At 35.2% G+C, this 72,089-nt stretch overlaps 3 protein-coding genes and 1 pseudogene across 3 annotated transcripts; 3 read left to right on the forward strand and 1 right to left on the reverse strand.

Annotated features, from left to right (window-relative positions):
* LOC131408180 (olfactory receptor 8B3-like) overlaps nt 1-669 on the forward strand; it is a 990-nt pseudogene extending 321 nt beyond the window's left edge.
* A 24,021-nt stretch (nt 670-24,690) lies between these two features.
* LOC131408327 (olfactory receptor 8B3-like) lies at nt 24,691-25,620 on the forward strand. Its single transcript, XM_058544942.1, has one exon. It carries the CDS (start codon nt 24,691-24,693, stop codon nt 25,618-25,620), a length of 930 nt encoding a protein of 309 aa, XP_058400925.1.
* A 10,885-nt stretch (nt 25,621-36,505) lies between these two features.
* On the forward strand, nt 36,506-37,441 carry LOC131407860 (olfactory receptor 8B8-like). The gene has a single exon (XM_058544460.1). The coding sequence runs from the start codon at nt 36,506-36,508 to the stop codon at nt 37,439-37,441; it is 936 nt and encodes a 311-aa protein (XP_058400443.1).
* Nucleotides 37,442-68,154: 30,713 nt separating this feature from the next.
* LOC131407861 (olfactory receptor 8G5-like) lies at nt 68,155-69,148 on the reverse strand. The gene has a single exon (XM_058544461.1). It carries the CDS (start codon nt 69,088-69,090, stop codon nt 68,155-68,157), a length of 936 nt encoding a protein of 311 aa, XP_058400444.1. The 5' UTR covers nt 69,091-69,148.
* Nucleotides 69,149-72,089: the final 2,941 nt, after the last annotated feature.

The raw sequence follows: 72,089 nt of genomic DNA on the forward strand, positions 1-72,089 counted from the left end.
TCATTTGTGAATGCTATGTGCTGACATCAACAACCTATGATCGCTATGTGGCCATCTGTAAAGCACTTTTGTACAGTGTTGCCATGTCCCTTAAAATGTATTTCAGCCTCATGCTTGGTTCATACTTGATGGCATTTTCTGCTGCCATGGCTCACACTGGATGCATGCTCAGACTGACTTTCTGTAATGCCAATACCATCAATCATTATTTGTGTGACGTCTTCCTTCTGCTCCAGCTCTCCTGCATGAGCACATTCATCAATTTCATTGCGGTGGGCATCAACATCATTGCATCATTGTACCCAGTATCTCCATCTTTGTCTCTTATGGTTTCATTGACTTCTGCATCCTCCACATCAGCTCCATGGGGGGCAGGTCCAAAGCCATCAGCACCTGCAGTTCCCACATAATTGCTGTTTCTCTTTTCTTTGGATCATTGGCATTTATGTATCTCAAACCATCTTCTGCTGAGTCTATGGATGAGGGAAAAATCTCTTCTGTTTTTTTTTATACCAATACAGCTCCCTTGATGAACCCTTAATTTATAGTCTGAGGAACAAAGATGTTAAAACTTGCTCTGACAAAAGCCCTCAGCATGAGAAAGTTTTGATTGGATATAGTATCTGTCTGTACATGTACTTACAGGACAGGGTGATTCTGTGTGTTTAATTAAAATATTTTTAGTGACAGCCTTCTTATTCTATTTTTTTTTAACATGGTGAAGAAAATTGAGTTCTCTCTCAATAATTTATCCCCACTCTTTTATGTAAGTCTTCATTTTTTCTTCAGCAATTGCACATTGTCTCCTCCAACGTTTTCCTGTTTGGTAATAACATTAAGTAAGAAATATATTATCTCTTTTATTCTCATTTTGAATTTTTTTTCCATTGGGAAATAATGAATGGTCTCCAATTTACCAAATTAGTTAACAATAGAGTGATATTGTATTATTGGGCATGTTCTTATCTGCCACTTGCTATTAGAAGCATGAATCAGATAGTCTGTTTCTAATCTTATCTTTCCATCCTCTGATAGGCAAGAAAATGGCCTTTAAATGTCAGAGGTTGAAGGTTCCACAAAGACTACCAGTTATAATCCATTTTACATCTATATACAAGGTGGTAGTGTCATAGCCATGATATACCAGTAATTATGTATATTTTATATATATATATATAAATATATTCATATTTCATGGCATAAAATTTGAAAACTTTATTTGAAAAAGATACTTTAAGCAAATTAGTGGACTGTAGTGGATTAGGAACAAATATAGCTTAATTGCAGGTAACAAAAATAGGATTAATATCTATTATATTCTATAATTGGGCAACAAATGGGAAACAACCTCACAGAAAGTGGGGAAAGAAAATAAACAGGAGGCCACAGAAAAGCGAATTCAAATGGTTGAAATATTTGTGAAAAGCTGCTCAAGCTCACTAACAGTCAGAGGAAAGCAATTTAGAAACATTTAGAGAAGGAAAGCAAGTTTTATCCATTCCCTGTGGGAATGTGAATTATTATAGCCTTTGAGAAAATAATTTGACCGTATATATTAAACTGAAAGACAACTACATGGATTTTTATTTCATTGAAATAAAAATACTGCATATAATGATGTATGTATAATGATGTTTGTTTTAGCATTGCTTTTCATGGTAAACAGTGTAGATACAGAGAATTTCTATCAATGTGAGATGCCTGGGTAAGTTATGTCTACAACATAGAACATTGAGGAGGTTTCAGTAAAATATTTTTAAATGACAAAAACAAGAAGTCAAAAATATTTCTTTTAAATGACAGGCATAGTATCTAGAAGGGTAATTGAGTATATGATCAAATAGGAAAATATAAGAGAGTATTTGCTAGTTTTAAACATTAATAACAGGTGTGATGAGTTGGAGGGTAACTGCAAAGGGAAACATGGCTAAGTAAAAGGGAAAGGAGGAAGATGGCAGGACAGGAAACAAACACCAGGCATATTTCCCCACCTAAAAATAATTGCATGATAGAATCTGTCTGATGTGACTATTTTGGAACTCTGGAGTCTATTGAAGTCTTGAAACTTCTGGGGAAGGCCCGGACAGTTATTTGTGGCTGATTTCAGTCATTTTCAGCTCTTAGTGCAGCTACCCCTTCCCCACCCAGCTCCAAGTCAGGCATGCATGAGTACCAGGAGAAGCTTACACAAATCTTGTGGGAACCAGGGTGGGCAAGTAGAACCCTGTATTCCAAATATCCAAGGTCTGTGCTCTGATGACTAATTGCTGCTTCTGATGTCAGAGTTGCAGACAGATAGATGAGTGGCCGTTGTTGTTGTACCTCCCTACCCATTGCTGCAAGCCCCTCCCTCTCTGGCTGAAGTGACTTCCAGGGGATTTAAGGGCCAGCACCCTTTATTTCTTCCCTTTCATTTTTTACTTTATCCTCTTTTGGGAGCCAGACATTGAAGGCTAAGAATTGAAAAAGCAAAAAGCATAGGCAGAGGAAATTAGAAAGTCACCGTGCTGCCTGGGGAAAGGTACAGGCTCAAAAAAACCAGAGAATATGTTAAATTTTCACCTCAGCCTGATCCTTGGCACAGAGATAGCCTATAACATTAAAACTTAAAAAAAAAAATAAAAATAAACAACAACAAATAAAATGGCAAACCCTGATGAGAAGGAAAGCCTGATTTCTAGAGTTACCACATTATTAGAGTCAAATGTCCAGTTTTCAACAATAGATCAGAAGGTATACTGAGAAATAGGAAAGTATGGCCCATTCAGAGGAAAAACATAAATCAATAGAAACTGTCCATAATATAAATGATGGCAGATGTACTAGACAAAAATGTGTAAACAACTGTCTTAAAGAGACCTAAAGAACTTAAGGAACATATGGATTACATCAAGAAAACCATAAATAAACAAATAAGTATCAATAAAGAGACAGAGAATCTTCAAGGAAACCAAAAATAAATTCCAGAGTTGAACATTAAGATAGCTGAAATGAAAAATTCACTAGTGGGATTCAAACGCAGACTTGAACAAGCAGAAGAAAGAATCAGTGAACTTGAAGATAGGACAATGGAATCTCATGAACAGAAAGAAAATACATTAAAGTAAAATGAACAGAGACTAATGTAATATGGGACACTATCAAGCAGATAAACATAGGCATTGTAGGAATCCTAGAAGGAGGATACAGATGAAAAGACCAGAAAGAATACTGCTGAAAATGGCCAATCACTTCCGAAATTTGATGAAAGACATGACTGCAAACATCCAAGAAGTTCAATGAATTCCAAGTAAGATGAACTAAAAGAAAGTCACTCTGAGATACGTTATAATGAAACTTATGAAACAAATCAAAGGGAGAATTTTGAAAGCAGAAGAGAGAGGTGACACATAACACACAAGGGATCCTAAATAAGATCACCAGAAGATTTCTTATCAGAAACTTTGGAGTCCAGAAGTCAGTGGACCAGTATACTCAAAGTGATAAAAGAAAAACAAAACCCTATCAATCAAGAATCTTCAATCCAGCAATTATAAAAGGCAGTATTGTTGGAACAACTCTTTGTAACTCCATTATTCTTGTTTTCCACATTGTGTAACATAATAACATTAAAAAATTATCAGTCTCGGGGGCCAGGCCCATGGCATAGCTATTAAGTGCGTGCACTCCGCTGCTGGTAGCCCGGGTTCAGATCCCGGGCGCGCACCGATGCACCGCTTCTCAGGCCATGCTGTGGCGGCGTCCCACATAAAGTAGAGGAAGATGGGCATGGATGCTAGCCCAGGGCCAGTCTTCCTTAGCAAAAAGAGGAGGATCAACATGGATGTTAGCTCAGGGCTGATCTTCCTCACAAAAGAAAAAAAAAATTAGTCTCAAAGCTAGCATATTAACTTTGGTTTGTAACTCTACATTTTGTCTTCTCCATAATTTAGTAGACTAATGCATTTAAAAGGAATATTATACATGTTTTGAGGCACATAATATATAAAGATATAATTTTGTGACATTGACAGACAAAATTGTTTTAGATGTAATGCTAGAGCAGTTTTGTATATTATTGTATAAGTTCAAATTAGAATGTTATAACTTTAGGAGGTTATTGTAATCCCCACGGTAACCACAAAGAAAATAGCTATAGAGTACATACAAATAAAAAAGAGAAATAAATTTAAACTTTTCACAACAAAAAATCAACTAATACAAATGAAAAGAGTAAAGCAAGATATGAGGGACCAAAAAAAAACTATAAAATATATGGAAAGCAAAGAGGAAAATGGTAGAAGTAAGTCCCACCTTATTAGTAATTACCTCAAATGTATTAAAGGAAGCTCACTAATTTAAAGACAGAGATTTACAGAATGGGTTCAAAAAAACAGAATCAAGCTATATTCTGTCTACAAGACATAAAGACACAAATAGGTGGAAAGTGAAAGGACAAAAAGAAGATATTCCAGAGTTTTTGTCATAAATAGATGTTGAACCTTGTCAAATTCTTTCTCTGCATCTATTGAGATGATCACATGATGATAAAAACTCTCAATACGATAGGTAAAGAAGCAACGTACCACTACATAATAAAGGTCATATATTACAAACTGATAGCCATCATCATACTCAATGGTGAAAAACCGAAAAGTATTCCTCTAAGAACATGAACTATTCAAGGATGCCCACTCTCACCACTCATTCAACACATTACTGGAAGTCGTTGCGAGGTCACTTAGGCAAGAAAAAGAAATAAAAGGGATCTAAATTGGAAAGGAAGAAATAAAACTGTTGCCATTTGCACATAACATGATTGTATATATAGAAAACCCCAAAGAATCCACCAAAAAACTAGTAGAAACAATTAACAAATATAGTAAATTTACAGGGTACAAAATCAACGTGCAAAAATCAGTGGCATTTCTATACACTAACAATGAACCAGCAGAAAGAGAAGTCAAGAATACAATCTCATTTACAACCAAAACAAAAAGAATAACATACCAAGAATAAATTTAACAAAGGAGGTGAACGATCTATACATTGAAAACTATAAGATATTAGTGAAAGAAATAAAAAAAAAGAAATGGAAAGTTAGTCCATGCTCATGGATTACAGAAATAAATATAGTTAAAATGTCAATAGTACCTAAAGAAATCTACAGATTCAATGCAATCCCAATTAGAATCTCAACATCATTTTTCAAGGAAATAGAACAAAAAGTCCTAAAATTTACGTGGCACAACAAAAAACCCCAAATACCCAAAGCAATCCTGAGAAAAAAGAACAAAGCTGGAGGTATCACACTCCCTGACTTGAAAATATACTACAGAACTATAGTAATCAAAACAGCATTGTACCCTCAGAAAAGCAGACACATAGATCAGTGGAAGAGAATTGAGAGCCCAGAAAAAAACCTACACGCCTATGGACAGCTAATCTTTGACAAAGGAGCTAAGAACATACACTAGAGAAAGAAAACTATCTTCAATAAATGGTGTTGGTAAGACTGGACAGCCACATGAAAAAGAACGAAAGTAGACCATTATCTTACACCATATACAAACACTAACACAAAATGGATTAAAGACTTGAATGTAAGTCCTGAAACCATAACACTCTTAGAAGAAATCATAGGCAGTATGCTCTTTGACATCAGTCTTAGCAGTATCTTTTTCAATACCATGTCTCCTCAGGCAAGAGAAACAAAAGAAAAAACAAACAAATGGGACTACATCAAACTAAAAAGCTTCTCCACGGCAAAAGAAACCACCAAAAAAGTGAAAAAACAACCCATCAACTGGAAGAAAATATTTAAAAATCATATACTTGCTAAGTGGTTAATTTCCAGAATATATAAAGAACTCACATAACTCAACAACAAACAAATGAACAACCTGACTAAAAACTGGGTAGAGGATTTGAACAGACATTTTTCCAAAGAAGATATACAAATGACCAATAGGTACACGAAAAGATGTTCAACATCACTAATTATTAGGGAAATGGAAATCAAAGCTACAATGAGATATCACCTCATGTCTGTCAGAATAACTATAATTAGCAAGACAAGAAATAGCAAGTTGTTGGAGAGAATATGGACAAAAGGGAACCTGCATACTCTGCTGTTGGGAATGGAAACTGGTGCAGCCGAAATGTAGAACAGTATGGAGATTTCTCAAAAAATTAAAAATAGAAATACCATGTGATCCAGCTATTCCACTTCTGGGTATTTATCCAAAGAACATGAAAACTCTAATTCAAAAAGATACATGCACCCCTATGTTCATTGCTATAATTAATCACTATACTCAAGACTTGGAAGCAACCTAGGTACCCATCAAAGGATGAGTGGATAAAGAAGATATGGTATACGCTTATACAATAGAATACTACTTAGCCATAAAAAAAATGAAATTCTGTCATTTGTGCCAGCATGGTTGAACATTGAGGGTATTATGCTAAGCAAAATAAGTCAGAGAAAGACAAATATCATATTATTTCACTCATGTGTGGAATATAAACAAAAAAACACATAGATAAGGAGAACAGATTGGTGCTTACTAGAGGGGAACAGGGTGGGGAGAGGATGAAAGGAGTATAGTGGCACATATGCATGGTGATGAATGGAAACTATACTTTTGGTGGTGAATACAATACAGTTTATACAGAAGCCAAAAAATAGTGATATACACCTGAAATTTGCACAATGTTATAAACCAAATGTGACCTCAATAAAATAGTAGAAAAAAGACATTCCACGCAAATAATAACCAAAGAGAGCAAGATGGCTATCCTAATATAAGAAAAAATAGATGTAAATAAAAAATTTACAAGACACAAAGAGCACATTATACATTATTAAAAAATTCAATACAGCAATAATATATTACAATTATAAACATTTACATACCTAATAACAGATCATCAAAATGTACGAGGCAAATGCTGACAGAATTGAAGGGAGAAATAGACAGTTCTACAATAATAGTTGGAGACTTCAATTCCCCACTCTCAATAATGGATAGAACAAGAAGATAAGTAGGGAAATAGAGGACTTTAATAACACAATAAACCAAATAGATCTACCAGAATTCAAAACATTAAACCAACAACAGAAGAATATATATTTTCTCAATTGCACTTAAAATATTTTCCAGAATGGACTGTATCTTAAGGTGTAAATTAAGTCTCAGTAGATTTAAAAGTTAAATATCAAAAAAGGTATACCTACTGACCACAATGGGATGAAGTATGAAATCAGTAACAGAAGAAAACTGGAAAATTCACAAATTTGTAGAAATTAAACAATGCACTGTTTAAAAGCCAATGGATCAAAAAAGAAATCACAAGGGAATTTAGAAAATACTCAGAGATGAAAGAAAACAAAACTACAACATACCAAAACATATAGGATATGGCAAAAGCAGTGATAAGGGAGAAAGCTGCAGCTATACATATTCACATTAAAAAAAACAAGAAAGATCTCAAATCAACAGCCTAACATTACAACTTAAAGAAAATTAAGAAAAAACTAAACCCAAAGCTGGCAGAGAGAAGGAATTGATATAAATTAAAACACATAAATGAAATTGAGAATAGAAAAACAAGAGAGAAAACCAATAAATCCAAAAGTTAGTTCTCTGATAAAAATCGACAAACTTTTAGCTATATGGAGTAAGATAAAAAGACTTAATTAATAAAACCAGAAATGAAAGTGGGGACATTGTGAATGATTTAAAAATAAATCACTAAATGAAAGGGATTATAAAAGAGTAGTATAAACAATGGTATGTCAATAAATTGGATAGCCTAGATGAGATGAAAAAATTACTAGAAACATAAAAAGTACCAAAATTAAATCATGAAGAAATAGAAAATCTGAATAAACCTATAATTAGTAAGGAGATTGAACCATTAATTAAAAATCCCCCAACAAAGAAAAGTTCTGTGTCTGATGGCATCACTGGTCAATTTCACCAAACATTTAAAGAACTAACACTAATCCTTCTCAAACTTTTCCAAAAAGTTGAGGAGAATGGAAACACTTTCTAACTGATTCTTCAAGGCCAGTATTACCCTGACGCCAAATGCAGACAAAGATACTACAAGAAAAGAAAACTATAGAGCAATATTTCTTATGAACGTTGACACAAAAATCCTCAAAAAAAAAACCACTAGCAAATCAAATTCACCATCATATTAAAAGGATTATTCCCCATAACCAAGTGGAATTTATTCCTAGAATGCGAGGATGGGTCAATATATGAAAATTGATCAATGTAACAGACTATATTAACAGAATGAAAGGAAAAACTACATGATTATTTCAATTGATGCAGAAAAAGTATTTGACAAATGACAATACCTTTTATTATAAAGATACCCAACCAACTAGGAATAGAAGGAAACTACCTGAACATAATAAAAGACATATATGTAAAACTCTCAGGGAACATCATACTCAATGGTGAAAAACTGAAAGATTTTCCTCGAAGCTCAGGAGCAAGGCAAGCAGGCCCACTCTTGCCAATTATATTCAACATAGTACTGGAAGTGCTAGCCAGAGAATTAAGCCATAAAAAGAGATAAAAGATATCAAAAGGAGAAAGGAAGAAGTAAAAGTATCTCTCTTCGTAGATGACATGAGATATGATCTTATATGTAGAAAATCCTATAAATTCTACAAAAATTGTTAGAGCTAATAAAGAAATTCCACAAAGTAACAGGATAAAAGTCAGCACACAAAAATGACTGGCATTTCTATAACTAACAATGAACAACTCTAAAGGAAATTTAAAAAAGCAATTCCATTTACAATAACATGAAAAAGAATCACATACTTAGGAATTAACTAAGGAAGTGAAAGACTCCTACAATGACAACTACCAACAGGTTGCTGAAAGAAATTACAAAAGACATAAATAAACAGAAACATATCCCATGTTCGTGGATGGGAAGACATAGTATATTTAAGATGTCAATACTACTCAAAGCGATCTACAGATTCAATGCAATCCTTACCAAAATCCTAATGATATTTGTTGCAGAAATAGGAAAATCCACCCTAAAATTTATATGGACTCTCAAGGTACCCTGAATAGCCAAACAGAATCTGGAAAAAGAAAAGCAAATTTGGAGAGCTCACAGTTCCTGCTTTCAAAACTTAATACAAAGCTAGAGTAATCAAAGCATGTGGTAATGGCATAAAGATGGACATGGAAATCAGTGGAAAAGAATAGTGCTCAGATGTAGTGTCCACGTGTATATGGTCAAAGGATTTTTAACAAGGGTGCCAAGTCCTTCTAAAAAGGGAAGAACTGTCTTTTCAACAAATAGTGTTGGGAAAACTAGATATCCACGTGCAAAACAATAGAGTTGGATCCTTGCCTAACAACATATACCAAAATTACTCAAAATGGATCAAAGACTTAAATATAAGTCCTAAATGTGTGAAACTCTTAGAAGAAAACATAGGGCAAATCTTTACAACATTGGATTTGGCAATGATTTCTTGGATATGACACCAAAGGCACAGGCATCAAAAGAAAAGATAGACAAATTAGATTTTATAAAAATTAAATAAAAAATTTTGCATGAAACGACACTATCATCAGAGAAAAAAGGCAATCCAATGGATGGGAGAAAATATTTGCAAATCTTATTTCTAATCAGTGTTTAGTAGCCAGAATACATAGAAAACCTACAATACATCTCAACAATATAAAATAAACAGCCTGGTTCAAAAATGGACAATGGACTTGAATAGATATTAATCTTAAAAAGATATACAAATGGTCAGCAAGTACCTGAAAAGATGCTCCACATTTCTCATCATTTAGGAAATTCACATCAGAACTACAAAGAGGATACCACCTCACACCCATTAGTATGGCTACTGCTCCTCCCCAAAAAAAACAAAACATAAAATAACAATTGTTGGTGAGGGTGTGGAAAATTGTAATTTTTTTTGCATTGTTGGTGATAGTGTAAAATGGTACATCTGCTGTGGAAAACAATATCATGGTTCTTCAAAATATTAAAAATAGAAATACCATATGTTCCAGCAATTCTACTTCTGGGTATAAATGCAAAAAAATTGAAAGTAGGAAATTGTACAACCATGTTCATAGCAACGTTATTCACAATAGTTAAAATATGAATGCAACCCAAGTGTCTATTGATGGATGAATGGATATGCAAAATGCAGTACATATATATTTGATGGAATATAATTCAGCTGTGAAAAGGAAGGAAATTTTGACTTGTACTACAATATGGATGAACCTTGAGGACATTATGCTAAGTGAAATGAACCTGTCAACAAAAAGGCAAATACTATATGATTCCACTTATATGAGGTACTTTGATTAGTCAAAATCATAGATACAAAAAGTAGAATGGGGGTTGCCAAGTCTTGAGATGAAAAAGGGAATGGGAAATTATTCTTTAACGGATCTAGAGTTTCAGTTTCACAAGATGAAAAGTCTTCTGCAGATGATTGGCAATGATGGTAACATATTATAAATGCACCTAATACCGCTGAACTATACCAATAAAAATGGATGATGATAAATTTTATGCCGTGTATTTTACCACAATAAAAATTAGAAAAAAAGAGTAAATGAAAAGTGATTTTTTCTAAAAGATTATAAAGTATATGCGTGACATGATCGTCTATATCATTGTTAAAATTATATATGCTAAGTGACTGTGAATGTGCGAGTAATATGTTTATGAGGTATTTCAAATAAGTCTCTACTTATATGTTAGTGACTGTATTTAAAAGTCAAAAAAGCAATAGGAGAGATATGGGAGATGAGAAAACTTTTGTACCTTACTTGACCTGGGGGATTCTGCAGTCCCTGACATAAAATTTTGATTAGCATATTGTCTCCAAAGACACCAGGGTTAAAGTATCTTCATCCGTGTATAAACAATTTGATAACTCTGTCTTTCTTAAAGGATATGAATTATGTAGGGTCTTCTGCAAATGTCTTTATATCAAGCCCTTGAGACCTTCAAGTTCAAAATAAAATAACTTACATGATATTTTATGTATCATAACAGTAGATAGCCACTATTCTTGTAAAAACAAAGAATGCTGTTCAGATTCCTTTTTATAGTTTAATGATCACCTCTGGAAAAATCTTAATTAAAATTCATGATCTATATCTGACTGACCTACAAGACAGAGAGTTATAAATATCTTGAGCCTTTCCACACGAAAAGAAGAGAAGGAGTTTTGGGAGCAGCGTTAGTCCACTACGACCATAGTTGTACAGTTTTTATGTGAACACAAGTTTTCAATTACTTTAGTGAATAACTTGGATGAGGACAACTTTATAAAAAAATTTTAAACTATTTTCTAAACAGGCCACACCATTTTGAAATCCCACCAATGATGCATGAGATTTCCAGTTGCCCTGCATCCTCATTGGCACTAGGTACAGTCATTTAAAAAAAAAAATTAGCTCTTCTAATAGGTTTGTAGTGGTATCTCATTATGGTTTAACTTGCATTTCCCTAATGATTAATGATGTTGAGTATCTTTTTCATAAGCTTATCATCCACCTATCTCCTTTGGTGAAGTGCCTGTTCACATCATTTGCTTATTTCCTTATTCAGTTTTTTGTTTACTTATTTTTGTGTTTTAAGTAATTTTTGTATATTCTGGATAAAAGTTTCCTATTATACATATGATTTGAATATATATTCTTCCAGTGTTTGGCTTGTCATTTAATTCTTGTAATATTGCCTTTCTTCGAGGAATTTTCTAAAATTTTGATGATGTTCAAATTTACTATGTTCTCTTTTATGGAATGTGCTCTGGGTGTCCTCTTTTTAGGAATATTTGCCTAACTCTAGGTCACAAAGCTTCTCCCTTCTGTTCTCTTCTAAAAGTCGTAAAGTTTTATTTTTTACATTTATGTCCATGATTGATTTTGCAATAATTTTGGTTAATGGTGGTGAGGTAAGGATTAAGGTTTGTATGTATTTTTTTTGTTTTGGTTTGGTTATGTATATCTAATTATTCCAGCTGCTTTGTTTCAAAAGCCTGTAATTTCTTCATTAAACTGTTTTGCACTTTTGTCAAAATGAATTGACCTAGTATATGGGGGTATATTTCTGGACTCTATATTCTGTTTCATTGAGCTATCTTTCTGTCCTTTTGCCAATACCACACAATATTGATTATTGAAGCATCACAGTAAGTTTTAAAATCAGTTATTGTCAGTCTTCCAACTTTATTTTTTTCAATAACAATTTTGACTATTCATGTTTTTGGCCTTCCATATAAAATTGAATATCAGCTTTTTACAAAACATCTGGCTTGAAATTTAACATAATTTCATGGAATGTATACATCAGTTTATAGAAGATGGCTATCTTAGCAATACTGAGTCTTCCAATCTATAAATACAGATTATCTTTCTAGTTATATGTCTTCTATTCTTTAATTATCTTTTAGTTTGTAGTATACATATCTTGCACATATATGATTAGTTTTATACCTAAGTTTTCATGATTTTTGGTGCTGTTGTACATGGTACTGCATTTTAAAACTTTCAATTTCCAATTTTTCACTGCTCATAAATAGAAAAAACATTGACTACATTTTGTGACTTTCTTAAAATCACTATGAGTTCTACTGGGATTACTTTGTAGATTTATTTGAATTTTTATGTATGTCATTTGCTAATAGAGATAGTCTTTTTTTCCTAATGCAACTTATTTACCACTTTTCTCCCCTTATTTCACTATAATTTCCAGCGCAATGTAAAACACTACTAGTGAGAGTGGGAATTTTTGTGTTGTTTCCAAACTTAGAGGTAATGGATTTATTCTTCGCCTTTAAGTGTAAGGTTAGCTGTAGATTATTTTTTTGTTGTTAGAACTCTTAGGCAGTTGAAAGAAAGTCATTTTATTTATGTTTTGTTAAAAAAAAATCGAATTTTGACAAATGTCTTTCTGTGTTATTAAGATGATTATACAGTTTTACTACTTTACTCATTTGATATGTTGAATTATACTTACTGATATTTAGATATTAAACCAACCTTGCATTCCTGAGATTAAACCTTACTTCTTATGATGTATTATTCATTTATAAAATATTGGATGGAATTTCCTAAAATTTCGTAAATAATTTTTTCATCTAAGTTTCTGATGGATATTGTTCTGTATTTTTCCTTTTTTGTAACTATTTTGTCTGGTTTTGATATCAGGGTACTGCTTGTGTTATAAAATAAAGTGCAATATTTTTCCTGTTTTTAAATTTTTCAATGCATTTCTATAGAACAGGTATTATATCTTCTGTAAATTTTTGGTAAAATTTAACAGCAAAGCTATCTGGGCCTATAGTTTCTTTCTGGAAATGTTTTGTTATTGTTGTTCTTCAGATTTTTTAAGATTTTAATTTTTTAGAGCTGTTTAGGTTCACAGCCATACTGAGGGGAAAGTACAGCGATTTCCCACATACTCATGCTGCCACAAATGCATAGCCTTCCCATTATCAACATTGTCCAAAAGAGTGATACATTTGTTACAATTTTTGAACCTAATTGACACATCATAATCACCCCAAATCCATATTTTACCTTAGGGCTAACTCTTGGTGTTGTACATTCTAGGGTTTTGGACAAATGTATAATGATAGGTATCCATCATAGTATAATATACAGTATTTTCACTGCCCTAAAAATCTTTTGTGCTCTGCCTAGGCATTCCTCCCCCACCTCAACCCTTGGCAAGCACTGATTTTCTTACCCTCTTCATAGTTTTGCCTTTTCCAGAATGTCATATAATTAGAATCATACAGTATAAAGCCTTTTCAGATTGGCTTCTTTCACTTAGTAATAAGCATTTAAGATTCCTCCATGTCTTTTCAGCGCTCTAGAGCTTATTTATTTTTAGCCTTGAATACTATATCATTCTCTGTGTATACCACAGTTTGCGTATCCATTCACCTACTGAATCATGTCTTCATGCTTCCAAGTTATGGTAATTATAAATAAAGCTTCTATAAACATCTTGTGAAGGTATTTGTGCAGGCATATATTTTCAACTCCTCTTGGTAAGTGTGAAGGAGGAGCACTGCTGGACCATATATAAGAGCATGTTTGCTTTTAAAAGAAACCAGCAAACTCTCTTCAAAGTGACTGTTCCATTTTCCAGTCCCGTGAGCAATGAATGAGTGTTTCCGTTGCTCCACATCCTTGCAACATTTGATTTTGTAAGTCTTGGATTTTAGCCATTCTATTAGGGTATAGCGGGATTTCATTTTTGTTTCAATTTGCATTTCCTTGATGACATGCACTGCGGAGCATCTTTCTGTATGCTTATTTGCCATATGTATATCTTCTTTGGTGACATTTCTGTTAAGGTCTTTGGCCCATTTTTAATCAGGTTTTTTACTTACTGTTGAGTTTTAAGAGTTCTTTGTATATTGTAGATACCAGTCCTTTATCAGATAAGTCTTTTGAAAATATTTTCTCCCGGTATGTGGATTGTCTTCTCATTCTTTTGACATTTCTTTTGAAGCGCAGAAATTTTTTATTTTAATGAAGTACAGTTTGTCAATTATTTCTTTCATGGATCATGCCTTTGTTGTTCTATCTAAAAAGTCATTACTATACCTAAGGTCATCTAGGTTTTCTCCTATGATGTCTTCTAGATGTTTTACAGTTTTTCATTTTACATTTAGGTCTATGATCCATTTTGAGTTAATTTATGTGAAGAGTGAATGTCTTTGTCTTTTTGTCCGCGAGGATATCCAGTTTTTCCAGTATCATTTGTTAAAAATATTACATTTTCTCCATTGTATTGCCTTTACTCTTATGTCAAATATCAGTTGACTATATTTATGTTGGTCTATTTCTGGGCTTCCTATTCAGTTCCATTGATCTATTTGTCAATTCTTTGACCAATATCACACTGTCTTGATTACCGTAGCTCTATAGTAAGTTTTGATATTGTGTAGTATCATTCTTCCAACTTTGTTCCTATTCAATATTGAGTTGGAATTCTAGATCTTTTACATCTCCATATAAACTTTAGAATCAGTTTGTCAATAGCCAAAAAATAACTTGCTGGGCTTTTCACTGGGATCACATTGAATTTATATATTATTTGGGAAGAACTGACATCTTAACAACATTGAATCTTCTTATCCATGAACGTGCAATATCTCTCCATTTATTTAGTTTGCCTTTGATTTCTTTCATTAGAGGTTTGTAGTTTTCTCACATAGGTCTCATATAGGTCTTATACATATTTTGTTAGATTTATACCTAAGAAATTTATTTTTGGGAGTGTGGGAAAGTTTTTAACTGAAAATTCATTTTCTTTAATAGATATAAGATCATTCTATGTCCTTTCTTCTTCTTCAGTGAAATACAGTGATTTGTGTCTTTCAATGGACTTGTCTATTTCACTGGTTCTCAAATTTTTAAGTATAAATGTGTTTATACTATTCTCTTACTTTCCCTTTAATGCCTTGGGATCTGTAGCAATGCCCGCTGATATTGGTAATTTATGTCTTTTCTCTTCTATGCTTGACCAGTCCAGCTAGTGGATTGTCACTTTTAATTATCTTAAAAGCTTATATTATACATTGCTCTTTGTTTCCTATTTTATTGCTTTCTGCCATTATGTTTATCATTTTATTTTCTGCTTTTTTGTGTTTTTAATTAGATTTTTTTTCTTTTACATTCATAGTGTCAGAGTAAAGTCTTTGACTTGAAACCTCTCTTCTTTTCCAGTATAGACACTTAGGTGCCGTGAATTACAATGTAGCACTATATTTAACATTACCAATTTTTTGATATGTGTGGTTGCATTTTCATATCCTTCAAAATGCTTTCTGATTTCTCTTTTAGTTTCATCTTTTTTTTTAAATTTAGAGCTTACTATTTTTTTTTCTGTTAACAGCTTTATTGGGGTATAATTCATATAGCATATAATTCACACATTTAAATTGTAAAATTCAATGGTTTTTAATTTACCCCAGAGTGGTGTAACTATCACCACAATACATTTTAGAACATTTACATCATCCCCAAAGGGGACCTTTTAACCATCAGTCCCTTCTCTCCCCACCTCCAACTCTAGGCAACCACCAATTTTCTTTGTATCTCTATAGATTTGCCTCTTCAAGATATTTTATATAAATGGAATAATATAATATGTAGTCTTTCGTGACTGACTTTTCTCACTTGGCTTGATGTTTTCAAAGTTCATTCATGTTATAATTTGTAAAGATATTTCATTCCTTTTTCTTTGTTGGATAATATTCCATTGCATGGATATACCATATTTTGTTTAATCCATTCATCAGTTGATGGACATTTGAATTTTTCTACTTGGCTATGATCAATAATTTTGCTATAAGCTTTCATATACAAGTTTTTGTGGGAATATATTTTTTCACTCCCCTTTGGCATATACTGAGGAGAGGGATTACTGGGTCATATGGTAATTATATGTTTAATATTTTGAGGAACAACCAGACTGTTTTGCAAACTGGCTATGTCATTTGACATTCCCATCATCAGTATGTGAGGGTTCTAATTTCTTCAAATGCTCACCAACATTTTGGTATTATCTTTCTTATTTATGATTGTCATTCTAGTGTGTGTGAGGTGATTCTTCTTGTGTTTTTAATTGGCATTTCTTTGATTACTAATGATATTTAGAATATTTTCATGTGCTTATAGGCCTTTTGTATATCTTCTTTGGAGATATGTCTATTCAAATTCTTTCCCCATTTGAAAATTGGTTGTCTCTTTATGCTCTTATACTTGTTAGAAATCTCAATGTATTAAGAATACGAGATACTTATCAGATATATGATTTACAAATTTTTCTCCCATTCTGTGGATTCTCTATTCATTCTCATGAAGATATTTTTTGAACTTGAAAATTTTTAATTTTGATGATGTCTAATTCATATGCTTTTTCATTCACATTTTTGCTTTATGTGTCATACATAAGAAACAATTGCCATACCCTAGGTCACAAAGATTTACTCTGATGTTTTCTTTTTTTTTTTTGTGAGGAAGATCAGCCCTAAGCTAACATCGCCCAACCCTCCTCTTTTTTTGCTGAGGAAGACTAGCCCTGGGCTAACATCCATGCTCGTCTTCCTCTACTTTATATGGGACACTGCCACAGCATGACTTGACAAGCAGTGCGTCAGTGCACGCCCGGGGTCCGAACCAGCGAACCCCCGGCCGCGGAAGCGGAGTGCACGCACTTAACTGCTTGCGCCACCAGACTGGCCCCTACTCTGATGTTTTCTTATAGGAGCTTAATAACAATACTTTTTACATTTAGATCTAAAATTTAGTTTGAGTTAATTTTGTTTATTTTTTGAAGTAGGGCTCTAAATTTATTCCTGTGAATGTGTACTTCCAATTGCTCCAGCACCAACTGTTGGAGAGACTAATATTTCCATCAAATAGTCAATGCATCTCTGTTGAAAATGAAGTGATCATAAATGTGAGCATTTATTTTTGGAACCTCAATTCAATGCATTGAAATATATGTGAGACATATATATCTATATGTATGTGTGTGTGCATGTGTACACACGTCTCATGTATTTAAATGCAATCAATTTGTCTCCGTACTCTAGCTCTCCCATTTTCCTTCACATGTCATTTGTATGAATTTTCTACTACATTTGCATCACTGTTTTTAAGGCTTTTTATTCTCATTGGTTAACAGTTAAAAACAAAGTGGGGAGTGGTGGTAGAATAAGCTACGATTTTCATTTGTGATCATCAAGAACAGCAAGATTGAAAGTAGGGAGGAAAAAGGAAGGGCCTTTAAATTTCTTCTCTTTTGAACTACTTTTTGAAAATACTGCTTTCTTTAGCTCTTAACACTCCTCTAAAAACTCAAATGCTTCCCATAATGAGATCAAGGAAGTAAAAGGAGAGTTCAAAATAATTACCAAGATTTTCTCCAACTGTATTAGAATTTATGATATTTTTCTCCCCTTTAAAAAACTGGACAAATTTGGTACAATTATTTTACTTTGATTGTTAAATATTTTATTGAGTGTTCAGTTAGGAAATTACCCAGAGCAATTTTTTTTCCTTTAGTCAATTCAAGTCTTGTTTAAATCAGAAGTTAACATTGAAGGGAATGGTCTACCTACATTATCATGGAAACAGTAATTTCCACATGAGAAAATTTCCCCTCTCTGATAAGGACCTACTTAGACTACATAACTCTATTCCTTAATTCCCAGGAAGAGTTAACACAGATTAATATTTCACATTGTAGTAGTTTTGATACAGAAGAAAATTTTTACTTTTAGGACATTTTGAAATTTGTAAGAAGGCTTTCCCTTGAAGACTCAGTGTTCCCTTTTTCCTTTATCATGAGTTATGTTCTAGGTGATACAGAGAATTTATGACCTAACAAATCTCAGAGGCAAAAGTTTTCCCATATGTAGGTCATTGATAGGACAGTAAATATCCAAAATAGTTTAAACCTCAGGTTACTTCACCTCTCTTCAAGTAGTACGTGTTCTTACATTGTAGGATTTGATAAGGCACACTTCTGAGTGCTGTTTTCCATAATTGTAATTGTTCATGGCTTTTGCACACAGGATTTCCATTCTTTTGATCTGTTCAGAAATTTCAAGCTATGGAATGGTTTGAAGAAATGAAAACAAAGCTCTCAAACATGGTCACTTAGTTTTGAACAAGGGATAAGAATTGAGCACTGGTCACTTATGTCATGGGTTGTTAGGTCCTCTTTCTCTTTCTCCTCTTCACTCAGAGTCTAAGAAACAAAGTCAGGTTAGTCAGCCTTTAATACATCGTAATTTCCTCTTTAAGCTTTATTGTTTATAGTCAGACATTCTTTGAGATAGAGGGTGAGATTTGGTACAACAATACCGCTGAAAAGAGCCTAGTGTCTCTTTTTTAACATCATAAACAGTTGTAGAGTTTCCTTGGGGGATTTTTGGCCTCAATTCATGTAATTAATAATATTCTCTTTACCTTAGATCCTTTTCCAAAATGCTACATAATGAATATCCCTTTTCTTACCTAATTTAGTTAGTCTACCCATTTCAAATATTATATGATACACTGGGAGATTCTAAACAAGATATTTAAAGGTAGGAAGCAGCTTCAAAGAAACCTAAAATGAAAATTTCAAAAGGAATAATCTTTATTTTGATCCATCAGAAATTTAGTGCCTGGTGGTCTGTTCCATTTCTGTCTTTTAGGCGTTGCCTCCCCCCCCCCCAAAAAAAAGCCTTATAATTGTGGTAGCACAAGTCACTGCATTGTGTTTGAGGCTTTCCTTATTTTGAGCAGTTTGAAGGCTTCAGAGAGTTCGATGCTTTTTTTTTTGGAGGGGGGTATATTTTACATTCAGTATTATATTAGTTTTATGTCTACAATATACTGATTCAACATTTGTATACATTGCAAAATGATAAGCACAATAAGTTTAGTTATCGTCTGTCATCTTACAAAGTTAATACAATATTATCGATTATGTTCCCATGCTGTACATTACATTCCTATGATTTATTTATTTTACAACTGAAAGTCTGTACTTCTTAATCCCTTTAATCCATGTCACCTCTACCCTAACCCCTCTCCGCTCCGCAACCACCAATCTGTTCTCTATATCTATGAGTCTGGGTTTTGTTTTGTTTGTATGTTTTGTTTCTAGATTACACATATAAGTGATGTATGTGGCATTTGTCTTCTCTGTCTGATTTATTTCACTTAACATAATACCTTCAAGATCTATTCTTGTTTTCCCAAATGGAAGTATTTCATTCTTTTTTGTGGCTGAGTAGTATTTCATTACAGATATAGATACAGATATAGCTATCCATTCATCCATCTTCTTTATCCATTCATCCATCTTCTTTATCCATTCATCCATAAATGGACACTTAGGTTGTTTCCAAATCTTGGCTATCACAAATAATACCTATGGAGTTTAGGTTTATTAGCCTTCTTGGTCACTAGGGTCAGGTTATCAAGTGGTGTCCCTTGTGTGGATTGCATGTGCTTGTTGGTTTTAGCAAGGTGGCTGAAATGTGGGGGACACACTCCCTGGCTTCAAGAAGGCAGCATAAAAATATCTTGACTGCATGCACCCTTAGGCTTCAGCAATGTGCGTGAGAGTGCCGTGTCTGTGCACACACTCCAGGCTTTAGGCTGTTAGTGGGAGAATGCCTGACCACTAGTGCTTGCCAGCCCCAGCCAGAGGCCTGGGAAGTGTTGCAACTGCTTAAGCTTGCAGAATTTAATTAGGGAGCAGGAGAATGCTGCCACCATTTCCACTCACCTGCCCCAGCCAAGGAATAGGGGAGTCCTGCAACCACCCGTGCTCTTTGGTTTCAGCCAGGTGGTGGGATAGTGCCCTGACTGTTTGCCCCTGCCTGTCTTAGCAAGGTGGGTACCACATCTGAGCTTGTAACTTGTGCTAGCAGGTTAGGTAGAGAGTGCAATAATGACATCCAATAGCTCCTCCTCTCTGGGGAGCATTTCAACTATCCCCTACCCCTCCAGCTGACACTTATAGATTAGTAAATGAGTCTCCTTCACATATAGTCCAGGCACTTTTCCAACTGCTGTTTTTTGCCCAGTCTTAGGATGAGTGAGACTGCATGCGAACCCTTTAAAAGGGGAATCTAAGTTTCCTATAGCACTTTGGGTCCCTTGGAGGTCAGCCCTTTTGGTTTTCTAAGCCAGACATTTTGGAGTCTTGTCTCTGGTGCAGATCCCAGAGGTTGGGGGGTGCCTGATGCAGGGCACCAACCCCTTGCTCCAATAGGAAAAACGCTTGTCCAGTGGGATCCCTCCTTACCGTGTGTCACTGCACCAAAGGTGAGAATTTTCTCCAGACCATGTCTCCGCCTCTCCTACCCATCTCCATGTGCTCCTTTTATCCTTTGTTCTGGAGAGCACCTCATCTAGTTTTCAGATCTTTTTCAAAGGGAAACGACTCATATGTAGCTGTAGATTTGAGGTATTGATGGGAGGAGGTGAGTTCAGGATCTTCTTACACCGCCATCTTGAACCAACACCCTGATGCTTTTTTTATTAATAAGAGAGCCTTCTCTTATTATAGAATGATGATCTTCTCCCTCTCCATATAAGTAGTGTGTATGTAAATATATAGTTATGTATGTTTATTTTTCACCCTCAAATAGGTATGTATATATATTTATGAAATGGTTTGAATATCCCAAGGCAACCGAGTTGATTTAAAGTGTAAAAGAGTAAAATCACTTAAAAAAAAACAAGTATCTTCTATATTTAAATTGAAAAACACAATTTCTTATTACAAATATCTTTCACAAGCTTTTTCTTTGTGGCAGATTCCTCCTTCCAGGCTCCCTAATGCCAGAAACTTTTTTCTTGATAGAGGCTGAAAATGGGAGATTCTCACTTTGTCAGTACTCCTTGCAGCTGGGTTGGCCATGTAGCATAGCCACACGACTGAAGAAAATGGAAGGAAGTCATCCATTGGCTTCTGGAGATGTTTCATTTCATGATATAAAGACATATATCAAGAGAGTTCTTTTACCTCTTTGTTTGCTTTCTCCTTGGATATATTTGTGTTTAGATGTGACTTATGGAACTTAGAAAGCCTCTTTTATGGCCATGAGATAACAAGCCTGAGGATTAAGGCCAGCAAACTGAGGACAGTGGAATGGAAGAGACTAAGTCATTGATGAGAGTATTTTGTTGCTGAACCAAACCTTGGATACTATATCTCTAAATTTATTGATAGATGAGAAAAATAAGCTCCTATTTTAAGTTGGTTTTTAATTGAGCATTCTGTAACTTGAAGCTAGAAAATTTCTAATTGATAACACAGGTTGATGTTTACACTCCCGAGATATCAAATAAAAAAAATATTATAACAAATTAACACCTTAGTAAGACTCTTGCTCCTTTTCAGTAAACATTGAGGAGAGAAGATGTAACTTATTATGATGAGAAGGTGAGTTTGTGCAGATTTAAACTTAAATTTTAAATCTTATCTTTTGTTCATCCGGTCTGTGATTTTTGCTCATTATACCTTGTGGTCTCTGAAATGTAAAAATTTTCCAACAGTCTTTCTTACCTTTGTGAGAAAACAAAAAGTTTGTATAACACTTAATGTATGCAAAATACTTAAATCCATCAAAATACTTCTTTCCTGGTTTCTCATCAAATAAAACTCTGACTCAATTTCTTCTTTCATTTTAACCAAGACTAAATCATAGTTTTGAGACTTATGCTTTTATTACACAGCTTTAATTGTCAAGTGGGTAATGGAAAACCATCTAAATTTCTTGAACTAGAGAGGGGCAGAGCTGTCCTTTTGGAGCTTATTCCAGCAGCAGTGTACATGGCTAAAAAAGAGGCAGTATGTGGAAAAATGCTAGAATAATGGTTAGGAGCCACTACAGCTCAGCACCACAGTTCAGTTAAAACCTAAAAAGCCAGAACTTTTGTGGTGGCTGAAGGACATGGATGGAGGTCATTGTGGTTGTAGACACTATTGCTTAGCATGTGAGAAATGTGGAATATATTGTGAAAGTTCTCAACCAAAGAACAACATGATTTTCAGAAATATTTATTGAGTTCCTTCTATGTACTCGGCATTGTTCTTAGATCCAAGTGCAAAATAGTGAACAAGACAGAAAAGATGTTTGTTCTCACAGAACTTATAGTTTATAAGGGAACGTAGGAATTAAGAAAAAATTGTATGATGATTGTTATGATGGAGGATCTACTGGAATTTACGAGAATATAAAAAAATTACAACTGACTTTTATTGATTATTTGCTATATGCCAGGCATGGATTTAACCATTTTACTTACATTTTTCTTTGTTTAATTATCAAAATAACCTAATGAAAGAGATGCTATTTTTACCATCCTTATTTAACAAAGATGAACCAGAGGAACAGAGAGATTAAGTAACTTGTCCAAAATACTACAGTTAGTAAGAGTGGAAGTAGGGAGGTAAGATTCATACACACTTCCTCTAACTCCACAGCCCCTACTCTCTTCTATGACGAGAACAAATGGACAATCTCAGTGACTGAAATGTTACATATAACAACCCAGCAAGATAGTCAGGAAGAAATTTTCAGTAAGTGTTTAAAAGTTAAAAGTCTAGGAGGGATATGTAACATTGCAAACTATTTGGGAGATATCTCAGGAAAGACGACAACTGAAGTGAGTTACTACAATATTTGAAAAATTTCAGATGAAGAATTAATGAGGACGAGACAGAACACTTGCAGAAAAAAATTTCCATTTAGGGCATGGGAATCAATGGGGAATAAAACAGTTTAGTGGAATTCCCTTCAGAATTAAAGAGAATAGGGAGCTGGGAGTTTACTTGAGATCTGCGGTGAGGGATGTACTGCAGTCCCTGGAGTGAAGAGAAAATGAGTAAAGTCTTGAATCCCTAAGGAGCTAAAGACACATCATGGTCCAGGGTTTATAATATCCTTCTTCCCTTTTTACACGTAGAATCTATTTCCCAGGGAAGAGATTGAGTGAGCTTCTACTCTGTTTATAACCAAGTGCATTATATCATTAAACTCACATTAATCCATCTGTGTCTAATCAAGTAGCAAATGTGATAATAATAGACTTCATTTTTCTCTGCTACTTGAGAGCACTTGAAGTCATAATCACAAAATATCATCTGCAGTTCAGAAAGATCTAGAATATACCTGAATTTAAGTATGAGATGCATCCTCTTAGTATCAAAGGAAACAAAGCCTCAGAACCTGAAATTGCCTTTCCAGTACTACGAGGGTAAATACCAAGGATAGTAGAGGACTGAGGCATTCTGACCTAAGGAGGGTGAGTTTCTGAATTCCATTTATAATAATATATTCTTTGTTTTGTGATGGTAGTCCCGGGACTTACTATTCCTTTCCCATTTTGTGCGGTTCTGAGGTTCAAGAATTCCATTTATAATAATATATTCTTTGTTTTGTGATGGAAGTCCAGGGACTTAACACTATTCCTTTCCCATTTTGTGCAGTTCTGAGATTCAAGTTAAACTGGTAGAAGAATTTGTTTCAGGACAGATCAGAGTATATCCAGAGACATTAGGGGGCTCAGAGGGTGCAGTATCTCAGTAAGTTCCCTCTCTATGGGTGAAACTCTCTCTCTTCCTCATTTATGTGGCTTGAGGAAGTAAATTAACCTCTCCTGGACTCTAGTTCCTTAGTTTTAGATTAGCCATAGTATGTGTGGTTCCCACCTCAACAAGTCTAATCTGCTTTAGGGGCCAGCACTAGGTTACAAGAGTTGCTGTCTCCAATTTTACTGGTAAGGGGAGGGTTCACATGAATGAAGACGACATGAGATGAGAGAAAGAAAATTCTGTCCTGGTCCATACCTTTCCCTTCTTCTTTAGTTTTTCCAGTAGTCATGTTTGCATATGGAAGCACTGGCCTTCCCCCTGTAGACTAAGTTTGTAATACTCTTGGTTATATTTAGCTTATTTAGACTCCATTAATGGATATCAGTGTCACTTAGTATCATGGTAGTGGTAAGGCTGACTCTACTGGTCCAGGTGGGCATGTCTCAGACATTTCCAGTGTATACACTCTCTTGTAAGATGAAATATTGCAGGCAGAGCTGAGTTGTTCTCTAATGTAACCTTTCCTCCTGTGTCCACAGATTCCCTTAGAGAAGAATGGCTACTGGAAATGGCTCCTTCGTGACAGAATTCATTCTGGTGGGGTTAACAGACCAGCCAGATCTCCAACTCCCCTTGTTCTTCCTGTTTCTAGTAATGTATACGGTCACTGTGTTGGGAAATTTTGGCATGATGACTCTGATTGGACTGAATTCACACCTTCACACCCCCATGTACTTTTTCCTCTTTAACTTGTCCTTCATAGACCTCTGCTGTTCTTCTGTGTTTACACCCAAAATGCTGACTAATTTTATGTCAAAAAATATTATCTCCTATATGGGGTGCATGACTCAGCTCTACTTTTTCTGTTTTTTGGCTATTTCTGAATGCTATGTGCTGACATCAATGGCATATGATCGCTATGTGGCCATCTGTAAACCACTTTTGTATAGTGTTACCATGTCCCCTAAAGTGTATTCCAGCCTTATGCTTGGTTCATACTTGATGGCATTTTCTGGTGCCATGGCCCACACTGGATGCATGCTGAGACTGACCTTCTGTGATGCAAACACCATCAACCATTACTTGTGTGACATCCTCCCTGTGCTCCAGCTCTCCTGCACGAGCACCTACATCAACGAGCTGGTAATATTCATTGTGGGAAGCATCAACATCAGTGTGCCCAGTCTCACCATCTTTGTCTCTTATGGTTACATCCTCTCCAGCATCCTCCACATCAGCTCCATGGGCGGCAGGTCCAAAGCCTTCAGCACCTGTAGTTCCCACATAATTGCTGTTTCTCTGTTCTTTGGATCAAGTGCATTTATGTATCTCCAACCATCTTCTTCTGTGTCTATGGAGGAGGGAAAAATCTCTTCTGTCTTTTACACCACTACAGTTCCAATGATGAACCCCTTAATTTATAGCCTGAGGAACAAAGACGTTAAACTTGCTCTGAGAAAAACTCTGAATAGGAGAGCGTTTTGATCAGAAACAGCATCTCTGCGTAGCTAGTCACAGGACAAGGAGATTCTGAGTGTTTAATTAAAGTAATTTTACTTATAACCTTCTTATTCTATTTCTTTCTTACCAGGTTGAAGGAAATATGAGTGTTCTCTCAATAATTTATTTTCACTTTTTGAGAGTAGGTCTTTTCTCTGTCCTCACCATTTGCAATTTCTTTCTTCATCTTTTTTCACATTTGGTAATAATATTTTAAAAAAGAACTTATTATTTCTGTTTTTTTCCTTTATCATTTTGCACTTGTATTTTTCTCTCTGGAAACTGAAGATTGGTCTACAAATAATCAAATCAAGGAGCATTGGGGGACATAGTGTCACTGGGGATATCTTATATACCACTTGCCATTGGAAGCATGAATTAGACAACGTGTTTCTACACCTATTTTTACAGCCTTCACTGAACAAAAAGAAAACATCTTCCTTAATGCCACAGATGGAAGGTTCCATGAAGACTGTCAATTATAACCCAATTTGCATGTGTAAATGCTATGCATTATGCTTCCTTTGATAAAGGATTTTCTTACCTTTGCACACATGACTCTGCCCATAACAGATTGTCAAAATATGTTTATTGCATGTTTAGGAAAGTAAAGCTCAGAATAGTTAATGATTTACCTACAGTCACATATTTTAGTAATGAAAAAGTCTAGACTAAACTCTTAATCTTCTGACTTTGTCTATTATTCTTTTTGGCATACCTTGCTTCTACTTTATTCTATTATTTTTGTTTCGGTAAACATGGAATATGAGAAAATATTTGTAATTTGAAAGTCAGCTGTGCTTTGTTCCAGGATGATATATGAATTTTTCTCAGGGTGGATATTACTTTTTTGTTTGTTTGTTAGAAAAATGGCTTGATGGTTCTTTTTGTTGAGAAAGAGGAGACTTTTACAGCTAGCATAGTTGGGAAAAATTGGTTCAAATAGGAAAGTTACTTCTGTATAATTAAAAAAAAATGAAATTGGAATGTTTGCAACTATTTATAATTCAGGGAAGAGGGTATGGGAGAGGAAGGAGCCCAGAACATGTAATTAGGCCAAGACTCAACCAGACACATGGCCAATAAATAAGAGGTCTCTATCCAGGAGTGGTCATGATGATTTAGAAGCCACATTTCAATCTGAATTTTTATCCTGTTCTATATAGTATTATAAATATACAGTACAAAACTTCCACAAAATTATAATTCACAATGACTATACATTAGTATTGTTTTGAGGAATGAAGGTGTAAAAGCTATGGCCAAATTTGGGGAACCAGGTAGAGAGAGGACACTTTTTGGGAGATAAAATAGAGAATAGTAATTAAAACTCAAATTAGGAAGAAGGAATCTAGAAAGTAAAATGACGGATTATAAAAGCCCATTTTTATGACTCTCCTCCCTTTTCTGGAATGTCTTAGAAATATTACAGAGATCACAGGATTTCTCTGGATAGGATAAAAGCCCAAGTCATTTGACATTAAGAAAGTTAAACCCACAGGGCTGGAGGATCTGGGAACAACTAAATCACTCATGTTTTTATTCACTTCGTTATGTTACTTCTTTGTGGATTCTAAGGTATGAAAACCTTAATTGCAGTTGGGAGAGCAATGATAATTTGAAACAGACATTTGGTGAATAAATCAAATTGTAATAAGTTCTTTTTTGAAATAGTATGTTGGATTATTTTTCTTTTGAGAAAACAGGCAAAAAATGATTATTCAAAAAACACTTAATCCTTAATCAAGTAACAATTTCAACATTTTGTGAGATAATTTAATAATATTTTCAATTTTATTTGTTTTCTCCTATCCACTCAAGACTTAGATACTGTGAAATCTAGCAACACTGGTATGTTGGCGTGCTTGTGTGTTTTTTAGATGTTCAGCATTGCTAAATGCTTGATTTACGGTTTTAAATGACCACTCATATGGCATCCCCTAGCCTCAAAATCAGCATGCTTGATTCTCACTTAACAAGTTCTATTTATATAAAATAGTCAATCTTGGTTGGTGTTTTCTTTTTGCTTTTTTTCATTTACTTACTGTCCCTTTTGATAAAATTGTTTTTCTTATCGAGAGAGAAGTATATCTAAATAAGTAAATAATATCTATGCTACTTGGGAACCTTTGTAAACATTCCAAAGGTGAGTCCACTGTTACATATTTTATCACTATTTAAAGTGACTGAAAGTGTGTGTTAAACCTGGTCACTAATCTTTCACTCAAGAAGCCTCAAATACAAATTAAATGTTTCATTTTTAGAAAAGATATTCTTTCAAATTAAGTTTCATTCTTTCAGATTATTTTGTATAAAAAATAATAGCAAAGTGTAAACACAGTTTGTAAAAGCTTAGTGTGGCAAAGTTTTTAAAAAGTAAACTTAGCTACAGCTTTTAGTTAGCAACTGAAGCTCTATGTGTCTATTTGGACTTCTCTCAAAGGAGAGGAATCAAGTTAGGGTGTTTTCACATGTGTAACATAGAGTTATCCTTTATAATGTGTGCTTCCTTGTGTTATGGGAATGGCGCTAAAGAAGTTATGAGAGAAACTATAATTCCATAAGTTGTCACAGCTGAGAGCTAAACAGGCAAGCCATGGGATTCGCCTATGTCTGTGTACTAGGAAAGGGATGTTTCTAAGTCAGTGCAGAAGCTTGGACTCTGAGCTATAACAGAAAATGGTCCTCCTAGTTAAAGACCAGAAAGAAAGTTCCCTAATTACATCCTGAATTTGTTTAATGTAAACTTTCTCTGGGAAAACTGCTATTGTTGCTCAGGATCAGGTTCATAATAGGCACTATCAGGGTGCACTGTGGTTAACAGTTGAGGAAAATCAAAATTAACAGGGGTTCTGTTCTATATCCCTTTAATTTCTAACTCCCCAACTTTGTTGAACCCCATCCTCCACTCTTCTTTGCACGACCTCCCTACACACACACAAACACACACACACTGTCTTCAAGTCTTCCATTTTATGAGATCACTGCTTAACATCAATTTCATTGCATGCAACCCACTTTTTTTTTTTTTTAAAGATTTTATTTATTCATTTTTTTTTCCCCCCAAAGCCCCAGTAGACAGTTGTATGTCATAGGTTCACATCCTTCTAGTTGCCGTACGTGGGACTCGGCCTCGGGTTGGACGGAGAAGTGGTGCCCTGGGGCGTGCCCGGGATCCGAACCCGGGCCGCCAACATCAGAGCGCGTGCACTTAACCGCCAAGCCACGGAGCCGGCCCAACCCACTTTTAATCTTTGTAAGCACCTACAGTAGATGGTTCCTGGTTCCAGCTCCCAAGAGGAATGGCTGAGGGTGAATGATTTGATGAATCTAGCAAGAGGAGATGATTATTGCTTCAATGATTTATTTGTTTACATAGAAACAAAACAAAACAAAACACATTTTGTACCTGCTAAGCACCTAGCATTGTGTGGGACTGTGCTATATGTCAGTCATAAACAAGGCAATGTAAGAGAAAGATATAAAGTTAGATTTTCATAATGTAACACAATAGAGTTACATCCTACCTGTGGATAGACTCTGAAATTACAATTTGTCCTGAAAATTGATTATGTCAGCAAATGTTCATGTTGGGGACAGACATGGTATTTTTCCCTAAGTCTGGCGCAATATAAACTGTATATTCAGTTTAGCATCAAATGAAGCAGTTGGTTCATATGGAGGACTTTGCTGTACAAAATATGTACCTGTGAACACTAAAATCACTCTCAGAGTGAGGAAGTTTTACACTCTGAGACAGAGATTTCTTCCTTCCTCAGTGAGTGGAAGGGGTGATGGAATCACTGAGGCTGTTCAAAGTCTCTCTGATATGAATTTGAATTAACCCACTTCAAATGTTAATATATGTGCGGGGTGTTACAGTTGCTGTTAGGAGGACTGAGGTGCTGCAGTTTTCTCTGCACTGTCACATCTGTCACTCAGGATGTTTTCAGGGAAGAACTGTGAAGTACGTGAGGAAGGAGGTCCTAGTTCCCATGTCAGATGACGAAACTAATGCTCAGAGATGTTCATGGCTTGTTCCAGATCACAATTTATAAATTGCAGAGCTGAGACTTGAACTTGGGTGGTTTGATTCTAAATCTATCAGGGCTTTTATTATTATTATTATTACTCAAAATTTACCATACTTTTAAAGATCAGTGATATTTGAACAATGGTTTTTAGTAAATAAAAGCATTTCAGAACACGAATAAGAGTAAAATACTCAAAAAAGAAATTTTACAGCAAGTATCACATTTCATATTTAATATCTCTAACGCCTAGTTTAGAATATGTGAATATATTCTTATTTTATACTGGCCTATACAGTAAAAGGAAACCCATAGAGGTAGCCTATAGTAATCATTATAGTTAATAGTGCTTACTAAGTCCCAGGGTCAGCAGTAAGTTCTTACATACCACATCTTATTTAATCTTCACATCAGTGATATTTGATAGACACCAATATAGTTAGCCCAGTGTGGCAGAGATTGCTACTGCCCACATCTTCTTCCAGAATGTCCATTTTCCAGTCTTTCTTGCGGTGAAGTGTGGCATGTGACTGAGTTTTAAACATGATGGAAACCATTTCAGGGCCAAGATGGGCCCTGTCCACATTCTCTTCAACCCTCTGTGGGCTAGGTGCTGATGACAATGAGGCCCCACGTAGGTGATGAAGCTATAAAGAAAGCCAGGAAAGGATTCCAATAGAGTCAGCGGGGAGAATGGAAGAATGGGGCGCATAGAAGGTCTGCGGTGCTCTCAGTACTCTATTTATAGATCTGCATGCTGCTTATATGGTGTTCATTTTATTTTAATTACATAGAGTGTTTATTTTATAGACTTTTATCTATGTGTTTATGCTAAATTTCACAAGAAATTAAAGTTAGAAAAGTTCGACTTGAGCTCTACTTAAAGTGAACATTAAACTATTCCATCGGCAAAAACTGAGAATAAAGGCCCAAGTATGAGGAACAGCCTTCCTAGTACAGAAAGCCTCCCACAGAAGAAACCACTGGAGGTAGAGTAACATGTACAAAGTAATCTAGATCAGTCCAGGGAAGAGAGAAATGTCTTTCCCAACCTGATTAAGAATTTCCACAATTCTATGGGAGTAGGAAAGTCAAGGTACAATCCTAGTGAACAGATTTGGAGTATGTTATATATCACCGTGCTTAGGTTAATGGTATTGTAAAGAGGGTATAATTCTCATTCCATACAATGTAATTTTTCATTTTCTCAACCCTTTCTACATTCTTAATAAAGTCTTTCCCAAACAACTTCTTCAGGTATTATTTTTGACAACTATGTGATGATGACATCTTGGGAATATAGAAATATAGATATATTTAGGCAGAAAGAAAAGACTGTGTTTCAATAACCAGAAACATTATAAAACATAATGATTGACTCAGAATCAAGTATCACAATTCTGATAGAAGTTCAGAGTAAGTAACTTTGTGTTGAGCCCCAGAACATTGGGTTAGAGAATTTTGTATCTCACCTTCCTGGATAAGCATTGTTTCTGGAGATCAGGATAGACCTGAGTCTAAAGGTCAAAGTCAGATACACTCAGGGGAGTGGAGAATGAATAAGAAGTTGGCCATTGGTCTTTGTGTGTATATACTCATAATGGAATCATCGTGGTTCTTCCCTTTCTATCAACAGATCACAATACTGAGAACTTGCCATGGATTCAAAAGGAATTATTTGATTTTTTAAAAATGGTGGAAAAGAACATTTTGGAAGTTATTGTTAGGAATGATAAAGATGAATTTTATGGTTTAAATGAACCATAAAAGACTAAAACCAGAAAGGGGCAATTATGTAAAATAAGGGCAAGGACAAGAGCTCATTCACCACTGACCCTGGGATTAGGAAATGTGAAAAGGTTAACATTACTTTGACAGAACTCTGACTTGAATCTTTGGATTGAAATCCAAAACTGGAAAATTCTGCAGAGGAGAAATTCAGTGAAATTTTTAATTTGCTCTTACAATATTCAGGCTAAAGCCTTCTAATACCCTATCATTCAAAAAAAAAAAGAGGCTTCTACTTTTCTCTAAGTTTCTAAACCTCTCCCTATTCTCTAACGAAAGTTCAATTTATGGGAAATTGCATCAATGAAATGATGCTCTGCTTATCTAAACCTTAGTTTGCAATTGGAGCTCATTATAGAAATTGTAATGTGTTGCAGAATTCCATATGCCAAATAAACCACAGTGGATTAAACAGTACAGAGTGAAGTATCAACTGTGACACCCGAGAACATTTGCCTTTTTGTTGGTACAGTTTTAACCTTTCATCCATACTTTTTCCCCCACTTGGACCACTATCTCCTCATTTTCCCCACCCTATTACCTACTGGCCCTATCTTTATGGAAGCATTTTCTAATTACCTGAGACTGGGTGAGGGTTCCCTTCCTTGGTTTCCATCCCACTGGTGTTTACTTCTACTGTAGCGTGTATCACATAGTATTATAAATATTTTTATAGGTATTTGTTAATCTGAATATAATACTAGAAGCAGATTCTTTTCCCTCAAAATGAATGCTTTTGCACAGAGAACACACCCAAATGTATGCATTAAAAAAACACATATTTCAATACCATCTCCACTCTTCAAGGCAATGGAGAAAAAAATGGAACAAAGTAAGGCTTTAGAGTTTCTCTCTAGTCTAAGTAGGGTAGATGCATCCTACTGAGTGTGGTGAACGGAGTTGATGTAGCATGCTGAGGTTTCCACCAAACTGGTCCTTGCTTGTCTGGTCAGGCAGGAAACCTACTACCATGAGCAAATCTAAGCAGGTACAAGTCTTGTTGCCTTATCTGCCTGGAGAGATGTCCACTTTGATTCGTATGGGTCAGCTGGATACAGTGGTGACTCTTGTGGACCGTTGCCAGACATTCAGGAGCTGACATGCTTAGTTACAAGCTACAAGCTGTACATCTCTATCTCTATCAGCTATCAGCTATCTACCTATCATCTAATATATATCTAAGACTAATTGACATAATTGCATTTCAAACATAGAATTTATGTCAAACTCAAACTAATATATTATAATCTGAATGTATTAGCCAGTTTTATATTTAAGTCAAATGAGCTTTAATGAATGGATATTTGATTGAAGAGCCCCAACTCCCACCTGGAGAATGTCCTGGGCTTCTGTACTCAGAAAATATCTTCATGTCTTACTAAAACATAAGATCTCTAGGTCTATACCATTACTTTATTAACTATTATATTCTCAGTTTATAGTACTCATAGGTGCTCAATTAATATTATTTGAATAAACTAGTGGCTGAGCGACATGTTTGGGGCTGCCAAGTAGTCGTAGTGAGTCACAGGGCTCTGGTGTGTGATGTCTGCTTACTTGAAACTTAATATGGTCGTTTCCTGGTTTATTCATTTCAGATAATTTACTCTTTGCTAGCTGGAATTATTGGGGGCTTTAAGTATCAGATTTAAAACAAGAGTTGTCCCCTTAAAATCAGAATAAAGTATATTGTTTTATTCAAATATTCAAGCTTTAGTAAAACCTTAGAAGCTATTCAAGGAAAAGGAGGAAAACATGGCTTTTGAATTGAGATTTTTACTTAAGTACCACTAAGTTTAGCTATGAATGTTTTTAACCAATAAACCAAGCTTCCATCTCTAGGTCATTTCTTAATTTCATATTTTTTCCTCTCACTCATTTTGACTTAGAACTCTTGGTAATATTTTTATCAACAACCCTATGGCCAGACGTATATCCACATTAGAATCCTTTTTTTAAAAAATTAACTTCCTGAGATACAGAAAGTTACAAGTGTCTTCATTGAAATGTAGGTGAAGTTGAAAAGAAAATCAGCCATAGCTGTTGTTCATATTCCCCCTCCTTCTGCAGTAGAGTCTCATATAAGAAAATATCAGAGTACCAGATCCCTTTAGAGGTGAACCATTCCGCAGATGTGTTGTGTTCATCTACGAACTTAACTAGATTTAGGACCATAATTTTTCTCTCATTTAAAAATAAAAATTCATTATTTATTTAAATAGTATCTCTTAAGCAAACTCTTCAAATAGAATATTTTATAGTCAACCAAATCAAACTTGAATTTTAAGAAATAGCCTCATAGTAGCCCCACTCCACATACATGGCATTTAAGAAGAAGAAGAAATCCAAAGAGAAGACAAACCATATGTCGAGAAATATCTTATATGTTAGGGACATAAAGATGAATCACGATTGGTGCTTATTTCATTGGGTAGGTGACATTTAAAGTAGTTATCTGGGAAAATACCCTTTAAGGCAGGAGTAACGGCCAATGAAAAATCCCTAAGGTGATACTTTTTGCGTGTTTGAAAAACACTAAGGACTGTTGTAAGGAGTGAGGGAGCGAGTCGAAGGAGATGAAGACAGATATGTAACAAGGGACATCATGTTCGATCTTATAGGCCATTCTGAAACTTAGTGAAATGGAATATAGGAATTTAAAACATAATATGATTTATGTTTTAAAAAGATGATCTTGTCTGCTGTGTTGGGAATAGACTGTAAGAGACAATGAGTGAGTCAAGGATCTAGTTAGGAGGGTTTCATAATAACGCAAATAAGAGACAATCATTTCTCAAACCAAAGTGGTTGCATCAGAGCTTTGATATACAGTGTAATTATGTATATATTATGAATATAAAAGTAGACATATTTCATTGTATGAAGCTTAAAAACTTTTGTTTGGGAAAAAATACCTTAAGCAAATCAGTGGACTAATAGAGGATTAGGAAAAAATATAGTTTAATGCAAGTGACAGACATTGGATTAATATCTGTTATATTCCACAATTGGACAGAAGTGAGAAAATGACACCACAGAATATGGAGAAAGAACATTATCAGGCAAGTTACAGAAAAGAAAATTCAAAAGATTTACAAATTTATGAAAAGATACTCAAGATCAATAACAGGGGAATGCAATTTAAAGTTAAAGTGATACATCACTTTACATCTATCAAACTGTCACGTTTATAAAACACCAATACAATTTTTGATAGTAGAAATCCTGGGATAAGAAAAAGTAGTTTCATACATTGCCTGGGGAAATGTGAATTATTATAGGCTTTGGGAAAACTATCTGATATTAAACTGAAAGACAACATTCTGGGAATTTATCTCATTGAACTAAAAGTACTGGTTTATCAAGGTGTATGCACAATGATGATTATTTTAGCATTGATTTGGTGGTAAAAACACTGGAAAAATTATGGATTTCAATCAAGGTGGAATGGTTAGATAAGCATGATATATTCACAATGTAGAATATTGAAAAGACTTTAATAAAGTATTGATAACAAAAGCAGGAGGTCAAAAATATGTAGTTTTTAATCAGTTGTAAGGCCTCTATAATTGTATTTGGTTATAAAAGCAGGTAGGAAAATATGAGAAGGTGTTCTACATTATGAACATGAATAACTGGGGGTGATGGATAGAGAGGAGCTAAGACAGGAAGAGTGCTGAGAAAAAAGGAGAAGGGAGTGATGTTCTCTAAAAGATATGAAGTATGCATCATATGATCATGAATTCCATAATGTTAAAAATACATATGTGTGAGAGGATGAGTATGTGCAGTAATATTTTTGTATAGATACTTTAAATGTCATTAGCTGTATGTTAGCAACTGTACCTAAAATTCAAAGAAAGAGGAAAAGATTTCTACCTCATTTGTCCTGGGGGAATGTGCAATCCCTGATGTGAAATTTTGAGTAGAATATTGAGTTGCCAAAGACACCAGGGTTAAAGCATCTTCATCTGTGTATAAGCAATCTCATAAATCTGCCTTTCCTAAAGGATTTGAAGTATGGAGGGCTTCTGGGAAAGCCTCTGTATCAAACCCTTGAGACCATGATGCTCAGAATAAAATACCGTACAGATGCTACCTGTTATTATGTTGAAACAAAGAGTGCTGTTTATATTCCTAGTTTAATGATCACCTCTGGGCAAAATCATAATTAAAAATCATAATCTTTATCTGACTGACTCTCAGAGCTGAGATTTATAAATGCTCTGAGCCCGTCCTCAAAGACGGAAGAGAGGGCGTTCAGTTCAGTTCTGTTATCTCTTACACAGCAGATCTTTCTCTTTGGAGAACAGGGTTGGAGAGGAAACCACCAGGACAGTTCTGAGCAAAGAAGAGTGAGAATTGAATCCTTTATGGTTTATGTCTTGTAAACCCAGAGCCATGGAAGGTAATAGACTTTTCTGCATTCCCCAGCTCAGTTCCTGAGGTGCAGATGATTAGAGAGTCTGTGCGGGAGAAAAGTAGAGATTAGAAATAGAGCTGGGATTCTAGGGTTTGCAGTACCTCCAATCCTTCTGTCCCTTAGAGAATTTCCCAGGAAGGAGACACAGGTTCCACTCCTGACTTAATGGCTTTCTTGGCAAAGAGTCTCTGAGAGTCCGTGTTTCCCCAACTCTGTTACGGACACGTGCTCATGATCTCCAACCTGCGCTGCATCCAATCTGGATTAGTGGCCAGTACACCGTAGCCAAAGTGTGGTGAGTAAAGATTAACAGGTACGAACTGGAGTAAGTGAGGAAATAAAAGATATTAGTGACAAACCGAAGCAGAGAAAAGACGAGAAATCCTTACACTTCACCTCTTGATACATTTCTCTGAGTATTACTTGAAACTATGCTGATGCCTCCCATGTACTTGTCTTCCTTGTATGAGCAGAGCCAGGTCCAGGTTGTTATAAAATTCTTAAACCTCAGCAGAGTCTCTGGGTTTCTAGGCTCCAGAGTGGACGGGGCATGGGATTACATGAGAAATCTGGGATCTGCCTCAAATATGACTCTACTCTTCTACCTTTCAGATGCCACTGGAAAAGAATGGACATTGGAAACAGTTCCTCAGTTACTGAATTTATCCTTGTGGGTTTAACCAAATATGCAGAGATCCAGCTGCCCCTGTTCTTCCTTTTCCTAGGAATCTACGTTGTCACTGTGGCAGGAAACCTGAGCTTGGTCACGCTAATTGGACTGAATTCTCACCTTCACACTCCCATGTACTACTTCCTCTTTAACTTATCCTTGATTGATCTCTGTTACTCTTCTGTCATCACCCCAAAACTTCTGGAAAACTTTGCGTCAAAGATGAACACTATCTCCTATGCAGGATGCATGACTCAGCTCTTTTTCTACTGCTTCTTTGTCAGTGCAGAATGTTACGTATTGACAGTGATGGCCTATGATCGCTATGTGGCCATTTGCAAGCCCCTGCTGTATACAGTCACCATGTCCCCTCAAGTCTGTTCTCTGCTGGCTGTGATTGTATATGTGGGGGCATTTATTGCTGCCTGGGCCCACACAGGATGCATGCTGAAGTTGACCTTCTGCGATGCCAATACCATCAACCACTACATGTGTGACATCCTCCCTCTCCTGGAGCTCTCCTGCAGCAGCACTCACATCAATGAACTGGTAGTTCTCATTGTTGTGGGCTTCAATATTGTTGTGCCCAGCCTCACCATCACTGTCTCTTACTCTTTTATCCTCTCCAGCATCCTCCATATCCGTTCCACTGAAGGAAGGTCCAAAGCCTTTAGCACTTGTAGCTCACATGTAATTGTTGTTTCTGTTTTCTTTGGGTCAGGGGCACTCATGTACCTTCATCCTTCTTCTGTTTTGTCCATGGACCAGGGTAAAGTGTCCGCCGTGTTCTATACCATTGTGGTGCCCATGCTCAATCCTCTGATCTACAGCTTCAGGAATAAGGAGGTTAAGGTAGCCCTGAAAAAAAGCTTGAGTAGAAAATCGTTTTCCTGAGCTAGAGTGGTATCAATTATTATAAGAGAATACAGCTTTCTTTTTAAATGGTTTTTGTTCCTCTCTATATTTCTTTTATATAGAAAGAAGTGAGGTATAATAGAAAGAATTTTAGATGTGGAATTAGAAGGCCTGGGCTGAAAGTTCTGCAAAATAAGGGCATCATATTGCTTATACTGTTATTGGGAAGAAAAAGTTAATGCAAATGGACGTTTGTAGCATAGTGTTAGGGGCCTAATAGTTGAGAAATTTGTTCTTTCTTCTCTTCTTTCCTCTTCCTGTTCTTCCTCTCTTTCTTCCCTCCCAGTGTTTTCCTCTTACAATTTAGAAAGAGTATTCACACCTTTTTAAAGTAGGCTTACTAGTTCATAGCAGATAAAAAAGTTCTGATTATGGAAAAAATTCCTTCACAGAAAACTTTAGATAGAATTCACATTTGGTCTTCAGATCTATATTATAATTTTCTAATATCTCTGTCTGAATGCTCCACAGGCATCTGAACTTTACATTGAAAATTAAAGTTGTCATAGCAACATCTCCAAGTTTACCAAGCTCTCTTCTCTTGCTGTGATTTCTACAATTGTGAATGACACCGTCCTCTACCTAATTGCTCAAATCCCAAACTGATGTCTTCCTTGACTCTTCGCTCTTTACTTGTACTCCACACCCAATTTATCAAGTGCTGACAATTCTTATTCTCATGACACAGTCATTTCTCATCTCAACACCAGTCTCCTAACTGGCATCTCTATCTCTTGTCTTTTTCTCTTTAGATCCATTCTCCACACTGCAACCAGAGTGCTCATTCCATGCTTTCAAAAAGATCTCATTTACCTTGGTTTACTCTATTCAATGCAATTCCCTTCAAGATAAAACCCAAGCTCTACAGTCTGCCAAACAAGGATCTTAATATTTTAACCCTGTTCACCTCTCCAGCCTGATCTCATGCTACAACCTCCTCCTCCTTGAATTCTCCCCAGCATTCTGCTAAAGCTAGACTGAATCTTCCCCAATTAAATAAGCTCTTGTCCCTTTGCACACTTTTCCACAAGCTTTTCTCACAGCCTGGAACACCTTCATGTACCCTCTTCTTTTGCCTTGCTCAGCCTGTCCATTAAATAGTCCAGAACCCCTGGCAAGTCTTCCCTGGACAGAAAGACAGGGTAGATGACGTTCAGACTTATGCTCACAACGTTCTGTGCCTACCCTACTGTGGTGCAGATCCCATTGTATTGAAATTCCTTTCCCCCTTACATGTACAATCTGATTCTATTTATTTAATTATAGGAAACCTTTAAGAAACTCATTTGCAGGAAAATTTTTAGTTCAATACAAGGGAGTACGCTGTGTAAGAGAGACATATGTATTTACCCAAACTGGATTTTCAAAAACGGTAAGAGAATCACATGAGAGTTTATCGAGTATGTAGAGTTTTCCTTGTTTTCTTTTGCCACCTTTTCTTGAAAATACATTTTGCTCGTTGAACAATGAGGCTTCTTCCATGATTATATTCTATTTGCTTTTCTTTTTCTAGCACACACTTATTACCTGTTTCTAACTCTCTTTGTTTTCTGTTACTGCTTCAGATATCAGTTGTCTAACCTACTTTGCAAAGTTTAGGCAGTTTTTTTTTTGTATTTCCCAGTGTGTAGCCGGCAGGCCTGACACAAAGTAATGAGATCAATGTTCACATGCTTTTGTAATGGCCTGATTCTCTGTCTTCCCTGTGAGAGAAGGCACCATGTATATCTTATTCTTTCTTATACCTCCAGTGCTTAGCAGAGTGTCTGGGCCTTAGTAAAGGCACAATAAGTATTGACAGAATAAGTGAATGTTTCCTATGTGACTTTAAGTTTTGAGTGATAAAGAGGGGATATTTGGGGAGAAGAAGAGCCACTCAAAGAATTGTTACCACTTCTGCCTCTTAGAATGATTTTTGTAAAAATTTACTTTCATAGCACTTTTCTTTTCAATCCTCCCTTAAAGTACAGTGGTGGAAAACAAAGATTTATTTGTTTTTATCTAGATTGTTGTGTGTATTCAAGAGTCAGAGCAGGAAGGTATGAATTGGGAAGACTCCTAAAAACAAAGTAGAGTGAGTAAGCCCACAGTGTCTGGAGTAGACTATCTGCGTTTGAATTTCAACTCTGTCATATGCTAATTATATGACTCTGAAAAAGTTACTTAACATTTGAAGATATCAGTTTCCTAGTCTCTAAAATGGAAAAAATAATGACATCTACTCAAAAGGTTTTTTGTGAAGATTTTTATTCATTTGCTTGGGGTTCAAGTTATAGTAAAAGGGGGATAGCTCAGGATTTGCCACTGTACAGCAGTGTCCTTTCATTTTCAGAACCTCAGATTAGTAACCTGCAAAATAAGAGGCTTAGCTGTATTATGCCAAGTGTTCCATACATTTTAAAAAATTTTGTGATAATTGTCTCTCAGTTTATTGACTTATGTACTAATAGGGTTGAACTGCATTAATAGTTCACAACTTGGATATGTGTCAGAATCATTTAAAAAATAATAAAAATTATGATCTTGTGGCCCTATCTCAGACTTAATCATAATATATCTGTAAGCAGGGCTCAGGAATCTGCACTTTTAATATTCTTTTCAAATTATTATGATATTACTGTTTGGTTAACTGGTGATTTGGAACTTTCCACTCCTAATATTCTGTGATTCTAAAATTGTCTCTGGAGAGGGGAATATGTGGGCACTTATAAACTTTGCTTAAAAGGAGATTTTGTGGTGTCAGGAAAGATAATTAACTATTTCAAGAAGGAAAGAGGAGTCACTAGTGTTCACTCTTGTAGAAAGGTTAGGGGAGGTAAGCAACAGATAATGTCCTTTGTATTGGGAATCTACAAACTCGGCAAGAGAAGTTTATGGAAGTAGAGGAAGCAGAAATCTGATTGCAATTTAAGCATTGGAGAAGAAGGAGAAAGTAGGAAAATATGCTTAACTTACCTTTAAAATGGATTAGAATAGTAGACAGATTAGTGGAAAATCATAGGAAGCCTAGAAATAATTTCAAGTACATGTAAGAAATTAGAACACACTAAAGGTGATGTTTCATATCAGTAAGAAAATGGTAGATTTTTAATAAATAGCAGTAGAGCAATGTATTTGTTGTTTAGAATAAAATACAGCTAGCTAGCTATTTACAGAAATCTATATACCAAAATAAATCTCATCTGTATCAAACAATTGAATATAAAAATTTAATTATAAAAGCGGATCCCGGGTGTGCACCGACACACCACTTGGCAAGCCATGCGTGGCGGTGTCCCATATAAAGTGGAGGAAGATGGGCACAGATGTTAGCCCAGGGCCAGTCTTCCTCAGCAAAGAAAAAAAAGGAGGATTGGCAGATGTTAGCACAGGGCTGATCTCTTCCCCCCCCAAAAAAAAAAAAAAATTAATTATAAAAGAGCTAAAGAAAATATATGTGAATATTCATCTAATCTCAGGGTAAAGGCAGAAGAAGAAACCATAAGAAAAAAATGTTTTTCAACCCAACAGTTAAAACTTCTGTAAATATAATGGTAACAAATAAAAGATATATGCTTTCACTTCCTGCTGTATGGTGAGCTAGATATTCTGGTGGGCTCCTTTCTTGCAAAATAACTCAATCCTGCATAAAATATATGAGCACACTTATTTTATCGTCAAATACTAATGGCCCAGAATCTTTCTGATTCTGGCAAAATCATGGAGTTGATTCTGCATAAAAATTCAAAGAGTATTGATAAAGAGTAACAGTTTAAGACCAACTAAGCAGAGCAAGAAAAGTAATTCTGCTGACCTTCAGTCATATTATTGAAGGAAAATTTTATTTGGATCTATTTGGACCTAAAGGAGATGATTGTAAGCAAAAGTTCCCATTAGGGGCTTGTCATCCCAGTACTTGGACTCTATAGAGAAGAAACAATTACAAAGTATAGATTTATTGGCAATATAGTGGCATTCCTATTGATCCTTGTGATATTTAAAACAAACATCAAACTTGTTTTCCTGAGTGTTAAGAGATTAATAATGATTCCATAGTAAATATCAAACCTTTGACACCATGTTAAAAATTAAATTGCTTTATCAAAACTACACAATAATATTAAATTTTTCCTTAGAATTTTTGATTTTCTATAATCCAGCCAAACCTACTAAGGGAGAAATTTATAGCAATACAGGCCTACCTCAACAAACAAGAGAAATCTCAAATTAGTAATCTTAAACAACATCTAAAAGAACTATTAAAAAAAAAAAAAGAACAAAGCCAGAAGTCAGTAGTAGGAGGGAAATAATAAAACTCAGAGCAGAAGTAAATGAAATAGAGATTTAAAAAATAATAGTAGAAAGGAACAATGAGAAACTAAGACCTGGTTCTTTGATGAGATAAAATTGACAAACCCTCAGTCAAATTCACTAGGCAAAAAAGAAAGAAGACTCAAATAAAATTAAGGCCGGCCCCCTGGCGTGGCGGTTGATTGCGCATGCTGTGCTGCTGGTGTCCCTGGTTTGGGTCCCGAGTGCGCACCAGCATGCCGCATGTTGGGCCATGCTGTGGCGGAGTGCCATGCAGGGTGGAGGAGGATGGGCACAGATGTTGGCTCATGGCCAGTCTTCCTCAGCAAAAAAAAAGAGGAGGGTTGGCATGGATGTTGGCTCAGGGCTGATCTGCCTCACACGCACACAAAAAATTAAAAATAAATAAATAAATAAATAAAATGAGAAATGAGTGAGGAGAAATTACAATAGATATCACAGAAAAAGAAAAGATTATAAGAGAATACCGTGAAAAGCTATATGTCAACAAATTGGATAACCTAGAAAAAGAACATCAATTCTTAGAATCATACAACTGCCCAAAATTGAATTAATAAGAAACAGAGAATCTGAATAGACCAATCACAAGTAAAGGGATTGAAACAGTAATCAAAACAATCCTAAAAATCAAAAGTCCAGGACCAGATGGCTTCTCTGGTGAATTCTACCGAACATTCAAAGAAGATTTAATATCCATCCTTCTCAAACTATTCCAAAGTATTGAAGAAGATGGGATGCTTGTTAACTCATTCCACAAGGCCAATATTACCCTTATACAAAAACCAGACAAAGACAATACAAAAAACCCCAAAATTATAGACCAATATCAATGATGAACTTGGATGCAAAAATCCTCAACAAAATATTAGCAAATCGAGTACAATGATACATTAAAAGGATCACATACCATCATCAAGTGGGATTTATACCAGGGATGCAGGGATGGTTCAACATCTGTATTCAATCAATGTGATACTCCACATTAACAAAATGAGGAATAAAAATCACATGATCATCTCAATAGATGCAGAAAAAGCATTTGACAAGATCCAAAGTCCATTTGTGATAAAAACTCTGCATAAAATGGATATAGAAATAAAGTATCTAAATATAATAAAGGGCGAACATGACAAACTCACAGCCAACATTATACTTAACAGTGAAAAACTGAAAGCCATTCCTCTGAGAACGGGAAAAAGTGTCTACTTTCGCCACTCTTATTCAACATAGAATGGGAAGTTTGGCCAGAGCATTTAGGCAAGAAAAAACAATAAAAAGGATCCAAATTGGAAAGGAAGAAATAAAACTCTCACTGTTTGTCGAAGACATGATTCTATATATAGAAAGAATCCACCAGAATACTATTGGAAATAATCAACAACTTCAGCAAAGTTGCAGGGTTTGAAATCAACATACAGAAATCAGATGCATTTTTATACACTAGTAATGAACTAGCAGAAAGATAAGTCAGGAATACAATTGCATTTACAATCACAACAAAAAGAATAAAATATCTAGAAATAAATTTAACCGAGGAAGTGAAAGACCTATACACTGAAAACTGTAAGACATTATTGAAGGAAATTAAGGAGACATAAAGAAATGGAAAGATATTCCATGCTCATGGATTGGAAGAATAAACATAGTCGAAATGTCCATATTACCTAAAGCAATCTATGATTCAATACAATCCTAATCAGAATCCCACCGGCATTCTTCACAGAAATAAAATAAAGAATCCTAAAATTTTTATAGAACAGCAAAAGACCCCAAATAGCCAAAGCAATCCTGAGATAAAAGAACAAAGCTGGAGGTATCACAATCTCTGACTGCAAAATATACTGCAAAGCTATGGTAATAAAAACACCTTGGTACTGGCAGAAAAGCAGACACAGAGCAATGGAACAGAATTGAAAGCCCGGAAATAAAACCACACATCTATGGACAGCTAATCTTTGACAAAGGAGCCAAGAACATACAATGGAGAAAGGAAAGTCTCTTCAATAAATGGTGTTGGGAAAACTGGACAGTCAAGTGCAAAAGAATGAATGTAGACCATTATCTTACACCATACACAGAAATTAACTCAAAATAGATTAACAAGTTGAATGTAAGACCTAAAACCATAAAACTTCTGGAAGAAAATATAGGCAGTACACTCTTTGACATCTGTCTTAGCAGTATCTTTTTGAATACTACGTTTACTCAGCTAAGGGAAACAAAAGAAAAAAAACAAAAAACAAATGGGACTACATTAGACTAAAAAGCTTCTGCAAGGCAAAGGAAACTATGAACAAAGTGAAAAGACAACCCGACAACTGGGAGAAAATGTTTGCAAATCATATCTTCGACAAGCAGTTAATATATAAAGGACTCATACAACTCAACAACAAAAAAACAAGCAACTCGATAAAAAAATGGACAAAGGAGATGAATAGACATTTTTCCCAAAGAAGATATACAGATGGCCAACAGGCACATGGAAAGATGTTCAACATCACTAATTATCAGGGAAATGCAAGTCAAAACTACAATGATATATCTCCTTACACTTGTCAGAGTGGCTATAATTAACAAGACAAGAAATAACAAGTGTTGGAGAGGACGTAGAGAAAAGGGAATCCTCATATGCAGCTGGTGGGAATGCAAACTGGTGGGGCTACTATGGAAAACAGCATGCAGATTTCTCAAAAAAATTAAAAATAGAAATACTATATGATCCAGCTATTCCACTACTGAGTGTATATCCAAAGAACATGAAATCAACAATTCAAAGAGATTTATGCATACTTATGTTCATCACAGCCTTATTAACAATAGCCAAGATGTGGAAGCAACCCAAGTGTCCATCAATGGATGAATGGATAAAGATGTGGTATATATATACAGTAGAATACTACTCAGCCATAAAAAAGACAAAGTTGTGCCATTTGGGACAACATGGATGGACCTTGAGGGTATCATGCTAAATGACATAAGCCAGATCCAGAAAGACAAACACCATATGATTTCACTCATGTGTGGAAGATAAACAAACACATGAATAAGGGGAACAGATTTTTGGTTACCAGACGGGAAAGGATGTGGTGAGGGTGAAAGTGGTCAAGGGACACAAATGTAGGGTAACACATAAAAACTAGACTATTGGTGGTGGACACAATACAGTCTGTATAGAAACTGATATATAATGTACACCTGAAATTTACACAATTTTGTAAGCCAATATGACCTCAATAAAAAAAATTAAAGAAAGAATGTTACAGGTCAATGTACCTTATGTATATAGATGTGAAAATTCTGAACAAAATATTAGCAAACTGAATCCAGCAATATCTAAATGATATAATATACAACTATGTGAGTTTATCCTAGGAATGCACATTCAGTTTAACATCCAAAAATAAGCATTGTATTCATCTATTTTAACAGAATAAATGAGAAAAGTCATCTACCCATGTCAACAGATGCAGAAAAAGTGGTCGACAAAATCAGTTTCCCCCATTCATGACAAAAACACTAAGTAAATCATGATTAAAAAGGGATTTCCTTTATATGATAAAGGGCACTTATGAAAAACCAACTGCTAACATTATATTTAATGTGGAAATATTGAAGATGTTTCTCTGAAAATCAGGGGCAGCGAAGGATATCCACTTTGAGTACTTATATTCAATATTGTATTGGATGTCCTAGCTCCAAAACAATGAAATAAAGAACAAAGAAACAAAAGGTATAAGTGTTGATAAGGAGAAATAAAACTGCCTTTTTTCACAGCTATCACAATTGTATGTGAAAAACCTCAAAACTTCTAAATCAAGTGAATGAACTCACCAAGATCTCAGTTTAAAAGTCAACATACAAGAAATAATTTTATCTCTATTTGTTTTCTGCAAGTAGTAAGAAAATGAAATTACATCTCAAGACAATTGCATCAAAACCAGAAAAAGTCCAGAAATAAATTTCACAAAATATATAAAAGATCCATTCACTGCAATTTCAAAACATTGTTGAGAAAAATTAAAGAAGATATAAATGAAGAGATATACCGTGCTCATGATTTGCTCACTATTTTAAGATGCAAATTCTCCTTAATTGATTTATGAATTCAATGAAATACCAATATAAATCTCCACAGTCTTTTTGACAAGCTGACTCTAAAATTTATGTAAAATAGAGAGGACCTAGAATAGCTAAAACAATCTGAAAGAAGAACAAAGTTGGGAGATTTAGTCTGCAGTACTTTAAGACTTATTGTAATGCTACCATATTCACGACAGTGTAGAAGTGGCATAAGAATAGACAAATACATAATTAAACAAAATAGAGTGTGTGGAAATAGACCCTTAATTGCTCAGTAAAAATAAATTCTGATATAGGCATCAATGTAATTCAATAGAAGAAAGAAAATACTCTCAGCAGTGGTGCTGATTGACTGGATATCTGCATACAAAAACTGAACCTGGGGGTTGGCCTGGTGGCGTAGCAGTTAAGTTCATGCACTCTGCTTCTGCGGGCCGTGGTTCATGGGTTCAGATCCCAGGCGCAGACCAATGCACCACTTGTTGAGCCATGCTGTGGCAGCATCCCACATAAAGTAGAGGAAGATGGGCATGGATATTAGTCCAGGGCCAATCTTTCTCAGCAAAAAGAGGATGATTGGCAGCAGATGTTAGCTCAGGACTAATCTTCCTCACCAAAAAAAAAAAAAAAAAAAGAACCTGATTTCATACCTCACACTATACACACATACTCACTACAGATAGATTACAGAAAAAAGCATAGAAGCATATCTTTGTGACTGGGAGGTAGGGAAACATTTTTTAGATAGAATACAAAGAACAAAAATACACAGAAAAAATACAAAGAAAAAATTATAAACACAATCATCAAAATTAAAAATTTCTGATCATCAAAAGACATCATTAAAAAAGAAAAAATAAGGCACACCACAGACTAGAAGAAAATAATACATACATACACAGAAAAAAACACACGTGTCCAACAAAGGGCTTATAATCAGCTTTTGTAAATAATTTGTACAACCAATTATAAAGAGACAAAAATCTCAGTAAAAATGAGTAAAAACCAATACTTTGCAATAAAGGGTTTATAAGGGCTAACAAACACATGAAAACATTCTCAATATCAATGGAAATACAAATTGAAATCACAAAGAGATGTCATTATACACCCACTAAATGGGTTAAAGTTAGGAAGACTAAAAATACCAAATATTGGAGAAGATTCAGAGCAACAGTATCTCTCAAGTATTACATGCTGGAGTATAAAATGTTACAAACACTATGTAAATAAAAACATACAAGAATGCTATTGCAACTTTATAAATAATAACAAAAAATCAGGAAAATGTCCATCATCTGATGAATGGATAAACAAATTATGGTGTATGCAAGTGATGGAATACTATTTAGTAATTAATAAAAAGGAACAATCTATCCGTGCACGCAATAAGACAGATAAAATCACACACCAAAGAAGCCATTCTGCATGATCCAATTTATTTCAAGTATGATAAAGAGGCAATACAAATCTATGAAGATAAAAATCATAGTAGTGGTTGCCTCTCTGGAGTAAGTATACATATATATTGGAAATAAACACAAGAGAACTTTCGGGGGTGATAACAATGGTCTACATCAGGGATTGGCAACCTTCTTCTATAAAGAACCAGATAGCAAACATTTCAGGCTTTATGAACCATAGGGTCTTTGTTGCAATTGCTCAACTCTTACCCTCTAGAGAAAGCAGCCGTAGATAATATGTTAGTTATGGACATGGCTGTGTCCAATAAAACTTTATTTATGGACACTAAAATTTGAAATTTATATAATGTTCTTTTGATATTTTCAACCATTGAAAATGTAAATAAAAAGACCTTAGCTCGTGAGCAATATTAAAACTAATTGTGGTCTGGATTTGGCCCGAGGACCAGTTTGCCAACCTCTGCTCTGTATCTTCATAGGTGTGCTAGTTACTTGAATGACTGTGTTTATCAAACCTCACTGAATTGTATTCTTAATACCTGTTCATTTTACTATATAATTATCTAAAAATGATTATAATGTAAAAATAAAAATAATAGAATACTATATGACTCCAAGTCAGCATAATTTTTAAAGACAATGACTCATGAATATAGCCATATAAAAATCTACAGAACAAAAGTATCATGCATAAAGTTAAAGGATAAGCTACTAACTGGGAAAGAATAATTGAAACACATACAACTAGCAAAGGATTGATATCCAGAATTATAAAGAACATCCACAAATTAACAAAACCAAACAATTAAATACAACAATAGGCAAAGGATACAAGCAGCAATTTCCCAGAATAGGAAACCCAACAGCCGGTAAATAAGTGGAGAGAACTTAATTTCATGGAACCAGCCTGACATGAGTGCTCAGGGTACCAAATTTCAAGGACTCAGTGCTATGCTGACCATAGTTCTAGTCTCCCACTTCTTTCTTAGTAAAAAGGCCCTAAGTAAGTTGGAAGACAGGAAAATCTGGCTCCAAATTCAATTGTTAAATGATATCCCTGAATGTTCTCATCAATGAAAAGATTGCACTACTCCAACCTTTCCTATGAGAGTAAGATGAGTTAAAGGTGTAAACAAATCAAACTGCAAATCACTACCAATTCGACATATCATTATTTGTTATTATTCCTCTGACTTGAAAATTATGAAATTCTTCCCTCCGCAGGGCTTGGATTTTCTTACTTAAAAAGGATACAAACAAGATGTGTGTTCACCTCTCAGGAACTATCTCTGTAATGACTATAACTCCTTAGTTACAGAAGCATCTCAATATGTCATTTTGGAAAACAGAGTTATTTGTAGCAGAATATCACACCTAATGTATATAAAATATACATACATTTCTGCACACAGGTTTAAAATCTATTTAGGAATGATAACATCATCCACACACGCAAATACCTCACGGAACATACACAGGATGTCTTTTAAAATGGCCAGAGGGAAACAATACAGTGCTTCTCAAATTGAGGACAAGGCACAATTCAAGGTAGGCTTGGGAAACCATGTAAAGGATAAAGAGGGCTCATTTTCTTAAAGACCTAAGTTTACTTAAAAATGCGATAACGAAAAACAGCAGTTTTTATACTGAAAATTGTACATCTACTAGGAAACAGAACATGAAATAGACTTTTAAAAATTGCAGCAACCTTAAATGGTCTTCCCCTCCTGAAGCCCTGTCCCTATTATTATCTCTTGTGTGACAATTGAGTTACTTTAGTGGAAAAATTGAAGAATTATCAAAAGAGCATAGGACCAGGACTTAGAAGACATGCATTTGAAACCTGCCTCCATCACAAAATGCCTTAGCCTTTGTCTTCCACAGTTCTATCAATATAACTGTGTAATGATTCTGTAATATAGATAAACATGTCATCAGAAGAAGCCCGACAGGCTGTTTCAAGAGGCTCCACAGAATGGCAGTCACTACCCTGGAATATTAATCATGGGCTAGAATCTGCCCTCAGCCCTCCAAGCTTAGAAACCTAATTTTCTCTGCACGCACACAAGAAATTGTTCTTTTGTGAACGAATTTCACAATAACCAAGTTCAATAAGCTGACATACAGAAGCAGAATGCTACTTATTAAATTACAAAAAACTCAAGACACTTGAAGGTATTATCAGTCTCTTAATGTAGTCATGCTACGGGGAGATTGATCCATAACCTGAAGGCCAATATGTTAATTTAAAAAGAGATCTCTATTTGTTACAAGAACCTGTATAATGCAGTCTGCATGATTTATTTTCTCCCTGTAAAGAGGTCTGAGTATACAGCCAAATAAGAAGTACAGATTAGGTTGGAAAATGGAACAAAGTGAAAAAAATAATCTATTCTCAAACTTTTGGGTTTTGTGTATCAGTAAATTAAAGGAAAAGGAGGAGAAGAACCTAGGACAGGCATAGGATTAACTATTTTTATTTTGCAAAGTTATTGCATTAAAAAGCACAGAAATCATTTTTATTTTTAAAAGTAACTACCATCACAAAAAAGATATTTAAACATTAAACACATGGGGGAGCATATACTTTCATTCTAAAAGCCCACCCCATGAAAGGACAGAAGGTAACATTAAACCACGTTTTCACCACAAACTGGTGAAAATATTACCACAGACTGATAGCAGGCAGGAACCAATGCAGGGAAATGATCCAGTTAGATAATTTGATTGTCTGATGTGTATGTTTTGCATTATGAATCACTTGGCAATAGAAGAATACTTGGAATATAGTACATTTAAATTCCTACACTTTTTTCCTCTGAAAGGTGGTTTTGACAGAGACCAGAATACTGCAAGTTCATTGATTAAGCTTCCTTTCTTTCCTTAGATTCCAGCATTTGTCTCCATGACTTTGGTTTTTCTAAAATTCTGTGACTGATCAACTCCCACCTCCCACTCACCCCTGAAGATGATTATTTTTAGGATAAGTTAACATATTCAATAAATTATAAACAATTAATACTATCCTGGAAATTACCATGTTCATGAAGATACCTTTGAGTCTTTTGTGTGATACTGTATGAATTTGTATAAAATTTTAACTCTTAGAAGGGAATGTAATTTGCTGATTCCTAATATATTGGAGGAAGTCTTGCTATGGTTCCTATTTTCTAAGATGAATAATAATATCTGCCTTATCAACTTAGCAAAGTTATTTTGAGAAGCAAAGGAAATAATGTATACATAGAAGAGTTTTGCAAAGCATAAAAAGATGGGTACAATCTAATTGTGTCCGTGTCTCTCACCATCTGAGTTTTGCCTCTGTCAACACAAATCCATAAACAATCTATAAATCAAAATTGGGGTAAGTTTATTATGAGTCAACCCTGAGGACCATATAGCCCAGGAGAGCCCTATCACAAAGGAAGGGAGCACTCCAAAGAAGTGGGGGTGTACAGAGCAGTTATATACCAGCAAAGAGCATGCATCACATATGATTGGAATATCCCTTTTATAATAGTCAGGAGATTGCTTTGCTGGTACAGCAATTAGGTTGGTATAGCAATATGGTGAACACAGCACATTGGTGGTCACAAGGTGGGTGCTCACAAGGTGAGCTCAGCAGGTCAGCAATCAATCCTTAGTTTAGGGAGAGATGCTTATCAATAGGGAAATGCCAACGTGGGGGAAGTTACATCCTTATCTTTAAGGGCATTGTTCTTGTCTTTGGGAAATAGTAAATACTTAAAGCAGATATACAAAGCATGCTTAATGGCCATGTCATGCCCTTTTGAAAAAAACAAGTTGAGGCCAAATTAGTTTTACATCAAACGGCTTCCTCGTATACTCCAATATATCCTATTGCTTGTCATTTATTTATCATTTTCCCCCTTTGGATCTATAACCTTTTGATAGATGATTGCATTGATGATCAAAATATTGTCCCTCAGCACCAGGGAGGTTGCTGCCTGCCCTGGGTCAATCGTGTCCCTCAGTGCCAGGCTTTTATCTCATTTATTTGCCCAGTTGTCCACTTTGGTGGAAAATAATTGGATATAGTGGACAAGCATAGAGGTATACGTATTAACAGAGGAAGCATTTCATAGGTTTCTTGATTAATTTTAGGTTGTTGCACAAATGTGCATGTGCTTTTCTATGGCTTCTTATTTTCACATTGCTTGTAATTGTGGAACAAGTACAGTAACAACTATAATAATTCAACATTTGAAAAAATTAGTTTAAAATGAATTCTTAGGCACAATCCTTATCAGAAAAGGAAATTTGTCCAGGGTTATAAGATCAATTGACCATCTCATGTCACTGAGCAATCATTACTCCGGCTTGCATGCCAGTCTTACAACAAAGAGTTTAAATGAGGAGATATAAGGTTAGGAATACAAGCCTGGTCCGGAGTCTTGGGACAGCTGTCTACAGCTGATGCTGTCTTCTTCTCACCCTGGTTTGGAGATATTCATTTTGGTCAGTCAAAGCCAGGTGTCAGAGACTGGAGTTGAAGCCCACTCAAGTGGAGAAACATTTTTTAAAGAGGAAATGTGAATCTATGAGTCTACACCTTTTAATGTTGCAGCACATGGGTTGGTTAAAAGCACCTGATATGGTCCTTTCAAATGGGGCTGGAAAGAGTCCTTTATCTGGTGTCTTTTCAAATAGACAAAATCTCCAGGTTGTAATCCATAAATCCTTAAGGTTTTCATCTCCCAGGAGCTCACTGTGAAAAGAATCAGCTACCAATGTCTCATTTCTTTTAAGTGACTCAATGAGACCTTGACAATAATGTAAAATATCTCCTTTAAGTTAAGTTGGTTTATACATTCCTTTGTCTAATTGCATAGGCCATCCAGTTATTATCACCAAAGCAGATGGCTGATGTTTACCAAAGGGTGTAGATCTAAGATTGAGGAGCACCAGCAGAAGAGCTTTTGGCCGGAGAGATTAAATGCTTCTCAAAGCTTTGCCAACTTACTTTTGATTGTGCCGTTAGTTCTTTCCACCAATCCTGAGGATTGGGGATGGTAAGTGCAGTGGAAATGCTGCACTATTGGTCAAGTGTTGCAAATATATTTAACTATTTGTCCAGTGAAATGAGTTCCCTGGTCACTATGTAACTCAGTAGCAATTCCCCACACAGGAATTAGTGTCTCCAATAGTAATTTACCTACTGTTAGAGCTATTGGTTTTCTTCAAGGAAAAGCCTCAGCTCAATGTGAGAACACACAGATCATTAGAGATATTTTTATATTCTTCAGATGGTGGCTTTTGGACAAAGTCCAATTGCTATACCTCAAAGGGTCCCTTAGGAAGGGGAAAGTGGCCTTGTGACCCATGAAGTTGTTTCCTTGGATTATACTTTGGGCGTATAACACAACAAGTATAGGCTGTATGGGCCACTGTGGGAGAAAGTTACCAAAAGTATCGTTTTCCCCATAAAATCATCTTTTCAGGTGCCCAAGGAGTTAATTGGCGTATATGCTGGAGCAGTGGCAATTGCACTCCAATAGGCACTGTGGGTCTCTACTGGGCCTGAACCACATCTGTGAGGGGGTGTCAAAAATTCCCACTTTTGACTGCCATATCTGTTTCTCATCTTCCATGATGATTTCTTGAGCCTGTAGAAGGAAATCTTTTATTGGATTAGCAGAGTTAACAGGAAGGAGCAGGCATGCTCAAGGATGGACAGGGCAAGGCTTCAAGGCTGCTTGTTTAGCAGTTGCATCAGCAAGTCAGTTTCCTTTAGCTTCCAAAGTATCAGGTTTGGAATGCCCTGGTATTTTAATAATTGCTAGTTGTCTCTGTAGATGTATAGAATTAAATAATTCTGCAACTTTTTTCCCATTCTTTATAGATTGACCTGAAGAGGTTAAAAACCCTCATTGTAGGGCTAGCCCAGGTGGCCTAGTGGTTAAGTTCAGGGCACTCCACTTTGGCAGCCTGAGTTCAGTTCCCAGGTGTGGGCCTACACCACTTGTCGGTCTCCATGCTGTGGCAGCAGCCCACATGCAAAACAGAGGAAGATTGGCAACAGATGCCAGCTCAAGGTGACTCTTCCTCAGAAAAAAAAATTTAAAAATCCCTCGTTGTTTCCACAGCATTCCAAAGTCACGTGCTACTCTGAAATCATAATGGCTGTCATTGTAGATATTTGCTACCTGGTCTCCGGCCAAGTTACAAGCTTGAGTTAAAGCAATTAATTCAGCTAGCTATGCTGATTTTATCTCTGGTAAATAAGAACTCTCAATTATGTCCACTGAAGATGTTACTGCATATCCAGCCTGATAACGTCCTTGTTCATCTTTTAAGTAAGACCCATCTTTAAACAAAATTAGATCAGCCTTATCAATGGGAGTTTCCTGCAATCCATTCCTTGGATTAAGTAGGTAATCAGTTAACAAAATGCAGTCATTAGCATCTTCCTCCTGTGATGCTGGAAGTAAAGTTGCAAGGTTAACATTATTATATCAGGCTAAAGTAATATTAGATGCAGAGAGCAACAGAACTTCACAGGAGGCTAGTTCAGCTTACAGAGTAATGCTGGGTGTGATGAGAATTTAGGAGAGACTCAAATGAGTGAGGAACATAGATAGTTAAAGGAGACCCCATCATTATTTCTTCAGTGGTCTTGCATAAGAGGGCTGCTGCTGAAAAGTCTCTCAGAAAAAGCAGAAGCCATTTTGCCACTGAGTCTAATTTCTGACTATAATACCCTATAGGTCAATGTTAATCTCCATGTTTTTGAGTTAAGATAGGTAAGGCATTTCCTTTATCTTCCTGTATGAAGAGGAAAAACAATATGCCGTAATTAACGTGTCCTAAGACTGGTGCTTGAGCCAAAATAGACTTTAAGGAAGTTACTGCCTTCTCTCCTTCTGGCTTCCATTCAATTAAACCAGGCTGGGCAGACTTTAGTAATGTATATAAAGGTTGGGCAATAAGTGAAAATTTAGGAACCCAGTACCTGCAATATCCAGTTAGTCCTAGGAATCTCCTTAAGTGTTTCTTTGTCTTAGGGAGAAAAAAAGCCAAGATTCCTTTAATCCTTTCAGAATCAATAAACAGTTCATCCTTAAATATTAAATGTCCTAGATATTTCACAGTAGGCAGACAAAACTGTAGTTTTACCTTGGACATTTTATGTCCCTTAGATGCTAACTATTGTAACAGAAAAATTGTGTTCTGAGAATCCAACTTGGTCTTTGCACATAAGAGAAAGTCATCCACATATTGAATTAAAGTGGAGTCATTAGGAAACTCTATAGTAGCTAAGTCATCCTGGAGTATCTGGGAAAAGTAAGTCAGGCTTTCAGTCTAGCCCTGTGGCATAACTGTCCAGGTATACTGGTGATCTTCCCACATGAAGGCAAAGAGATATTAACTATTCCTTTTTATGAGCATGCTAAAGAAGACTGCATAAATCAATGACTGAGAAATAGAAGCTGTTAGTTGGAATGGCTGAGAGCAAAGTGTGTGGGTTTGGAACCACAGGATGTTATGGAATCACAATGTTACTTATAGCTCTCAGATCTTGAACAAACTCCAGCCTTTCCCATTTGGCTTTTTTACTGCAAGTTAGATGTATTACAGGGATTAGTACAGGGAATTAGAAGTCCCTTTTCAAGAAATTCCCAAATGATAGGCCTTAACCCATTTAGTGCCTCTGGTTTAAGTGGATATTGCTGAATATTAGGTAGAGGCTTAGAGATGTCAAAAGTCACCTTAATAGGAGTGGGTGATTTAATTTTCTCAATATCTGAAGAGGATGATGACCATAATTCTCTAGACACTTGTAGTAACAGGTCATCAGTTTTCTCTTCTTCTGTTTGAGTTGTTGATTTCACAATCATCAACCTTTCAGTAAGTACATTTTGGTCAGCATCCTGATTTTCTAAACCTGGAAGCATTTCACCCTTTTGTGAAAAGGCGATATGGGCATTGTATGCTTCTAGAAGATCTCATCCAATCAAATGAATTGGAGCACATTTTACTAGGAGAAGGACATATTTTCCTGTGATGGTTCCTAATTGAAAAATTAGTGGTTCTGATTTAAAAGCCTGCATTGGAAAATTTGAAACCTCTACCATTTGAGCTGTCTGTTTACTCTGAGGGAGAGGGCAAAGAATAAGGGTAGGGTTGAGGATAGATAATGTAGCCCAGATATCTACAAGGGTTTTTTTTTTTTTTAATTTTTTGTTTATTGCAGTAACATTGGTTTATAACATTGTATAAATTTCAGGTGTACATCATTATACTTCTATTTCTGCATAGATTACATCATGTTCACCACCCAAACACTAATTACAACCCATCACCACACACATGTGCTGAATTATCCCTTTCACCCTCCTCCCTCCCCCCTTACCTTCTGGTAACCACCAATCCAATCTCTGTCTCTATGTGTTTGTTTGTTTTTGTTATTATCTACTACTTGATGAGGGAAATCATATGGTATTTGACCTTCTCCCTCTGACTTATTTCACTTTGCCTAATACCCTCAATGTCCATCCATGTTGTCACAAATGGCTGGATTTCATCGTTTCTTGTGGCTGAGTAGTATTCCATTGTGTATATATACCACATCTTCTTTATCCATTCGTCCCTTGATGGGCACTTAGGTTGCTTCCAAGTCTTGGCTATTGTGAATAACAGTGTTGGGAAAACTGGATAGCCACATGCAAAAAAATGAAAGTAGACCATTACCTTACACCATACACAAAAATTAACTCAAAATGGATTAAAGACTTGAATGTAAGGCCTGGAACTATGAAATTTCTAGAAGAAAACATAGGCAGTACGCTCTTCGGTCTTAGCAACATATTTTCATGCACCATGTCTGACCGGGCAAGAGATACAAGGGCTTTTGAAGTTTCGCCTCTGATAGTTATCTCAGTTTCCCCTAAGGTATTTATGAGGAGGAGGGGAAATGCCTTCTCTTGTAACCCTCAGAGCACCCCTATTCCTGTTTATTGTTGTCATGCCCTAAATCACATTTGAGTTTACAGCAATCTCATTTGAAATGACCAGGCTTTTTGCAATAGTAACAGGAAGGATCATTTCACTTCTGGTTAGATTTTAAAAGGATGGCTTTTGTTGGGCCACTAAACTATTGCTGTTCTATACTCATAACTTTAGTGGCTTTCTTTTTCTGTAGGGTTTTAGATAGTTTATCTGCAATAGTGACAAGAGCACTAGCATGCATTAAAGTCCAATCCAATTCATGTTTCTCTATTAACTGCTAATTCGTCATCTAATCCTTCTAAGAAAATTAAATTTGAATTAGGATCATTTTGATGATCCTGAAAACTCTCAAGAAGCCATCCCAGAGTGTTGTTTGAAGGTTTTCTTAAGCCTTTCAAAATAATCAAAGACAGTTTCTTTGGGTCTATGCTTGCATTGGTGGACTTTAGCCCAATCTCTTTTCCTGGGAAAAATTACAGAAATGGCTTTATATAAGTTTTGAGCAATATCTCTATACTCCTTAAGGTCATGAGCTCATGTTTATGGAAATCTTCCAGGGGGCTGCAAGAACCACCATGGAAAAGTCTAGATATTATTTCTCTTTGTATCGCCACCTAGCATGAAGCCTGTCATATATATCATATTTATAGGATTGAACTGAACCATCCATCTTCTGCATCTGCTATGCTTTAGTAATTCTACACTTCATAATTCTCTCAACAGCATTTTCAGAGCCTTAGAAATTTCAAGCATTGAACCTATGTTGTCCTTGTCCTTTAAGAATTAACTGTGTAGGTGATCAAAATGTACAAACTTCCAGTTATAAAATAAATAAGTCCTGGGGATGTAATGTACAGCATGGTGACTATAGTTAATAACACTGCTTTGCATTATTTGATAGTTGCTAAGAGAATAGATATTAAAAGTTCTCATCAAAAGAAAAACAAATGTGTAACTACGTGTAGTGACGGATGTTACCTAGACTTATTTTGGTAATCATTTTCCAATATACACATATACTGAATCATTTGTTATACACCTGAAATGAGTAGAATGCTATGTGTCAATTATATTTCAATTAAAAAAATAAAATAAAATTGTTAGAAACAACTACAAAAAAATTGACTGTTTAAAAACAAAACACAAATAAATTAAATAAAGTCAATTTATTAAGGACCTTAATTACATCTGCGAAATCCCTTCACCTATGCCATATAACATAAGGTACTCACATGCTTATGATGAACGAAAGCCCATCATATTCACAGACCCTGCCCACACTCAAAGTTTTATACAGAGTTTATATACCAGGGGACTGGTATAGAATTCTGCCTGTCACAATCCGATAGACTTTAAGATATGAATTGATTTTCTGAGTATGGGAGTTACAATGTTGGACTGTAACACTTTCAAGAGGCGGTTTACTTCCTCCTAGTTATTTGGCCTTCAATTAAAATATAAAATCGGGGCCGGTCCCATGGCATGACAGTTAAGTGCGCACGCACCGCTGCTGGTAGCCCGGGTTTGGATCCTGGGCACACACTGATGCACCGCTTGTCAGGCCGTGCTGTGGCGGCGTCCCACATAAAGTGGAGGGAGATCAGCATGGAAGTTAGCTCAAAGCCAGTCTTCCTCAGCAAAAAGAGGAGGATTGACATGGTGGTTAGCTCAGGGCTGATCTTCCTCACAAAATAAACAAACAAACAAACAAACAAATAAATAAATAAATAAATAAATAAATATAAAATCAAATTAAAACTTTGGTTTTGTGGTTTACTAACTTGTGTTTCTTAATACATAGTCTTAATCAATTTTACATGTTTTTTTTTTTCAGACTTTATTTTTTAGAGAAGTTTTAGAACCACAGCAAAATGAGCAGAAAGTAGAAAGAGTTCTCATGTACTCCCTGCCCCTCCCCGGCCTTCCCCGCTATCAACATGCCGCACCAGAATATGTTATAATCAATGAACCTACACTGACAACATTATCACTCAAAGTTCATAGTTTACATTAGAGTTCATTCTTGTTGTTGTTCATTCTGTAGAATTTGACAAATGGATAATCACGTGTCCAGCACTATAGTATCATACAAAATAGTTTCACTACCCTAAAAACCCTCTGTGCTCAACCTATTCATCCTCCCTCCTTTATAATGCCTGGCAATCACTGACCTTTTTATTGCCTCCAAACTTTTGCCTTTTCCAGAATATCATACAGTTGAAATCACACAGTATGTGACCTTTTCAGATTGGCTTCTTCCATTTAGTAATATATATTTAAGTTCTTCCATGTCTTTTTGTGGCTTCGTAGTTCATTTCATTTTATCCCTGACTACTATTCCCTTGTACGGATGTACTACAGTTTGGTTATCCATTCATCCATTAAGGACATCTTGGCTGCTTCAAAGTTCTAGCAATTATGAATATAGTTGTTATTAACATTTGTGTGCAGATTTTTGTGTGCACATAAGTTTTCAACTTATTTGGGTGAATACTAAAGAGTGAATCATATTAGTAAGAGTATGTTTAGTTTTGTAAGAAACTGCCAAAATGTCTTCCAAAGTGGCTGTACTATTTTTGCATTCTCACTAGCAGTGAAGGAGAGTTCCTGATGCTCCATATCCTCACCAGCATTTGGTATTCTAAGTTTTTCAATTTTAGCCATTTGAATAGGTGTGTAGTGTTATCTTACTGTTGTTTTACTTTTTTTAATTCCTTGATAACACAATGTTGAACATCTTTTCATATACTTTAAAGTTTCATATACAACAAAAGATGTTGAACATCTTTTCACACACTTATTTACCATCTGTGTATCCTCTTTGGTGAGCTGCCTCTTCAAAACTTCTGCCATTTTTAATGTGTTTTTTTGTTTTGTTTTCCTATTGTTGAATTTTAAGTTCTTTATGTATTTTGGGTAACAGTCCTTTATCAGATATGTCTTGTGCAAAGATTTTCTCCCAACCTGTGGCTTGCCTTCTCATTCTCTTGACAATGACAATTCACAGAGCAGAAGTTTTTAATTTTAATGAGGTTCATCCTATCCATTTTTGCTTTCATGGATCACGTTTTTGGAGTTATATACAAAAAGTCATCACCAAACCCAAGGTCAATCAGAATATTTCCTATGATATCTTCTAGTTTTTATAGTTTTTGTTTTACATTTAGGTCTATAATCCATTTTGAGTTAATTTTTATGAAAGTTGTAAGGTTGTGTCTAGATTCCTTTTTTTTAACTCATGCATGTCTGATTGTCCCATCACCATTTGTTGAAAGACTATATTATTCTCATCAAATGACCATTGTATCTTTATCAAAGATCAATTGACTGAATTTGTATGGGTCTCTTTCTGGGCTTTCAATTAGGTTCTATTGATCTGTCTATTCTTTTGCTAATTCCACACTGTCTTTATTACTATAGCTTTATAGAAAGTCTTGAAGTTACATAGTGTCAGTCCTTCAACATCGTTCTTCTCCTACAATATTGTGTTGGCTATTCTGCATACTTTGCCTCTCCATCTAAACCTTAGAATCATTTTGTCAGTATCCAGAGGATGTTGAGCTGATTTTAGGGAATTTGTGAATTTAGTTCGTTGATTTCTGTATGTTATTTTGTCGTAAATAAATAAATAACACCTGAGCCTCAAAATGGGAATAAGGAGAGAAGTTGGTATCTTCATACATGCAAAGTTGACCATCAAATTAATATTTATTTTTGTATCTAATAGACTTTATGAATCTCTTTCAATTTTACTTAATTCAAGATTATATTTAAGAGATATTCAAATAAATATATTAAAAAAAAAGTGTTACTTTATTGGGGGGCATATCTTTATGTTTTTTTTTTTTTTTTTTTTTTTTTTTAAAGATTTTATTTATTTTATTTTTTCCCCCCAAAGCCCCAGTAGACAGCCGCATGTCATAGCTGCACATCCTTCCAGTTGCTGTACGTGGGACTCAGCCTCAGGATGGACGGAGAAGCGGTGCCTCGATGCGCACCCGGGATCCGAACCCGGGCCACCAGCATCGCAGCGCGTGCACTTAACCACCAAGCCACAGGGCCGGCCCTCTTTATGGTTTTTAACTAAAAAAAAGGATAAGTCAAATTGTATTTTAATTTTATTTTAATTTCTATTGTGGGATTTGATAAATAAATGCATTTGCCTTCCCATGTCGAGGAGAAGTAACGATCTAAGACAGCTCTCTTTCTATAAAATGCAGAACTTTTCTTAGAGGCTATATTATTTAGTGCAGTATCGCCATATTAAACAGTTAACAAAATGTGTTAGGTATATGATATTCAAATAGTCAACTTCAACGTTGAGCCACTTTGATCACAGTGATAAGAGAGTTTTGTTCACCTTAAGAATATTTATATTTAAATTAATTTTTAAAATTTATATAAAAATTACATTACTAATTTAAATTAATTGAAATAATTTTTATTAATTGATATGTAATTTAATACTAAAATATATTTAGTTTGTTATCAACATTAGTAAAAAAGATAGAGAGAGAGATTCAAGAACAGATAGAAGGCACATCCCAGATCTTTATTTGAGGGTTTTTAGTTTTCCTCTGATAGTCCCTTCAACTGGTGCCATTCCAATACTGTTGCTCCAGGTAAGCCTCCCTCAACTAATGGTATATTTCTCCTTTATTATTCTTATATCAGGGAATTTTCCTATATAAATTATTGGATTGATATTTTCTTTCTTGCCTAGTCTTTTTAATCCAATGTCAATTTTCCCTTTCATTCTGAAGTATAGCATACCTACAAAAATATAAAAAAAATAATTTAGTATACCTTTATAGCATATATCTGTACAAATTTATGTGTCTATACATAGAAATATATACAATTGTTTCAGTATCATACTTGACATACATGTCTTTGACTGTAATGGCAAACAAATCCTTGACATTTTTATAGTTTTACCACATATATGTGCCCTTAAACTATAGTTTATTTTTACCAGGTTTTGAACTTTTTTTTTTTTGTGAGGAAGATTGGCCCTGAGCTAATCTCTGTTGCCATTCCTCCTCTTTTAGCTGCAGAAGATTGACTCTGAGCTAACATTCATGTCCATCTTTCTGTATTTTGTATACGGGATGCCACTACAGCATGGCTTAATGAGCGCTGTGTTGGTCCTCACCAGGGATTTGAACCTATGAACCCGGGGCCACCGAAGCAGAGCATGCAAACTTAACCACTATGCCACCTGGCCGGCCCCCCAGGTTTTGTACTTTTTAAGTTCATGTAACCATATTATACATACTTTTTCTTAATCCTTTTTTTTAATAATTATGTTGTGGACATTCAACCATTTCACTGTATGTAGATCCTTTATTTTACAGTGATATAATATTTTATTTTATAAATTTATAATAATTTATTATTTTACTCTTGAAGAACTTTAAAATGATTTAAACAATGGTGCTAAGAAAATTATTTGGCTGTAGGTTTAATATCATGGAATAGAATGACTGGAGTATAGCAACATGTATCTTAATTCTACTAGATATTGACTAACTGTTTTAAAAGTGGAATTTTATGCCAATCTACAGGTCCAGGAATCAGGAGTGGAGAATCCAGAGGAGTAAGACAGGAAGAAAAAAATCCAATATAAGAGTACGTTATTGAAATGCTGATTATAGGCAAGGGGAGCTCAATTTTATGGGCATTTGCTGAGGAGTGCATATTGTGCCTCCCAGAATTATCACTGTGATGTTTAATTTTACTTGTCAACTTTACTGGGCTAAGGGATGCCCAGAGAGCTAGTAAAGAATTATTTCTGGGTATATTTGTGTGGATGTTTCTGGACGCTATTAGCATTTGAATTGGTAAACTGAGCAGAGAAGATCTCCCTCACCAATTTGAGTGGGCATCATCCAATCTTTGAGAGACTGAATAAAAGAAATATGTGGAAAAAGAGTAAATTCACTGTCTCTGATTGAACTAGGACATCTCAGTTTTCTCCTGCCCTCTAACATCAGCACTTCTGGTTCTTCAGCCTTCAGACTTGGCCTGGGACTTACACCATTGGCTCTGCGGATTTCAGGTCATCAGTCTTAAACTGAAATTCCACTTGCAAACTGAAATCTCCAGCTTGCAAACCTCAGATTGTGCGACTTCTCAGCCTCCAAATCATATGAACTAATCCCTCTTGTCTCTGTTTCTCCGGAGAATGCTGACTATTATAGTCACCCTGAGGAACTCGAAAATGGAACATTTATACACAGGCTCTATTGGCTAAGGGTTGTTCCCAAGAGAAAGATCTCTCCTAAAATTCTGGGTTGGCTCCAGCAGTGGGAAGAAGGCCCCAGGAAAATATGAACAGATAATGCTAAACTTTTTCCTTAAGATTGGGAACAAGGTCTTATGTACCTCTAGCAACACTCCTAGTTATTGGAAGTCCTAATTTGTACAATAATACAAAAAAATCAAAGATATACATATTGGGAAGGATGAAATAAAATTCTTTATTATCAGATGACATGATTGTCCTTATAGAAAATCTCAAAGAATACACACAAAAAATCCTGAAGTGAATAAACAAGTATAGCAAGGTCACAGGAATCAAGGTCGATATATAAAAGTCAATGTTTTTCTATATACCACCAATGAACAACTGGAATTTGAAATAAAAATATTAAAATTTATAATAACACAAAAAATGAAATACTTAGGCATAAATCTAACAAAATATGTACAAGAATTATATGTGGAAAGCTACCACACTCTGGTGAAATAAATCAAGAAAGATCTTAATAAATAAAGAGACAGTTCAGGTTCATGGGCCAGAAGACAGGATGTTGTTAATATGTCACTTCTTCAAAACTTGGTTTGTACATCGAGTACAATCTCATACAATATCCCAGCAAGCATTTTTGTAAATATTGACAAAATGATCTTAAAATTCACAGAAAAGGTCAAAAGACCACTAATAGTCAATACAATGCTGAAGAAAAAATACATATCTGAAAATGACTTGTATTCAAAATATACAAATTACACTTAAAACTCAAAAAAAAGAAAAAAGAAAAACGCAACCTACTTAAAAATGGGCAACAGATCTGAACAAATAACTGAAGAAGATACATAGATGGCCTATAAGCACATGAAAAGATTCTCAACATTATTTGTTATTAGGGAAACTTCAATTAAAAACAGCAAGATACCACTAAACACCAAGTAGAATGGCTAAAATCCAAAAAATTCCTGACAATGCCAATTGCTGATGAGGATATGGAGAGGAAGGAGGTCTCATTCATTGCTGTTGGGTATGTAAAACAGCACAGCCATTTTGGAAGACAGTTCAGCAGTTTCTTACAATGCTAGACATACTCTTAACCATATGATCCAGCAAATGCAGTCCTACATATATATCTACCTGATTTAAAAACTTATTCCCACACAAAAACCTGCAAATAAATTTAGCATCTTTATGCATAATCACCAAAAAACTAGAAGCAACCAAAATGTCCTTCAATAGATAAATAGATGCACAAACTGTGGTACACCTATACAGTGGAATATTTGAACGATATAAAGAAATGAGCTATCAAACCATGAAAAAACATGGATGAATCTTAAAGGCATATTGCTATGTGAAAGAAGCTGGTTTGAAGTGGATACAATCTGTATCTATGTGACATTCTGGTGAAGGTAAAACTTAAGAGACAATAAATAGATCAGTAGTTGCCAAAGTTGGAAGGATTGACTAGGGAAAGAACAGGAGATTTCTCAGGGCAGTGAAATGATTCTATATGATACTATAGTTGTTGCTACACAACACTATGCATTAACAGAAACCACTGAACTTTGTAGCACAAAGAGTAAACTTCAACGTATGCAAATTTAAAGAACAAAATCATTTAGCATGTTGAGGAACTCAGAATGGATGCAGAATGTGACAAAACAATCTAAATATATTACAAATGTATGAAACAATCTCACTAATGGAGGTGGGGAAAAATGCTAATCTAACTTAGGAAACTAAAAGAAAAAAAACTTTACATAGGTATTGTACTGTAGTTGATAAAGTTGATTCCTGTAGTGGTATGAGGTAGCAATTCCGACACTGCTATACACATATAGTGGAATTGAACAGTTAAGTAAATGTATAGCAGATAATGGGAGCCAGATTTCTTACTCTTTGAGTTGGAGTTTACATGTAAGCAAGGAGAAGAGGCTAGAATAATCCATGTGGTAACAGAATAGAATTATAGACAATATGAACTTATGTTTAGCTTAATACAGATATAGATTACTATGCATAGAAATATTTACAGATATAAGTATCAACATAGGTTAATAGGCATATATGTATTTTCTTGCTCTGTCAGCTAAGAGGGCCTAGAAGCAATGACACCATGGTAGCAACAAGCACACCTAGTCCCTAGATCTTGGTCTCTAAGACCATTCTCCAATAAAATGAAGCAGGCCTCCTTGGACAAATAGCTGACTCTAGGACTTGGCAGGAAGTATATAAGCTGAGACTGAAGCATGTTGTAGTGCTAGAAAATCAGAAAGTTATCATAAAAAACATCACACTGATGATCAACGGAGGTTTGTCAAAGGGACACAGGAGCCAACTGAAAGAGCTCCCAATGGCCAATGCTAAAACAACTTGAGCAACAAAATAAATATAGTAGATTGAATTATAACCCAAAGTATGAAGCAAACATCCATGAGTCCATACTGGTAATATAAATAAATGATTGGATATATAAGTAAACAGAGAAAAAGAAAAATCCCATAAAGAAGAATTCCAAATAATTTATGTAGATATTCTTCCCTGAACGAGTGGAAACATAGCTTCCCACTCTTTAAGTGTGGGCTGCATCTAGTGACTTCCTTCCAAAGAGCACACAAAAGAGGGAAAAAAGAGTAGCTTTTCAGTGCAGAAACCAGACACTACCTTAATCAGGTGAAAAAGTTTAATATCAACAGTGATAAGTCATGTTGAATGTTGAAAGTATGTATCTTTGATATGATATAGTGAAATGGCACTTGACCTTTGTAGTCTTCTTTGCAAAAACCCATGGCCACAGTGTAACAATAAGAAAAACATCAGAAATTTCCCAATTAAGGGACATTCTACGAAATGCCTAGCTAGTACTTCTCAAGGTTGTCAAAAGCAAGGAGAATCTGAGAAACTGTCACAGCAAAGAGGAACCTAAGGAGACATGATGACTAAATTTAATTTGATATCCTGGATTGGATCATGGAGCAAACCAAGGACCTTAGGTAAAAACTAAGGGATAAATATGGACTTTAGTTAATATATCTATCAATAATTGTTCATTGATTGGAATTAGTGTGATATCCTAATGTAAAATGTTAACAATAGGGTAAACTAGGTACAGGTAAATGTGAATCTACTATCTTTATAATTTTCAATAAATTTAACCCTTCTAAAAATTAACATTAATTTAAAAATATGAAAAGAAAATCATGGTGCATGCTTAAATAGAAGGCTGTCGATGCAAGCTGAGTTTGCACCTGCACAGAATGAACAAATGTATATGAAGCTGAAATGAGAGGCTTTCAGAGGATGTGAGAGGGTTATCAGAGGTGTCTGGTACAATTGTCAATCATTACTATTTGAGCGCCTACTCTATGCCCTATTAGAGCCTCAGTCAATTCAGCAAAGTGAGATTTTTTTTTTTTTTGGTGAGGAAGATCAGCCCTGAGCTACCATCTGCCAATCCTCCTATTTTTTTGCTGAGGAAGACTGGCCCTGGGCTAACATCCATGCCCATCTTCCTCTACTTTATATGGGACGCCGTCACAGCATGGCTCGACAAACGGTGTGTCAGTGCATGCCCAGGATCTGAACCTGTGAACCCCAGGCCATCGCAGCAGAGCGTGTGCACTTAACCGCTTGTGCCACCAGGCCAGCCCCTCAGTGAAGTGAGATTTAAAGAATAAAGATTCAGTTCACACAATTACCATAAACAGTCAATATTAAGAAGAAAGGAGGTAGTATCTGAGAGCTAGAAAGGAGAGATTGCGTAGGCAATAATTTAGTTGGAGTTTAAAAGATGGATTTTCTGAGGAAATGACATTTGAGTTCTTATAGACTTTAAAGATATATTTTTTCAGGTCAAATTCCGGCACATTTTATTGGTTATCTCAAGGTACACTGGTAAAACCAAATAAGCCAATGGATTGGTTTAGCTTAGAGAAATCATTTAACTCAACCTCAAGCAGAAGAAATGGATTCACAGTAGGATTTTTGTTGGCTCAGAACAATAGGATCCATGATTGGTCGGGATCTTGACCAGGTCTACTGGGTCTGCTTAGTGTTAAACATTTTTAGAGTTCCAAGAAACAGCCCGTAAAAGCTGTGACTCCTTTTCCTACCATCTCTCCAGCTAATGATTTGGAGGAACTACAAATTGGATAACTACAAGACTGTGAATACACATATTGATAAAGCAGTCTGCATAAACTGGAAGTCAAGCAGAGAAACTGAACCACTTCCACTAAAAAATCCAAAAACCCAAAATAAAAAACAAAAGATGGGCAAAGTGTGTTCACTGGAAGCAGTAACCAAGGCTTTTATGTTTAAACATTTAATGTCCTCTTTTCTTAAGTCTAAAGAGAAAAGCATATCTTCTATGCCAACGTAGGTGAAGTTATTTTCTGTTCTGCATATGATGCCCCAGATGGAGTTGTTTGGGCCCTGGATATCACTCTCCCACGTGATTTGCTAAATTGACCCATTGACTTAAAATCTAATTAAAAATTTTTGAGTCTCTGATGCTGCATACTTGAATTCAAGAATAAATTATATTTGCTTCAGAGACTTCTTGGTTGTTGACAGTATTTAACAACTTAAAAAATCAGGTATTCACAAGTTACCACATCTGTGTTGAGATTTGCCAGAGAAGGAACTCAGAACTACTATTTCTTAATCCTTGTGTAGACACAACTAAAAATGTTATCAGTTATCTTACAGATCCTTAAAGAATTCTCCAAACTTACACTTAATTGATTTGAACTAAAACCAAAAGAACATATATAGCAGATGAAGCAGTTAATGGGTGAAGACTGCATTGGATACGTAGCAGTTTTTATATAGATATTTTATAGGGGGAAAATAAATATCAAGAAAATTATCAAAGACCAACTAGGTAGCAGGCATTCTGCTACCTGGAGATATGGCAGTAAACCCAATGTGCAGGGGGCTACCTTGATGGAGATTACAGTGCTGTGCGGATTTGGACAATAAACAGATCATTACAAACTAGAATAATAGATGTTAAAGCAGAGGATATTGAATTGGGTGCAATAAAAATATGTACATGGGTCTGTAACTCATATTTTAAAGTTCTGGTTAGGTTTCTTAGGTAAGAAATAGAGGAATTTACTCAGAAAAAGTAGGTATGTAGAGGGATACAGTGAGAGACTTTTCCTGACTAGAGATGTGTAAAAGCTAAACATTACAGTCAGCATATTCCTATGACTTTTATTGTTTTTGATTGGATAGAAGAAAGGAGGTTAGTAATCAACGCTAGAAGATATTTTCATTCATCAAGGGTTTTTATCATTTGTATGGAAGAAAAGGGGAGGAGGTGATTGTGATAGCATCAGCTGATCCATGTATCCAGTTCGTCCATAGTATTTCTTCTAATTCATGTCTCAATGATAATTTGAGAGAAGAATCCATAGAGAAATGGCATCAAAAGGCCTTGGAATAAGAACTAATGGCAATAGAATTTCACTCAATATATGGATACATGGATATATGTTTGATATATATCCAACATATAAATATATTTTGAGAATATATACACACATATGTTTATGACAGATGAGTTAAAATTAAACCTATCACTTCATACAATGTAATAGCCAATGACTTAAACTAATAAATCATCCTTATGTTATTTCTAATTATAAGAATATTCTTCTCTCTAGCATTTTCTTCAGGGCAATGCTGACATCTTTATTCCGTAGGCTGTAGATTAGGGGATTCAGCATGGGTACAACAATAGTATAAAACACAGAGGACACTTTCCCTTGGTCCATGGAGCTCACAGATGATGGCTGCAGGTACATGAATGCAGCAGATCCAAAGAAAACAGCGACAGCTGAGATGTGGGAGCTGCAAGTGCTGAAGGCTTTGGACCTGCCCTCAGTGGAGCGAATGTGGAGGATGCTGGCAATGATGAAGATGTAGGAGCTAAGAATGGTCAGGGTGGGGACAAGGATGTTAATTCCACTAAAGATTAGAATCAGTAATTCATTGACAAATGTACTAGAGCAGGAGAGTTTTAAGAGGGAAAGAAGATCACAGAAATAATGGTTGATCACGTCGAATTTGCAGAAATGAACCCTAAACATGCAGCTTGTATGAGCAAATGCACAACCTAGGCCTATAATATACACTCCCCAAATGAGGGAGAAACACTCCTGATGGGACATGATGACATTATAAAGCAAGGGGCTACAGATGGCAACATAGCGATCGTATGCCATTGCAGCTAACATGTAACACTCTGAGATAGCAAAAACAAGGAAGAAATAGAGCTGAGTCATGCATTCAGGGTAGGAGATGATGTTCTTCTCTGTCACAAAGTTCACCAGCATTTTGGGGGTAATGACAGAGGACTGGCAGAGATCAATGAAGGACAAGCTCCTGAGGAAATAGTACATGGGGGTGTGCAGGTGAGAACTGAGTCCAATCAGTGTGATCATGCCCAGGTTCCCCACCACCGTGACCACATAGATTCCCAGGAAGAGGAGGAAGAGGGGCAGCTGGAGTTCTGGCTGTTCTGTTAGCCCAGTGAGGATGAACTCAGTCACTGTGGAGTGATTTCCTGCTGCCATTTTCCTCTGGGGAGTTTCTGAAGAGGAGAGAGGAAAACATGGTTGTTGGAGGGACTTCATTATTCTTGTCTATTTAGAGTAGGGTACTCCATATAGTGATTCATGGTTGGGTATCTTCTTGGTATATGTGATCATTTAACTCTGGGTCAAATTATGCAAATAAAATTAATCTGGATTTAATATTTATTAACCCTCATTTTTAAATATAGTAAATATATTTCATATAAATATAGTTTAGCCATGTTTATAATCATTGAAAACTTTTTAAGTGCTTATTTCCTATTTTGAACATTTCAATGATTATCAAGCCAATATTTCTCAGTTGAGACTCACAAACTTAAATATTAAAGAAGCCAATGTCAATGAGGAAAACTGGCTGAGTGACAACTTGGGAGAGCAAGCCCTCACTAAGGGTAATAAGTAGTCTTTAATAGCCTTCAATTAATTTCTAGAAGGGGTGAACAGAGACCTTATTATTTTCAGACCTTTCAATTTTTAAAATAATTATTGGGAAATCTGAATTTCTACATAAAACTTCAGATGTTCAAATATTATTAAGATGAAACAACACCTACAACAATCATTGGCAGATCTACCAAGTGGATTGGCCCACAGATAGCAGATTTGTGGTCTCTGGACCAAGTACTTCTGCATTTGCTTGAGAGAAGCAGAATGAGTAGCAGTTAAATGGACAGGCCTTAAAGTCCAAGCACCTGTGCTCATATTCTGATCCCATCATTTACCAACTGATACCGTTAGACAAGTAAAACAAACTCTTTGTGTCTTGACTTCCAAATCTGTAAAAGAGAAATAATGTCACCCACTTGTAATAAAATTGGGAGAGATTTATCAATCAGAAAGTGAGCATGATCATTACTGTGATGTCATTATTACCTATTAACATTTTATCAATTGGAAAATAAGCTACAATTACTCACTTCAAATTACAGAAACAAACAGAAGTCTTAATATCACAATCCTCCTTTCTTCTCCTTCATCTTTTGTCCACAGCAGAGGCATACAGTTAACAAACATACGATTATAAATGTGGTTCCTTATTCTGTTAAATGGAAAACCAATGATTTAGTCATTGTATGCAACAAAGTAAAATTTTCAAATGGATTACAGTTGAATTATAAAAATATAGGAAATACAGAAAATCTAAAATTTTCTATCTCATGTCTACACTAAAATAAACCTGAAATAATAGATCTGAGCACAAAGGCTAACCTGTAAAATATCTGGAAGAAAACACTGAAGAATCTTTGAGATCATAAAGTGGTTTAAGATTTTCTATCAAGGACATCATGCACAGACAAAAATAAGAACAAAAACAAAACAAACTAACAAACAAATAAAAAAACTAACCATAAAAATGGTTAAATTGTACTTCATCAAAATTAAATACTGCTCTTCAAAAGACACTATTAAGAAAATGAAAAAGTGAGCCCATGGCAATACATATATCTGACAAAGGGCTTTTATACCAAATATGTAAGTAATATTTACAATTTTTAATATAAATAGAGGCAAACTTAAAATGTTTAAAATATCTGAAAATATGCTTCACAAAAAATATATGAATAATAAATAAGCATATGAAAATATGCTCAATGTCATTAGTCATCAAGGAAATGAAAAACAAAACCATAATGAGACCTCTCTACATACCTATATTGGAAGACGTAAAACAAACCCACCAAGAAACCCCTGGCGACACCAAGTGTTGGTAAGAAGCAACGCGACTTCTCGTACAAAGCTGATGAGGGGGTCTAAAACTTTTCAACCATTTTGGAAAATAACTTCACAATTTCTTATAAACTTAAAGGGACATTTACTCTCTAATCCAACAATTTTTCTCCTCAGTATTTATCCCCAAAGAAATGTAAACATTTGTATACACAAAGACATACAAAAATGTGCTTTTTTCATAAAATTTGAAAACTGGAAACAACTCAAACGTATGTTCATCAACTGATGAATAGACAAATGAATTGTGGTATACATACATACATACATATCTGCATATATATATATATGGAAAGAGAGAGAGAATGGAATACTATTCAGCATTAAAAAAGGAATAAATAAAAATACATGCAATAACAGAAATCTTAAAAACATTATGTTTTTTGGAATAAATTGCAAAAAATTTACCTTAAATATTGGGAACTCTTCATCAGTGTAACAAACTAGACCTGTGGTTTTGTTTTCTTTCTTTGAGAATTTTTAGGAAGGTAGTGAATTTACTGCATAGATATCATTGATTCAGATTTTATCTTTCTTCTCAGCTTTTCTAAGTTGAAATTTCAACACATTCATCCACTTTGAAAATTATCAAATGTGTTGCATTAGATTTTTCATAATGATTTCTTTAATATTTAAAAAAATATTTGTAGACTATGCAGAGATTTCTGCTTATTCATTCCTGAAATCAGTAAATTGTGGTTCTTCTCTTTTTGTCTTGATCTCTCATTCTAGGAGTTTTCCAAATTTATTAATTGATTCAAGCAAACTAACTTTTGGCTATGTTGATTTTATGAATTATACATTTATTTTCTATTAAAGTATTTCTAATGACTTAATTATTTTATTCTTTATACATTTCTTTGGTATAATTTTCTCTTCCTAACTTCTTAATATGAAAGCTTAAATCAACATCTTGAAATTTTATTTATTCTAATATGTATATATTAGGTATAAATTTCTCTCTAAGCCCCATTTTAGCTATATCTCATAAGTTTTGACATATCAAATTTACAATATCATTCAGTTTAAAATATTTTATAATTTCTGCTCTATTTTTTTTTCTTTGTCCCATGGATTATGTGGTTAAAGTGAATTAACTTTACAGCTGGTGGGATTTTTTTTTTAAGCTATTCTTGTTTTTAAATTTCTGTCTTAATTTCATTGTGTTAAATAAACATATTCTGAATTATCTAAATTACTGCAAATTGCTAAGATATCTTTATAATAAAGCATAAGATCAGTTTTTATAA

The sequence above is a fragment of the Diceros bicornis genome, chromosome 7 (assembly GCF_020826845.1).
Source record: "Diceros bicornis minor isolate mBicDic1 chromosome 7, mDicBic1.mat.cur, whole genome shotgun sequence".
NCBI classification, from domain to species: Eukaryota; Metazoa; Chordata; class Mammalia; order Perissodactyla; family Rhinocerotidae; genus Diceros; species Diceros bicornis.

Bases quoted from the DNA above. Each gene is read 5' to 3' on its own strand.
- LOC131408327 (XM_058544942.1), top strand. From the start codon at position 24,691: ATGGCTACTGGAAATGGCTCCTTCGTGACAGAATTCATTCTGGTGGGG.
- LOC131407860 (XM_058544460.1), top strand. From the start codon at position 36,506: ATGGACATTGGAAACAGTTCCTCAGTTACTGAATTTATCCTTGTGGGT.
- LOC131407861 (XM_058544461.1), bottom strand. From the start codon at position 69,090: ATGGCAGCAGGAAATCACTCCACAGTGACTGAGTTCATCCTCACTGGG.